This window comes from Prorops nasuta, unplaced genomic scaffold (assembly GCF_024137725.1).
Source record: "Prorops nasuta isolate Cenicafe-Biocafe unplaced genomic scaffold, Cenicafe_Pnas_1.2 PNAS00001, whole genome shotgun sequence".
In the NCBI taxonomy this organism is placed as follows: Eukaryota; Metazoa; Arthropoda; class Insecta; order Hymenoptera; family Bethylidae; genus Prorops; species Prorops nasuta.
In genome coordinates this window covers 4009334-4081422 of record NW_027116798.1, presented here as the reverse complement: position 1 = coordinate 4081422, position 72089 = coordinate 4009334, and the positions used below count along the sequence as shown (strand labels likewise).

Genomic DNA, 72089 nt, shown 5'->3' with positions numbered 1-72089 from the left:
GATCACTGCCTATCCTAGAGGATTCAACATCACCGACCAGCTTACTCAAGGAATCTACAAGAGGACCTACAACATCAGGACTCAACTGAAGAAGAATGGATCTTTGGTGAGTACGGTTCCAACTTGTAAAAAATCAGTAGCAAACATTTACTTTGCGAATCATTGTAAACGCGAGCCCCGCGGGCGAAATTAAAATTTAGAGGAAAAATTTTCTCATGAGTCAAGACGACCGAAACCTTGACCGGACTCAATCGGTTCCAAATCTCACAGCAACTTCTAGGCGTTTATTTAATCAAGTTTCTATCAGTGACGAAGTAACTTCCTTCTTGCACGAAGTGCAGGAAAATACCGAACGTGCATTATTCGATTCAGAAAGCCCAGAAGTGACCAATACTGTTGCACTTCCTAGCACATCAAACACAAACCGAAATCCATTAGTTGGGAGCGTAGACCGCAGTGTTTTTAGACGTAACGTAACTACTCGTAGGCGCGGAAGCTCCATCATGGCAAATCGCGATCGTGTTGTTTTTCATGACCCAAGTTTGGTCCCTGAACAAAATCCAGAGAGAACTCTGGATACCAGATTACCTGTTACACCTGCCCCAAGGGTGTCTCAGTCGCCAATAACGACCGAAATAAACAGATTATCTGAAACCTTACGACGGGAGGCCAACCCTCTCGAAGAAGAGAATGCTAGGCTAAGAGAAGAACTTAGACAACTACGTTTCCGGCAGGATGCGATTTATTATGCAACAGAAAACGAACCGCGACCTTGCGGAAGTTCCACAATAAGGAGACCTTCACGGAGGACCTTCTCTAAACCATTAAACCATGGTTCAAATCACGAACGGGAAGAATTAACTCATAACGAAGACGAACCGAAACCCCGATTCTCGTTCGAAACAGCTATGAAAATGTTACCCACCTTCTCAGGAAGTCCAGATGGATTAGATCCATTTATAAGTACAGCATACCTTATTCACGACGGTATTGCACCTAGAGATCGGAGCGACTTATTACAATTCATTAGATTCTCCAGTCTAAAGGGCAGAGCGTTCCATGAACTTAAACATAGGGCCATAGATACAATCGACGATTTAGTCGTAGAATTAGAAGCCATATTCAGGCCTAAACGATCAGTAGCAGTCGTACAAAACGACCTATATACTAGCCGTCAAAGAAAGGACGAGCCAGTTAAAGCATACGCTAACCGAATAGAAGGATTGCTAACTGAGCTATTACAGTTAAGCCTAGACCCAGGAAACTCAGCAGATAGTAATGCCGCAATAGAAGGATTGCTGAGAAAACAAGCATTGATTCAATTTAATCACGGTTTAAATCCGCGTATTGCAACGATAGTGAAGGCTTCTAAATGCCTCACTCTACAAGAAGCTATATCCATGGCTATCGAAGAAGATAGTACCTACCCATCTTATCATGAACCTAATCACAATAAGAGAGGAATTCAACAAGGTTCCCATACAGGTAACAATAAGAAAAACGATAATCTACATTGCGAAAGGTGCGACAGAAAGGGACACCTCGCAAAAAATTGCTACGCACGATTAACTACTGCAAAAAGACCTCAAGAAAAGAGAGTATCCATAATCAAAGCGTCAGATGTATGCAATTATTGCAAAAAACCTGGACATACAGTCCAAGAGTGCCGAACCTTAAAAAGGAAAAAACAAAGGGAATCCACTCAACAAACAAGTGCCGCAGAGTCACAAATAGAGGAACGAGTACGACTCGACACAACGAGACTAAACGTATTACAGAACTCTTCACATAAAAATTTAATAGAAGTTCAAGCTGAAGAATTTAAAAAACGAACAGCTATGTTACTTTTTGACACGGGAGCTGATATTTCTATCATCAAGGCAGGAGTTCTCCAAGGAAAAACGATGATCAACCAAAAGGAAAACACCGTTACTGGATTAGGAAACTACCCATTCACCACTGCAGGAACAGTGGAACTACATGTGAAAATAGGGAAACACGTAATTTTGCATCCATTCCAGGTAATACCTAGTTCATTCCCATTAATCGCAGACGGAATCTTAGGTGTAGATTTCTGGGAGAAAAATGTTTACACGGTAAACCGAGATCATTCAATTACAATGCTAGGACACAGCTGGCAAATGCACTACTCAGTTCCCCGGAAAGTGACCCTGAAACCGAGAACCGAAACTTTAGTGGCGGCGATAACACATAGCACGAGTGAGGGGCTAGCGACAGCTCAAGAGATTAGACCAGGCGTATACATGGGAAACTGTGTCACCAGGCCGTCTGAGTCTACCTGCTGCGTCAGCATAATCAATGTTACAGAAGACGAGCAGGAAATAGATACCCCAATAGTGGAACTAGAAAAAATTCCCGACCCACCCGAAGAAAACACTGAGCACTCTCAACCTCCAGCAATCTATCACATAAACAATTACAACGAGGATAGAATTGACAAACTGACAAATCTCATAGATGTAGCCCATCTCAATGAAGAGGAAAAACGGAAATTATACATGATTTGTAAAAGCTTCAGCGATATATTCCAAATAGAAGGGGATCGTCTTTTGACTACAAAAGCAGTAAAACACACACTCACCCTAAAAGAAGGGACCACCCCAATCTTCAAGAAACCTTACCGTCTGCCAGAAAAACATAAAAACGAAATAGATAAACAAATAAATCAGATGGAAAAAGAAGGCATCGTACGTACGAGTAAAAGTCAATGGAATGCACCACTCCTGGTAGTTCCTAAGAAACCCGATGCCCAGGGAAATGCGAAGATGCGCATAGTCGTAGACTTTCGTAAACTAAATGAAGTAACAGTAGGAGATGCATTTCCTTTACCAAATATAACGGAAATACTAGATCAATTAGGATATTCTAAATATTTCACAACATTATATTTGGCATCAGGCTTCCATCAAATAGAAATGGCAGAGAAGGACAAGGAGAAAACAGCATTCTCTACGCCAATGGGACACTACGAATATAATCGTATGCCATTCGGATTGAAAAATGCACCCGCAACATTCCAGCGTATGATGAACTCAGTGTTGTCAGGACTGCATGGAATCAAATTTTACGTGTATCTGGATGATATAGTAATCCATGCACCAACTTTAACAGAACATTAAACAAAGCAGAAATAAACTATAGTACAACCGAAAAGGAACTAGCAGCCATAGTTTGGGCAGTTCAAAACTTCAGACCATACTTATATGGAACAAAATTCACTATAGTTACAGATCATCAACCTCTGACATGGTTATTCAATATTCAAGATCCAGGATCAAGACTCATGAGGTGGAGACTAAAACTTGAAGAATACGATTACGAAATAAAATATAAACCAGGAAAACAAAACACCAATGCAGATGCTCTTAGTAGAATACATGTTGTTACAAGAGCTACAGCGAAAATGATACCCTCAGAGCCGCTAACAAATAATAAGATAAAATCTCCAATAGCAGATCCTAAGTTGATACAGCAGAAACAAAAAATCAGCAAAGAGGAGACGACAGCTGAAACTGTTACATCACTAGCGACACCGAACGTGGACCCAGAACAGGAGACGCCGAACGTTGACGCCGACACAGCTGACTCGTCAAGGCCAGAAGAAAGCGAATCAGAGGAAGAAAGCGAGTCAGAAATATTGGAAAAAGAAGAGACATATTCCGCTGAAAAAATAGCTCGCATACTGTACGAATACCATGACACACCCTTTGGAGGTCATGAAGGTATACACAGAACATTAAAAAGAATTAAACTCCGACATACCTGGCCCAACATGAAAAAAGATATACAGGAATACATCGCAAAATGCGACAAATGCCAAAGGAACAAGACAGGGGGAGTAAAAAGGGCTCCAATGCTTATTACGGATACACCGTTAGAACCCTTTGAAAAGGTAGCACTCGACATCATTGGACCCTACCCGCCAACACCACGTGGAAACAAATATGCGCTGACGTTTCAAGACTTATTTACGAGGTATAGTATTGCCTTACCAATACCAGACCAGTCAGCTTCTACAGTGGCTAAATACTTTGTGGAAAAAATACTTTTTATATTTGGAATCCCACAAAAAGTATTAACTGATCAAGGTACTAACTTTGTCAGTCAACTCTTCAAAAATGTATGCAAATTGTTAAAAATTGAGAAAATCCAAACAACTGCATACCACCCACAATCAAATGGAGCTCTAGAACGTTCGCATCGAACACTAACGTCATACTTAAAAAGCTACGTTAATGACGATTTAAACAATTGGGATGAGTGGTTACCATACGCTATGTTTGCATACAATACAACCCCTCATACAGCAACAAATGAAACTCCATTTTCATTATTATTTGGGAGAGAAATAGAACTCCCAACATCGCTAGAAACACCGCCGAAACCATCATATACATACGGAGATTACCGTGAAGAATTACGCGAAAGAATGCGTTCGGCAGGTATCATGATGAAAGATCATCTTATAAAAGAAAAAGAAAAATCTAAATTACAATACGATAAAAACACGCGAGAAATTGACTTTAATATAGGAGATAAAGTATTATTAAAAAGGGAAATGATTCGGCACGGCAGACCGAAGAAACTTGAACCTATCTACGATGGTCCCTATACGGTTACAAGGAAACGAAACGATCTAAACTATGAAATACTAACCGGAAAGAAATTCGTGAATGTACACGTAAACAGATTAAAACCCTATATCATGTAAAGAAGTCAAATAAGTATAGTAAATAATCGCGTAGTTTTAATAATTAGTATTAAATTTTTTTTTTTTTTTAACTAACCAATGTACTCTACTGCAAATAAACAATCAATCGCAATTAAAATTAAACCTGAGCTATCTTATACTAACTATATACTAACAGGTAAGGAAAGTTAAATAAATACAAAAAGAAATTAGGTAAAATTGATAGTTTATTCAAAAGATCAATAGGAAAGGGAAATACAAACATATAAAAATTTTTAAAATAAAAATTATAATTTTATTATAAAAGAATGAAGGAATGCGTGATAGTACATGAGATTTTTCTTATTTAATCGATTAATCCATGGAACCACAGGACGAAGTCCTCCGTAGGAGCATGAGGATACCAATCATTTGGGTACTCCACTTGACGATTGGTGTACCCCCAGCCACGTTGGGGTACAACGCCGGTGTACTGTAGCCACCGGATCCCGAAATAGTCAAAGACTTCGGGGAAGTCATTGTCCTGCTCCGCGAACTCTGCACGGCACTCCGCGAAATGCCTCTCCTGTTGACGATACCGTTGTCGGGCCGTAATCGCCCGTAGGTTCTTCCACAGAACTAAATTAAAAACAAACAACAATATAAGATTAGAAGAAGTAGTCACAATCAAATACATAACAAAAGTAAAAAGTAATTTTATTTGAATACTTACAATCACCAAAAAATCCAAAAAGAGGAACACCATGATCATTGCAGAGCCCTCGATCCTCTGGCCGGTACCTTGCCAACTCCTGTTTTCTTGCACTGACCATTTTGACAAACGTAATGACACAACTGAACGGTTTGAAAGAAAAGACAAAAATGACTCTTCGTCCGAAAAACGCACATTATATAGGAAAATCCCCACTTAAGAACACATATAGAAAAAAAAGCTGACCTGGCGACCGAACGTTCAAGCCACGGGTCGTACAATATAGAAAAAAAAAAGAGAAAGGAAAGAAATCTTTCACTTACTAATAAGTAAAATTCATTTTTAGGTTCCTATTGTTATTAACAATCATCCATATTGGACGGACGAAACAACAAGTCAAAATAGACCCTATAGTTGGACAACCAGGACTCTTTTACGAACGTATTGGAACTATAAACTATTATAAAGAAAAATGGAAACTAGTAATTACAACGGACGTCACTGAATACTATACGAGACACAGGACACTAGAAAAAATAATGACGCAACAACGATTTTGTACTAACGACAACACAAGCAAACTTGCATGAACACGATAAACGACATAGACTACAAACTAAACACGACAAAACGAAACTTACAAGAACTTACCGAAATAACAGAACACACAGATAGGTCAAAGCGAGGTTTAATTAATGCGATTGGTTCATTAGGAAAATCGTTATTCGGAACAATGGATAGCGAAGATGAAGAAAAAATAAATAAACATTTGGAAGATCTAGATAATGAAGTAGATACTAACAAAAAAGCGTTAAAAAGCCAAATACAAATTATTGATAGAAATTTAGAAATATTTAATAGTAGCGTAAGAAATTTGTACGCGAACGAAGAAATTCTATCACGCACGGTGAATAGTGTGCTTACGCAGCAAGCGGAAAAAGAAACCTTATACAATGTAGATTTTGCCGCGGAACAGTTAATGATAGATACCGATCATCTCCTAAATTTTGCAATACAGGCAACAGATGGAATAATCAATCCAAAGGTTATCCCACATTCAAAAATTTTACAATATTTAAAAGATGCGGTACAACACATTCCATCGGGTACGCAATTCCCAATAACATTAGACAATTTAAACATACACTTAATAGCAAAATTAATGAAACCGACAATTTGGTCTAAAACCAATAAACTAATAGTAATATTAAGTATACCATTAGTTACACCAAAAGAGTATGAGCTTATACACTTATATCCTATTCCGATTCCAACAAACTTTTCAAAAACACTCTTTACAATAATAAACCTGAAAAGAGAATACCTAGCAATAGATAGTACAACAGAAAGATACACGGAATATGACCTAAAAGAATTAGAAAAGTGTAATATAATTAACGACCAATATTTTTGCCCGTTAGAAAAACCGATGATAAAGATAAAAAGCGTAAACCCGTGTGAAATTGCTTTATATTTAAAAGCGATAGAAACAGATACATGCGAACATAAAGCAATACACCTGGTTCAGCCAATGCTGATACCAATGAACAATCCATCATCATGGATATTTACGACTCCGCATAAGGAAATAATAGAGATAATTTGTAAAAATAAACCGAAATTTAGCGTAGATTTAATGGGCTCCGGGACAATTCACCTACACAATAATTGTTTGCTAACAGCTACTGATTTTGTATTGGAAACCGTACAAACCTATAGAATAAGCAAGCGAAGGAATTACATTCCAAACTATAACTTTTCTTTAAATACAATTGATCCCAAAAACAGCATAAATACAGCGGACACCAACAAGATACCTCGACTTCACAATGTGTTAAGCAAAGTGAACGAACTTAACACCCTCAGCGTTCAACTAAAGGACCTTGAGAAGGATCTAGAAAAAAAGGGTCAAGGGACGGGTCACTACCTGTTTCACCATACAGTATCTTCTTACTCAGCCTTGGTTTTACTTCTACTTGGAATAGGACTCTACGCATTATGGCGCCATTGTCAACGTAGGCCCACACCCAAGCCAAGGACCAGAGTAATAAAAAAAGAAGCTATGGAGATGCAAGAGGATGCTAACTCTCAAAACTCCGATCATATGTCCGTGCTGTAAACAATTAAGAGTCCCTTGTGGTACTCTTCCCCCAGGGGGGGGAGGGGTGTTATATTCACATAACTACTTCTATTACTTTCTCTATTAACCTAGAACCTAGCCAATAACTAGCCTATAACTAGTATTAAAATATTTAATTAATTAAAATTAGTTAAATTCAAAAAGGCTCCGGTTGCATTCTTCCAAGCGCCGTGTGGCGTCATTCGTATGCAACCTGAACCTCTTTCTTAGGCAACAGCACTTCTTTGATGCCAGGGCCTCAGAGCGCGCGTGGCCAAAAGTCTTAGTCAGCTATTAGAACAATCGACTTATTGACGTACGACTTAGTAACCGTTGACGCACGATCGATTCCCTATAACCATACCATATATGGTCATGAGAATCGATGCATTTTTTGAGGCAACGACTTGACTGCTCGGTTCCTGACCGATCAGTCCAGTCCCAGCAGTAACTAGAACAAGTCATCCGACTTTATCCGAGCATTAGCTCTCTAGTTACCCTAAATTCATTCTAACTTCAATTAGATAACCATTTAATCAAAAACCTCTAAAAACTTGTATAACTATTAATTTATTTTATAAACGAACATTGTAAAATAATTCTACAAGGACTGAATAAATTTAGTTGTACCAAAAGTACTTGAATTAGTTTGTCGCGGTGTGAACCCATAACAATACATACCACAAGTTATAAAGTAATATAAAGAAATAAAGTGACAGTTTTAATCTTACTGACAGCTGATATACTGATGGTATAAGTGAATAAATAAAGTGACGAAATTTGTAAAATGTACATAAAAATAATTTTTAAAAGTATATAAAGGACTGAACATTTTAGATAAGTATAACAATAAATTTTATAATATAAAATGTAAGATATAAATATTTTGTGGTACTTTGTGGGATTTTATTTCAGATTAAATTATAGTAATGTGTTTACTATGTCACTGTGCTGAGAATGGAGCTATGCAGATTTTCAAAATTAAAATAAAGGAATAGACTAAACATAATGTGGTTATTGTGTCATCGTTGAGATTCAAACTATGTTAATTGAGACGGATAATAAAATAAACGAGTGAAAAAACTGGGTAAATACAATAATAAATAAAGAAGCTGACAACTTAGATATATAATATAAAATGTAAGATATTTTATAGTACTTTCTGCGATTTTATTTCAGATTAAATTATAGTAATGTGTTTACTATCCCTAACAGCACAGAGTCAGCTTATAGTCGACTTAAAGGTGGCGGCCCTTGAGTCAGCGTCGACTCAAAGTTAACTTTTTCTTGACTTTTTGTTAACCTTAGGATGACTTTAAGTAGGCAAATGTCCCAAAATAACTGTCAACTATATGCCGACTTTTGAGAGTCAGCTTAAAGCCAACTTGGGAATGTCAGCTTAAAGTCGACATTGTGGAGTCAGCTTAAGGCTGACTCTGAAAAGTTAGGTTAGGGCTATGGCACACAAAAAAACTTAAGCAATATGTTTAAGGAATGTACACTTGAATCATAATTGAACATTCTATGAATGTTCAAATTAGGATATTTCTCATATATTTATATAAAATATTACCAGTGTATGCTACATATATAAAATATTACCATTATACGCTACTTATATAAAATATTATCATCATATGCTATTTATTGGCATTCGTATCTAAATTCAATTTTATAAAATTTAATTGCATAGTACATCGCGCGCCTATCAACCTATTTTGCTTTTTGATCCATTGGTATGCCTTATTACAATTGAAAATTCCTGCCGATGTTCGCGGTGTTCCCAATGGGTCACCCTCCAAATTGCACTACGCGCCCATGGCTGCTTAACTTCGAGATCTAAACGCCTATGTCCTGTCCTTGAAACCAACTGCATTAACACATAATAGATTCTTATGGTTTCTGTCTACATATGTTGCAAAATTAGATTTCTACTATTCTAGTCCAAAATTAACGCGTATTTGATTATCAGATATTTTTGTAATGTTCCACAAAAAATACTCAAAGTAACTTTTATTAAACGAGTGAATAAAATAAATGCTGCACAAAACTATCGAGTTAAATAGAAAATATTGTTTTAAGCATATTTGTAAATAAAGCCGTGGTTTTTTTGATTGGATAGTTCTTCCAGTATATATAAATATCTCTAAGATATTTTTTCTGTAAATTTATATATATATAGTTTCATATGCACATATTAAATACATATATTTTTTAACATGTTCGGTGAACATTCAAATTTGGATTATTGCAGGATATTCAGAAATATATATTTGGTATATATGCAAATGAAAATATGAGTATCATATACTCTAGAGAATATCAGTAGTATATTTATATATATAGTAATATAACATTGAAGAATATTATAAGTATATGCATTAGACATCAGATTTTGTACATCCTTTTTACAATTGATTCTTGACTGGGGTATGTACCAATCACTGTTGAAAATTTCGGCAATGGCTAAACTGTGATTGGTTCGTTTTCATCTTATTGCTTAAGTTTTCCTTAAGTTTTTTTGTGTGCCATAGCCCTTACAGTCGGCAATTTGGAGTTAAAGCTGACTGTAAAAAGTAGGCTTAAAGTGGACAATTTGGAGTTAACTTAAAGCTGACTGTAAAAAGTAGGCTTAAAGTCGACAATTGGAGTTAACTTAAAGCTGACTGTAAAAAGTAGGCTTAAAGTCGACAATTGGAGTTAACTTAAAGCTGACTGTAAGAAGTAGGCTTAAAGTCGACTATTTGGAGTTAACTTAAAGCTGACTGTAAGAAGTAGGCTTAAAGTCGACAATTTAAAGTCGTCTCTAAAAAGTCGGCATTATGTCGGCACTTTCGAGTCAATTGAGTCTTGTCTCAAAAAAGTCAACCTAAAGTCGACTTTCTACCAAGTGTGCTGTTAGGGATGTCACTACTGAGAATGGAGCTATGTGGATTGAACATTAAAATGAAAGGAATAGATTCACCATATTATGGTTACTGTGTCATCGCTGAGGATCAAACTGTGTTAATTGAGATGAATATTAAAATAAACAAGTCAACACAATGGGTAAGTACGATACAAATAAAGAAGCTGACAGATTACATTTGTAATTTCAAATGTAAGATTTTATATAGTACTTTTTGGGATTTTGTTTCAGATTAAATTATTGTAAAGTGTTTACTATGTCAATGCTGAGAATGGAGCTATGTGGATTGAACATTAAAACAAAAGGAATAGATTCACCATAATGTTGTTTCTGTTTCATCGCTGATGAGGATCAAACTGTGTTAATTGAGACATACATTAAAATAAATGAGTCAGCAATTTGGGTAAATACAATAATAAATAAAGAAAATGACAGAATAGATATATAATATAAAATGTAAGATGTTTTATAGTACTTTGTGGGATTTTGTTTCAGATTAAATTATAGTAATGTACGTGTGTTTACTGTATCACTGCTGAGGATGAAGCTATGTGGATCGAACATTAAAAAAAAAGAATAGATTCACCATAATGTGGTTACTGTGTCATCGCTGAGGATCAAATTGTGATAATTGAGATGAATATTAAAATAAAGAAGCTGACAGATTAGATATATAATATAACATGTAAGATATTTTACAGTACTTTGTGGGATTTTATTTAAAGTTAATATATGTAAAATAAAATTTTTGTTTTCTTTTTACAATTGTATCTATATTAATTACTATATGTTGCAATCTCTTAAAATTAAGCCTCTGCTTTTATTAGCAAACTAATAGTTCCACACGGCAGTGATGCCAGAATCAAGCTTTTAGCAACAAAAATGAAGATAAGCGCTAGCAAGCAGCAGTATAGAAAATTTAAAGGGAAGCGGTACAAACACAACTATGCCTGGAGAGCATAGGTGTGATTTGGACTTCAGGCAACATTGGCTTTAGAAGAAGAGCGACTACCGCTAACCGTGACATTTTTACGTGTCATCCGTGTGAGGTGGTGCTGCGTTTACCTAAAAACTCAAAGCAAATAAAAATGCTTTTCCTAAATTGATTTTTAATTTTGATAAAATGGTCAAATGTAGCCATTAATTAATTAGATTTGGTAATAAATACAGAAAATGCGTTTTATTATAACAAATGGGTTGAGGTAAAATAAACTCAATGTTTTTATATTAATCTGTTAACAAATGCATTTTTTATTTATTATTGAGTCCAACAAGTTAATGGTTATTAAAAAAAAATTCTTTGTAATGAAAAAAAAAAATGAAAAAATTTTAAACTTCACCAAGACTCGAACCTGAGCCCACCGCATGACAAACGGCAACCTTACCGCCTGCGCTACAGCGCTCGCTTGCTATACCAAGAGCAAAACAGCCTTTTAAAGACTGAATACAATTCTTTCATTAACTCGTCATAAACGATCAAGAACTGGCTGTAATAATAAATACATTTATATACACAGCATTATTGCACTAAATTTATTATATTTTTAATTTGAAGCATACATTTTGCATGCAGATACAATAGTTTAAGAGTAACCATTCAGTACTCTAAATACATTAAGCTGTTCATATGCTCCATTGTCATAAATTAATTAAATAATATTATAATATATGTTACACGTGTAATGGTATAATTTATGATAGATGAGCATATGAATAGTTTAATGTATTTAGAGTACTGAATGGTTACCCTTAAATTACCATATCTTCATGCAAAATGTATGCTTCAAATTAAAAACAATAAATTTGGTACAATAATGCTGTGTAGATAAATGTATTTATTATTACAGCCAATTCTTGATCGTTTATGACGAGTTACTGAAAGAATTGTATTCAGTCTTTAAAAGGCTGTTTTGCTCTTGGTGCATCAAGTGAGCGCTGTAGCGCAGGCTGTAAGGTTCCCGTTTATCATGCGGTGGGATCGTGTTCGAGTCTTGGTGAAGTTTAAGATTTTTTCATTTTTTTTTTCATTACAAGGAATTTTTTTTTAATAACCATTAATTTATTGGACTCAATAATAAATAAAAAAATGCATTTGTTAACAAATTAATATAAAAACATTGAGTTTATTTTACCTCAACTCATTTGTTATAATAAAACGCATTTTTTGTATTTATTACCAAATCTAATTTATTAATGGCTACATTTGACCATTTTATCAAAATTAAAAATCAATTTAGGAAAAGCATTTTTATTTTATTTATTCACTTATACCATAAGTACATCAGCTATCAGATAGATCAAATATTTCTTTATTACACTTTATTTTTCCGTATACTAACATTTGTCTTCGTTCACGCCGTTCACGGTGACAGGCTGTGAATATAATATATATAATTTTTGATATATTACGTTCTGCATTTAAGATGGCTACTGACGTATTTCCGCTGGCAGTACACTTTGTGCAGTCTGCATTCCTTATATCAAAATTCACTTACTATAGAGCGTAGTACTATTCAAGATGGCGGACTTGGCAACCTTGGATGGACGGGACCTGAGACACGCGTTTGCCAACACCAGCGTCGGCTACCGGTAGGGATTGCCTCGGGACCTCGCAATCCTCGCATGAGCAATCTCCCGTTTCATCTCTGCTTATAGCCGTATTTAATTTAACAGGCCGTGTTCCGCTATTACAGGATGCTTACGTTCAGTGATCTGATGCGGGTTAGGGTTTACTACAGTCGCAGTAATACAACTTTCGAAAAAAAAACACTAGATTAACCCGGGTTTGGTGAGGAGGCTTCCGCGAGTGAATCTGTGCTGGGATTCTGTAACTTCCCAGCGATGATTGTCGGAATCGCTAACTACCGATAGTTGTCGCTTGCAGTAACGAAAAGAGCGATTCTGTAACTTCCGTCTATATGGATTCAGTAACTAGTTATCGACAACTTTCGGTAATTGAATCGAGTTACCGAGAGATATCGCTAAGAGCGATTCTGTAACACAAAGTTTTCGATAATTGGTGTTAAAAATGGCGGTCGCTACCGAATTCTATCGTTAACTTAACGACGACCGTGATAGGCGTCGGTAGATGTTTACCGAGAAAGTAAATATAATAAATGTCACAAATATTTCTTAAATTAATATTTAGAAATCACAAAAAAGTACTTACAATAAATTTTCTTTATAAATTAAGGCTTACAGTAAAAATCGTAGGAAATAAAATTTAATATTTTTCCAATTTTTATATTTAAAAATAAATATATATATATATATGCAGAGGTTTTCTCTAAAATATAGAATTAATTGTATTATTTAACTATAGCACACAGGCACTAACTGTACATTGTCTAACTCAAAAAAATGTTAAAACATTAATTTTTAATACTTATTTTAATTAAAATATACTTACGTTTTAATACTTCTTTTAAATAAAATATGATAATTTTGCTATAGTAAGAATTGCTATAGTCAAAAATGATATAGTCAAGTAACACAAAAATTCCTATTTCGGTTGGTATTAATACACCAATATTACTAGCTTCCCTAGAACCTTAACGAATTTTATCGTTATCGTACAAATATGAGTTGCACCGACTATTGTCGTAAAGCTAAAGTTACAGAATCGCTCATTCGTTAGCGCAAGCGATAACTGTCGGTAGTTAGCGATACCGACAGCTGTCGTTAAGGGGTTTGACCCACTTGAGGCCAAAAACACTCACAATATAATAGTTGATGTGGTATATATTATTTATTACGAGCATTGTGAGTTTTTGGTGGAATGCGTGCAAGGAAAAGCAAAGGTTTATTAAAGTTATTCGTCGGATAAATTTTATATTAGTACCGCTGAACCTCTAGCGACATCTATCTCGGTCGTTGTTAAGTTACAACGATATTATTAGTTTTCCTTTCAATAAAAAACTCAGTGAAATATCAATTCTCAGCTAAATGATTCGGTTTAGTACAATTTATATTAACTTCAATTGTTCGTAACTCCGTCGCTTAACTAAGATTGAACTGAGAGTTTTCTTAAAAAGGAAAGGTACGTTTATTCGGTAGGATTCGGTAGGTTACCGACAGTACCGACATTACAAGCGACAATCATCGCTGACTCTGAGTTACAGAATCGCACTTAGCGATTTCTGTCGGTAACTGGACTTAACGATACCGAAAGTTGTCGCTAAGAGTTACAGAATCCCACTACGGGTCTGGGTTAAAGGGGTTAAGGTAGGAAGTACTTAGACGTGATCGAAATTCAAAACAGCATTAATAAAATTTCAATAAGCAAATAAAGGTAAACTTAGTTATAAACTTTTATTATTAACATTTTATCACGTAGTTTTCTAATTTCATCAGGTAAAAATAAAAAATTAAGAAGAATTAAATTATATTTAAAATGATAACCTTAATCTTATTTTTATTGTATTTAAATGGCAATAAATTTTCTGTATATTTTCAACTAATTACTTAATGTTTTGAGAAATAAAGATGGATCAATACTGCGCTCACAATAAATATGTAGGTATGTAAAGTTTAAATGTAGTACAGAATACTAAAATAGTAAAGTACACAGTTTCATTAATTATACTTTTATTTCCTGCACAACCCAAAACATTGGAGTGAAAAAAGTGTATTTGTCATAATTATTAAATCTTAATTTCATTAGACTTTATTAAAAGGAAATATTTTAATTAATTCTTTCTTTTTTTTGACAGATTTGAATAAATATTCCTGGACAATTGGAAGCACAAAATTGTTGTTGGAACATATAAGGAAAAATAAAAATATTAGTCAAAAAAAATTATGGGAGGAAATTGCTGCAGAATTAGGTAAAAGAGGATATTTAGTTAATCGCGAGCAGTATTTAAATAAATGGAAAAATTTAAAAAAAAAATACAAACATATCAAAGATAATAGCAATAGAACTGGAGCAGGTGGTATAGAAAATTGGGAATATTTTGAGATTATTGATGAAATTATGTTTTCGATGCCAGAAATCCATCCTGTGTCATTAGCATATAGCATGTCCGATTCCACAGTGAGACCACAAATGACAGAAGAAAATATTAACGAAAACAATCATATGACAAATGCTGCTTGCTGTTCCAACATAGGTAATAGGACTGAGCAAAGAATTATGAGAAGACAAACCTCCATAGGTGCTGCTAAGAAAACTATTGATGACATATACTGATGGATTTTTTAGAGTTAGAAATAAAGCGTGATTGTTTAATATTATATTATTTTTTTATTTCTTAATTGTAGGTATTAAACACTCTCCTTTCTTCTTCTTGTTCACACACCTTTTAATGCCGAGATTCCTTATGGTTCCCTTCCTTTCTACTTTCACATTAATAGTAGAACTTAACTTCTTCTAAACCTCGACTATGCTATTCCATTGCGCATGCGCCTAAGTCCATTGCAATAGAACGCAGCAGTGCTACCACCAGAACTGAGATTATTACCAACACTCCCCTTTAATCTCGGTTTTGGTTTACATGTTTTAAATTAGTTACACACGCAAGTATATTTATTGTACCAATTCAGCTTTGAATTTTTCGAATTTTACAGGTCCCAGAGGTTTAGTCAGTATGTCGGCTATTTGATTTTCAGTGTTACAATAAAAGATTTTAATTTTGTTAGCCTTGATTTGATCGCTTAAAAAATGATATCGTACATCGATATGTTTAGATCTTCTATTAAAAGTGCCTGTCTTTATAATATTTATCGCACTTTGATTATCTACATTAATCTCTATATTTACAGGTTTTGCTAATAGCTCTTCTAAAAAATTCTTTAAGAACAACGCTTCCTTACAGCAATCGGCGGCTGCAATGAATTCGGCTTCAGTTGTTGATAGTGCGACGATTGGCTGTTTCCTTGATGCCCAGCTGATGGGTCCTCCGCACAGGTTTATTATATATCCAGTTGTGCTTCTTCTGGTCGTTCTGTCACCCGCAAAGTCTGCGTCGCAATAGCATATTAGCGTCTCTCCATTTTCCGTGCTGTTATAGTTGATTCCTAAATTCGATGTACCTTGGATATATCTAAAAATTCTTTTAACATGTGTAATGTTTGATTCTGTCGGATGTTCCATAGATCTACTACAGACATTAGTTGCATAACATATATCAGGTCTTGTCTTTGATGAGAGGTACATTAAACACCCTATTGCTTCTCTGTACGGAAAATTGTTTACTATTCTTTTGTCTTCTTCGTCATCGTTTATGGATCCTATCATAGGTGTATTCACCGATTTTGACTTTTTCATATTAAAGGCTTCTAAAATTTTCTTTGTATATCTTTCTTGACAAAGCTTAATTGATTCCATTCTATCTACAATCTCTAGACCAAGAAAAGAAGCAGGATTCGTGCAAGAGGAGATACTGAAGAGCTTTTCTAGTTTTTTTATAAGATTCCTTAAGTCTTCTTCATGTTTTCCGAATATAATTCCGTCGTCTACGTGAATGGCTAGTATGGCTATATTTTTGTCTCTTCGAAAGATACATTTTTCTGTTGTTAGCTGCCGAAACCCGCATCCTTTTAAAGCTTCTGTGAATTTTCTGTTCCAGCAATTTGGAGCTTGTTTTAGACCATAAAGAGCCTTATTTAATTTTGCAAATTTTTCTGTTTTTTTATATTCTTGAGGCAACTTGATATAAATCGTTTCATCCAATTCTCCTTAGAGAAATGCTGTACTGACATCAAATTTTATACTTTTCCATTTATATTTGCATGCCAGAGCAAATAATATTCTTAATGTAGCACCATTGACGACTGGACAATAGAGCCTTTCATAATCTATTTCTTCTTTTTGCTCAAAGCCTCGTACGACTAATCTTGCCTTATATGTTCCATTCTCCTTTTTTTTGAAAACCCATTTGGTGGACAAACATCTTTGTTTTAAAGCTTCTTCTTCGCTAACCGTTGTCCAGGTATTATTATGTTTTAGTGATTGTTTTTCGCTATTTATAGCATTTATCCATTCATCTTTTTCAGGACTTTCCATTACTTCCTCATAGGTTAGGAAAATATAATCAGCATACCTGTCAGGATACTTCCTTTCTCTTCCTGATCTTCTTGGGGTGCTTGATACTATTGTGATATTTTGCTCATTCATTTCACTGTCATTTGTTAAGTCTTCATGGTTGTCACCATTACAGCTCTCGAAGCTGATATTTTCTGTTACTTCGGCTGCACTCTCCTCTTCTTCTGGTTCAGCATCTTCTTCAATTATAGCTTCTTGAGGAGTATCGAGTTTAAGTTCTTTTTGAGTCTCCAGAAAGAATACATCTCTTGAGGTTACGATTTTTCTTGTCTCCGTGTTCCACAATCTGTATCCGTTTTCTGTATAGCCTACGAATATTGCATGAGTACTTCTAGCATCTAATTTCCTCTTTTGTCCAAGTTGTTTAACATAGACATTACATCCGAATACTTTTAAGTTGCTTAAATTCGGTGGTTTTCCGTTCCACATCTCATATGCAGTTTTATTGTTCGCTTTATTGGGACTTCTGTTATATAGGTAGGCGGCCACTCTAACAGCTTCTCCCCACAGAAATTTTTTGTTTTCACTGTCAAATAGTAGTGCTCTTACTTTCTCAACAAGTGTTCTATTTAACCGTTCGGCCTTGCCGTTTAGTTGTGGAGTATAGGGAGGAGTAAAATCAATTTGAATACCTTTAATTTTACACCATTTATTCAACTCTTTATTCGAGTATTCTGTTCCATTGTCACATCTTAACTTGAGTATCCTTGCGCCCCATTTATTTTCTGCCAGCTGCGTGTATTCTTTTAGTTTTTCAAAAACTTCATTTTTATGCTCTAATAAATACACTACAGTGTAATTTGTATAGTCGTCAAGAAAAGTTAGGAAATACCTTTTCTTATCCCATGTCGATGGTTCAATTGGCCCACAAACATCACTATGTACCAATTGCAGTGGTTTTCCAGCTCTTTCTCTGTTATTTCCAAAAGGCAGTCTTGGATGTTTTGCTTGAAGACATATGTTACATTTAATTTGATTCTTCAATTCTTTTGAGGTTATCTTCATGCCCTGTGACATATTAAGTAGCTTGTTCATATTGTCGACTCCAAGATGGGCTAACCTTTTGTGCCATAATTCTGTCGATTCACTACACTCAGCTTTTAGAGCTTTTTCACAAAATTGTAGGTTACACTTATATAAACCACTTTCTGTTTTCTCCCCTTTAATGATGACCCTTTTGTCTTTCATAATTATAACTTTGCTCTCTTTAAATAAGACTTCACCTCCATTTTTGGTAATTTCATTGACAGATAGGAGATTTGCCTGAAGGTTAGGTATGTACAGAACTCTTTTTAATTTGCATGCTTTTAGATTTACTTCACCAACGCATTCAGCAGTTAGTTCTCCATCTTCACTGGCGATGCAAATTTTTGTATTTGTTGGTTCTCTCTTCTCTAAATGGCTTAAGTCGTTCACCATATGTGATGTAGCTCCAGAATCAATCACCCAATTATCTAGATTATTGTCAGCTGCTACGAAGGCGACCTGACTGGACTCCTGGCTTGTTTTTCTGAAGAAACAGTTATTTTCTGTATGGTTCGTTTTTTTGCATATCTTGCATTGTGTTGCAGGATGTTTTTTACGGCAGTTCTTTTGGCTGTGACCAGTTTTTTTACACAGTCTGCAGTATTGCCTATTAGATGAGATGTTTCCTTCAGATCTGCAATTTTTAGCAATGTGTCCCTTTTTGTGGCATATATAGCACTCTCTTTCTTCTGTCTTCAGTGCTATCTCTTCTTCTTGGTCGTTTTTGTATCTTGTTTCTTCATTAATTAATCTAGCTGTTAGTTCTGATAGTGTTTGATTTTCCAGTGATGTGGACTCCCATGCACTGATAAAGTATTTGTGTTTTTCTGGAAGAGTTGTTAGAATTTTAGAGATCACCATATTATCGTTTATCTGCTCTCCAAGAGAATTTATGTTATGAGCAATATTTTTAATTTCCGAAATGTGTGTGGCTATATCATAACCCTTTTTGAATTTGTATTCAAAAAATTCTTGCATCACTGCACATTTCTGTTGATTAGAATCTCTTTCAAATATTGCTTTTAGTTTCATCCACATTTCTGATGCTGTGTTGCATGTGATAATGTGTATTAGAATATTTTTATCTAGAGTACTTACTATAAGTCGTTTTGCTTTCGCATCCTTTTTTTTCCAGGCATCACTTCTGTCTGTACTATTTGTCGGTTCTAGAGCTTGGACTAGGTCGGCTGCTTCCATGTGGATTTTTATCTGGAATTTCCACAGATGAAATCCGTTGACATCTTTTAATTTTTCGATCGAGTCTCCTTGGCCATGCATTGTAGCATCAGTATTCATTTTTCTTCTTTGTTTTCTTATTTCAGCTTTATATATTTTTAGTATTTTAAAGAGTTTTTATTATTTTATATTCACGCACGTTTCTAACCTCACTTTGGCACGTTACCACGAACGTCCTGGGCCCATAACCTGATGGATTTTTTAGGGTTAGAAATAAAGCGTGACTGTTTAATATTATATTATTTTTTTATTTCTTAATTGTAGGTATTAAACACTCTCCTTTCTTCTTCTTGTTCACACACCTTTTAATGCCGAGATTCCTTATGGTTCCCTTCCTTTCTACTTTCACATTAATAGTAGAACTTAACTTCTTCTAAACCTCGACTATGCTATTCCATTGCGCATGCGCCTAAGTCCATTGCAATAGAACGCAGCAGTGCTACCACCAGAACTGAGATTATTACCAACATATACGAACAAAGGGAAAGACACCATAAAGAAAATGCTGAATTAAAAAGGGAATTTCTGGACTTAATGAGACAACATTTAAAAAATAGAACACTGCTTCAAATTGCTATTGGAAATTGTTAGACGTCAATGGATCTTATTTTATTGAAATGGTTTTGACGACACTTTTGTGGATTATTCAACTTATTTATTTATTTATTGCAATGGCTTATTGACGACATTTTTGATCTTTTAATTGTACACATATATTGACTTAACTTATTTAACGAAACATTTGTGGATCTTCCAATTTTTAACATTAATTTCATATGGATTTGATGACATACATTTAAAGTATCTGATTATGCAGTTATTTCAGATAAGAGACAAATTATCACTTCATAATTAAATTATACAACTACAGCCTTTTTTCTTTCGAGAGGAATATTTTTGATATATAAATTGATGGTCAGCATGTTTTAGAAGTAGCCGTACAATGCTTTCCTGTTATATGATGCTGCTCTTTACGAAGACATTGTATAAACTGCAGATAAGAAAGTATATTGATCAAAATATCTGTACTAAACACACATTATCACATATAATTAAATTAATAATTATTTTTCATCTTCGCAGAAAAAATGAAATCCAAATATTGTTGAATTAGCTTGCGAAGAGTGTTTGGTGATTACAATGAAACAGATCTGGTCCTGCGATAATTCCCTGCAACTGGATAATGGTTACGAATAAAGATACTTCAAGTTTGATGGTAACAACACAAGTAGATCAGACTTCGCTGTAAAATAAAAGTTTATCAACACAATAGGTCAAGGTAATATAAAATGTTAAAGCAAAATTATTCAATCACTTAACAAATTTTATACGTGTAACTTCTTTTAGGATTGGAGCTGAACAAAACTGTTGTAAACCAATGTAATACTATAAACGCAGTCTTTTTTGAAAGAATTTCTTACAAATAATAGGCTAACATTAATTTAAATGCTAGTAGATTTTTATGCAAACTATTTCTTCTATGATGTTTTTTCTTATTTCAGTTTCATCGATAGAGTATTTGTATATAAGGAGAAATTAATACACGAATGTATCAAATATATATTTAATAATAAATATAAGTATATATACAGATAAATATACCAACATATACATTTGTCGTGGAGTTCAATTTGAGTTAAGAAGTATTTTCAATCCGTAAACAATAAAATTAAATTACTCAGTATTAAGCGTATTAAGCAAATGAGCTATTATGTCCCTTTTTTCTTCTCCATCCGAAAAAGCAGTGGCTTCGTTATCGACTTCAACATTAAAGTGATCTTCTTCATTTGCGGTTAAATGAAACTGCTCCTCTTCATTATCAATGCAAATGTTATGTAATATGCAACAAGTTAGGATGATAAGAGGTATCATGTCTGTATCATACATATAGACATATTTTAATTTCCTGAATCTAGCTTTTAGTAGGCCAAATGATCGTTTAATTACCATTCTATTTGCAGATAATTTCCTATTATAATTAGTTTGAATATCAGATAGATGGCCATTATCTCTATATGGTACAAGAAGCGTTTTGGATATTGGGTATGCAGAGTCTCCTAATAAATGCGTATTTTCAGGAAAATATCTTTGTGGATTAGAGTCTATTGCGTGTTTAATTTTGCTCAGCTGCCAAATTCGAGCATCATGTACACTACCACAATAGCCTATGAAAACATCAATGAATTTTCTATGAGGATCACAAATTCCTTGAAGGACTATTGAGTGGAAACCTTTACGATTAATATAGCTATTAGGGTTTTCAGTAGGAGCACTGATTTGTATGTGACACCCATCAACGGCACCCACTACACCAGGGAAATTGCTTATTTCTGCAAATTTGTTTACATTTTGCATCAATTGGTGTTCTTCTGGCCACTTTATATACTCAGCTCTGTGATTTTGTAAAACATGTGCTACATTGAACACACATTTCCAGATTGTACTCTTAGCCATATTGAATCTATCAGAAACAGATCTGTAACGGAGGATATTAGTAATATACAACACAAGGAATAGTTAAGGTAGAAATAGATTTTATTGATTATTAAATACTTGTAAATACTACAAATTACAAAAATAAACAAAGTATATTATATCTTATAATCACTAGAATGTGTATATAAAGCAGAGTTAAAAATTATTATAAATAAAAGCAATATTATTTTATATAAGTAAATTAAATAATGTACCTGTAAACTTCTTGGTTTCCCAGCACCCATAAAGTAATAGCAAGTTGTTTGAATGGCATTATTTTTGGTCCATCGGGTGTTTGTAATAAGCATGAACCTATTTTCTCCAGCAAAGCTTCAAATGTTGCTTTGGACAAGCGAAAGTGGGACTTAAAATCTGCATAAAATATTATACAATGTAAAAAAATGTCTAGGATTTAATCGTATAATTACAAAAATTATGGTTATCATAACAATGTTCTTATCAAGACAATAAAGCTCTGCGTACAGTAAAATGATAATAAATAAAATTACAATTACCTGACAGAGAATAATTAAGTAAAACTTGGGGAATATAATTTTCAATTCTTTTATGAGTTTCTCTGTTACTAGAGTATAATATTAAGAGATCATCCTCCTCATCATCATCTTCAAATAATATATTCCATATATTCATATAATCCATTGCTTAACCTGTAAATAAACGTAAATTAATAATAATAACATATAATAATTAAGATTATACGAAAAATCTAAATTACCAATTATATTTAAACTTTTTCCTTTAACTTGTTGGTAAAACCTATTGGTATTGGTCACTTGTCCGTTTTTGACACTTCAATCACGTCGGAATACGTCCTACCTTAACCCCTTTAACCTAGACCCGATCAGATCCACTCGCGGAAGTTCTTCTACTCGCACGCATGCGCACAAAATACATTATAATATAGTCTACTCATCGAAAGCTCCATCCCTAGAAAGTAACTATAAAATTTTATGGCACTTTACCCTCTACCAGCCTCCTCACCAAACCGGGGTTAATCTAGTTTTTTTTTTTCGAAAGTTGTATTACTGCAACTGTAGTAAACCCTAACCCGCATCAGATCACTGAACGTAAGCATCCACAGTTTTTTCGTTACACTAAAGGCGCGTTCACGGAGCACGCTTTTAGCACTGCCAACGCTACTGCGCATAGAAAAATGATTGAAATGTGTGCGCAGAGTAGCGTTGAGCATCTCCGTGAACGCGCCCTAAGGACAGGGGTGACAATCTTCATTGTGTTTGGATTACCTAGCGTTAGTGGCGCCACCGCTGTAATTCATGATGTTTTTTGGAACTAAACTGTGTACGTGTGCCTTCATATGTATTGCGAAAGTGAAATCGCTTCTCGTGACGTCATTCTTAGATTTTACGCACACACGCTCACACGCACATATTAAGGGCTATATATGGTTCATGTATTATATTCTTAATTTTCTTTATACTAATATATTGATATTAAAATAACTGAAATGCAAATACGACTGTAATATTACACAATTTATTACATTTTCAAATAAAATTTATAGAACAAAAAGAGTATATAAATAATATATTCCTCATAATTTGTATAAGATTATGGAATGAATATAATTTCATATTATCAAACTAGATATACATAAGGACACAATATCTACTTTATAACAGCATTTTAAGTAATATTGTAGATAATGCATTATAATTAAAAATGATTTTCTTCTTTCTAAGTTGATTTGAAGGCACCACAATTTTCTCCACAAATGAATAGCGTTCAGACGATCCAGATCACATCCAAATTAGAATTGTGTCACCAAAGTATTCTGGCCCCGTATTCTGTAACTTTAACGAAAATTATTGGTGTCGGTACAAATCGAAAATGGTATATAAAGATATACATTTATCATTACATGTACAGATATTTATCGTTAACTTCTGCCTGACGATGTCGACATTTGGCAGAAAGAGTAACAGAATTGTCCTGTGATCCAACTCTGCTGGCAGTGAGAATCAGTGATCTAGATGATAATAAAATATAAATTTTGTTAATACTTTGAAATATGTATTAAATGGTAAGTTAAAGAAATTGCAAGAAATGCATATTTCCTTATCTTGCTTATGCTTTTAAGTAAATATTTTTCCTACTGCCAAATCCTTTACAGTGCAGTTAGCCTTTGACCCCAATTGTACAGTACAGATAATCAGCTGAAAAACAAATAACAAATTATAAGGATCCATAATCATATCATTCTCTAATGCCAGTACAATTATACGAAATAGTTATTATTACAAGTAATCCTCTTCCCAACAATTTTCGTGAACTAATGACTGTCCCTTGACAATGATCAAATAGGATTTGCTGTAGAATACATTGAAATTTACTCTACTTCTTCCACATTTTCAAATAACAGTGTTAAAACCGATGTCCATCTTTTCTCTAAAAGTTGTACCCTCCATCAATACAACTTTCAGTTGCTGCTATTTCAAGTTTTCAACGATTATCTCTTCAAGCATCCAATGAACAGTAGACAATTTTCACCAAGTAGTGGTTCAATCCGAGTTGCTACTGTCATTATCAGTGGATCAGTCTTTATCCTCTTAAAGAAACCTTGACAGACTGCTCCATGTTTCATAGCAATCTGACCTGCTGCTGAAAGATTTTTAAGTTCGGGTGAATTAGTTATGCTACATCATTTCAAATTGTACCAAGACATAATACAATTTACAAACGACACTTCTTTATGTTACAAGAATTATCTCTTCAAGCATCCAATGAACAGTAAACAAATTTCACCAAGTAGTGGTTCAATCCAAACTACTACTGTCATTATCAATGGATCAGTATTTATCCTCTTGAAGAAACCTTGACAAACTGCTCCATGTTTTAATTGCAGTCTGTCCTGCTGCCGCCACATTTTTAGATAACAATTGATACACCCGATGCCCATCTTTTCTTTAAAAGTTGTACCCGCCATCAATACAACTTTCAGTTGCTGCTATTTCAAGTTTTCAACGATTATCTCTTCAAGCATCCAATGAACAGTAGACAAATTTCACCAAGTAGTGGTTCAATCCAAACTACTACTGTCATTATCAGTGGACCGATATTTGTCCTCTTGAAGAAACCTTGACAAATTGCTCCATGTTTCATAGCAATCTGACCTGCTGCTGTACCATTTTTAAGTTCGGGTGAATTAGTTATCCTACATCATTTCAAATTGTACCAAGACATAATACAATTTACAAACGCCACTTCTTTATGTTACAAGAATTATCTCTTCAAGCATCCAATGAACAGTAGACAAATTTCACCAAGTAGTGGTTCAATCCAAGTTGCTACTGTCATTATCAATGGATCAGTATTTATCCTCTTGAAGAATCCTTGACAAACTGCTCCATGTTTTAATTGCAGTCTGTCCTGCTGCTGCCACATTTGTAGATAACAATTGATACACCCGATGCCCATCTTTTCTTTAAAAGTTGTACCCGCCATTAATACAACTTTCAGTTGCTGCTATTTCAAGTTTTCAACGATTATCCCTTCAAGCATCCAATGAACAGTAGACAAATTTCACCAAGTAGTGGTTCAATCCAAACTACTACTGTCATTATCAGTGGACCGATATTTGTCCTCTTGAAGAAACCTTGACAAATTGCTCCATGTTTCATAGCAATCTGACCTGCTGCTGTAACATTTTTAAGTTCGGGTGAATTAGTTATCCTACATCATTTCAAATTGTACCAAGACATAATACAATTTACAAACGCCACTTCTTTATGTTACAAGAATTATCTCTTCAAGCATCCAATGAACAGTGGACAAATTTCACCAAGTAGTGGTTCAATCCAAGTTGCTACTGTCATTATCAATGGATCAGTATTTATCCTCTTGAAGAAACCTTGACAGACTGCTCCATGTTTCATAGCAATCTGACCTGCTGCTGTAACATTTTCAACTTCGGGTAAATCAGTTATGCTACATCATTTCAAATTGTACCAAGACATAATACAATTTACAAACGCCACTTCTTTATGTTACAAGAATTATCTCTTCAAGCATCCAATGAACAGTACACAAATTTCACCAAGTAGTGGTTCAATCCAAATTGCTACTGTCATTATCAGTGGACCGATATTTGTCCTCTTGAAGAAACCTTGACAAACTGCTCCATGTTTTAATTGCAGTCTGTGCTGCTGCTGCCACATTTTTAGATAACAATTGATACACCCGATGCCCATCTTTTCTTTAAAAGTTGTACCCGCCATCAATACAACTTTCAGTTGCTGCTATTTCAAGTTTTCAACGATTATCTCTTCAAGCATCCATTGAACAGTAGACAAATTTCACCAAGTAGTGGTTCAATCCAAACTACTACTGTCATTATCAATGGATCAGTATTTATCCTCTTGAAGAAACCTTGACAAACTGCTCCATGTTTCATAGCAATCTGACCTGCTGCTGTAAAATTTTCAACTTCGGGTAAATCAGTTATCCTACATCGTTTCAAATTGTACCAAGACATAATACAATTTACAAAGGCCACTTCTTTATGTTACAAGAATTATCTCTTCAAGCATCCAATGAACAGTAGAAAAATTTCACCAAGTAGTGGTTCAATCCAATTTGCTACTGTCATTATCAGTGGACCGATATTTGTCCTCTTGAAGAAACCTTGACAAATTGCTCCATGTTTCATAGCAATCTGACCTGCTGCTGTAACATTTTCAACTTCGGGTAAATCAGTTATCCTACATCATTTCAAATTGTACCAAGACATAATACAATTTACAAACGCCACTTCTTTATGTTACAAGAATTATCTCTTCAAGCATCCAATGAACAGTAGACAAATTTCACCAAGTAGTGGTTCAATCCAAACTACTACTGTCATTATCAATGGATCAGTATTTATCCTCTTGAAGAAACCTTGACAAACTGCTCCATGTTTTAATTGCAGTCTGTCCTGCTGCTGCTACATTTGTAGATAACAATTGATACACCCGATGCCCATCTTTTCTTTAAAAGTTGTACCCGCCATCAATACAACTTTCAGTTGCTGCTATTTCAAGTTTTCAACGATTATCTCTTCAAGCATCCAATGAACAGTAGACAAATTTCACCAAGTAGTGGTTCAATCCAAACTACTACTGTCATTATCAGTGGACCGATATTTGTCCTCTTGAAGAAACCTTGACAAATTGCTCCATGTTTCATAGCAATCTGACCTGCTGTTGTAACATTTTCAACTTCGGGTAAATCAGTTATCCTACATCATCTCAAATTGTACCAAGACATAATACAATTTACAAACGACACTTCTTTATGTTACAAGAATTATCTCTTCAAGCATCCAATGAACAGTACACAAATTTCACCAAGTAGTGGTTCAATCCAAATTGCTACTGTCATTATCAGTGGACCGATATTTGTCCTCTTGAAGAAACCTTGACAAACTGCTCCATGTTTTAATTGCAGTCTGTCCTGCTGCTGCCACATTTTTAGATAACAATTGATACACCCGATGCCCATCTTTTCTTTAAAAGTTGTACCCGCCATCAATACAACTTTCAGTTGCTGCTATTACAAGTTTTCAACGATTATCTCTTCAAGCATCCAATGAACAGAAGACAAATTTCACCAAGTAGTGGTTCAATCCAAACTACTACTGTCATTATCAGTGGACCGATATTTGTCCTCTTGAATAAACCTTGACAAATTGCTCCATGTTTCATAGCAATCTGACCTGCTGCTGTAACATTTTCAACTTCGGGTAAATCAGTTATCCTACATCATTTCAAATTGTACCAAGACATAATACAATTTACAAACGACAATTCTTTATGTTACAAGAATTATCTCTTCAAGCATCCAATGAACAGTACACAAATTTCACCAAGTAGTGGTTCAATCCAAATTGCTACTGTCATTATCAGTGGACCGATATTTGTCATCTTGAAGAAACCTTGACAAATTGCTCCATGTTTCATAGCAATCTGACCTGCTGCTGTAACATTTTCAACTTCGGGTAAATCAGTTATCCTACATCATTTCAAATTATACCAAGACATAATACAATTTACAAACGCCACTTCTTTATGTTACAAGAATTATCTCTTCAAGCATCCAATGAACAGTACATAAATTTCACCAAGTAGTGGTTCAATCCAAACTACTACTGTCATTATCAGTGGACCGATATTTGTCCTCTTGAAGAAACCTTGACAAACTGCTCCATGTTTTAATTGCAGTCTGTCCTGCTGCTGCCACATTTTTAGATAACAATTGATACACCCGATGCTCATCTTTTCTTTAAAAGTTGTACCCGCCATCAATACAACTTTCAGTTGCTGCTATTTCAAGTTTTCAACGATTATCTCTTCAAGCATCCAATGAACAGTAGACAAATTTCACCAAGTAGTGGTTCAATCCAAGTTGCTACTGTCATTATCAGTGGATCAGTATTAATCCTCTTAAAGAAACCTTGACGGACTGCTCCATGTTTCATAGCAATCTGACCTGCTGCTGAAACATTTTTAAGTTCGGGTAAATCAGTTATCTTACATCATTTCAAATTGTACCAAGACATAATACAATTTACAAACGCCACTTCTTTATGTTACAAGAATTATCTCTTCAAGCATCCAATGAACAGTACACAAATTTCACCAAGTAGTGGTTCAATCCAAATTACTACTGTCATTATCAGTGGACCGATATTAGTCCTCTTGAAGAAACCTTGAAAAACTGCTCCATGTTTTAATTGCAGTCTGTCCTGCTGCCGCCACATTTTTAGATAACAATTGATACACCCGATGCCCATCTTTTCTTTAAAAGTTGTACCCGCCATCAATACAACTTTCAGTTGCTGCTATTTCAAGTTTTCAACGATTATCTCTTCAAGCATCCAATGAACAGTAGACAAATTTCACCAAGTAGTGGTTCAATCCAAGTTACTACTGTCATTATCAGTGGACCGATATTTGTCTTATTGAAGTATAAAGAACGTTGCATCTCTCTCTTGTCTCGCTGTAAGTAGTTTTGCTGCAGCTGCAATAATTTGTTTTTGAAGGAAACCATTGGCTGCCGTTCTGTTAATTTTTGTGTCCAATATACATACAATCCTTGCAGCATTTCCTCATTCTTTATTCCAATATCTGTAAGTAGGATTATATATCAGAATATATTTATGCAGGATTTAAGTGATTAGAGGATATTTTTTTATACTTAATACCATGGGCAAGAAAAACAGTTTGCATGATTATTGGCGAATAATGCAAGTCGATCCGGGAAAGAAATAGGATATCATAAATCCTTAAGTAAATGTAGTTGGTGAAGTCTTTTTATATAATGTCTGATGTTTCCATCACTAATAGGAAAAACCAATCTAGCCCTGGTTTATTAGCATTGCATATAATATCTGTTAAATATAAATAATCTGAAATTGTAGTAAATCTATTATGCATTTTATGACATGAGAAAGTAAATATGCTGGATTTATACAAATGATCTTACTTTTCCAATCTTCAAGCCAGCTTTTTAATTACATTAGATGGAGTAATGTCTACCTGAGATTGGGGAATGGTCCATTGCTGAATACTGAAATTCAGTTCATCAAAAGTAAACGCAGAAAACGGTTTCTCAATACATTGAAATTAATCGTGTTGAATGAAACGTCGAAATATGAAATTCATAAACAATAAATGATATCCTTGTAGAACTCAGCGGTAATTACGGAGATCAAATGAAAATGTAAATTCAATCTCTCTCTCAAACTCTCTTTCAATAGTAATAATGCGAACTATGAAAAATTAAATAATTATTATGCCCACTCTGTATAACAGTCCAACCAAAATCAAACAATCTGTAAATGTAAAATATAATTAATATCTACATTAATCGTTTTTCATTAAACTTTTAATTAAGTTATTTAACGTTATAAATTATAACTTTAAACTGCAATGCTTGCTTACGTGTAATCTAATTTTTGCACCAATAAAATTTGTCATGACAATGATTACAAATTAGTCATTTGCCCTGAGGAGAAACATTAAAACTTACATGAAATCATTTAGAAAATATGAAGAATGTTTTAATGAATACGCTACCTTTCAGTTTGTTTTTTACTTTTAGGATTACGACCATATTTTATTTCATTTTTTCTTTTATATCTCAATGCCATTCTTGTTGCCTCCATATAAATATAATTTTTATTTTCATTGTCCAGTGCTCCATTTAAAATTTTATTAATGTATATACACCATTCACAAATTAGATTTTTGCAGCAATATCAATTATAAAGTCTTCTTCAGTGGTGCAATGTATGTTTATATTCGAAAATGCTTTTAAGTATAGGATGCTTTTAATCTTTTTTCCGATTTCCTTTTCGTGAGAGAAATTTTGAAATTGCAATTCCGCGTAATCCAATGCTTTTTTAATTATATTTTGATTTTGGTTTAAACATTGCGCGCATTCTTCGCAATGGTTTTTTGTTTTATTTATTAAAATATTTATAATTTTGTCAATGTCTAAAAATGATTGAGCCGATGAAAGTGTTTTCAATGCCGATTCTGTGCAGTCAACCTCTTCTGTCATATTAGTGTCTATTTTATTAGCAGCATTTAGCATCTTCACTAAGGATAAGGATTTTCCTTGATTGTCTTCTTTGCAATTTGATGATACTGAATGTTTCGATGTTAAATTAGTTGCAATGAGCGTTTTAAATGATGCACCAAACTGATAGGGAGTCGGATTATTATTTCTATGACCATGATCTCTAATTTGACCGAAGCAATTTTCTAATGGATCTTGATTTAAAAATTTTAAATTTAAGGAAGTGAATCCTAATGTTTGCAATTTTATCCACAGCTCTTGAGCACCTTTGATTGTTTTTACCCAATTTTGAAAACATTTACTATGTTGCTTAATGGTCTTATGTGTATTTTTTTCTACAAATTCCATACTATAAATTTTCTTGACTGCACTATTCCAAAATGTTATATGAGCACTGGAAGGTGTTATTATACTTGTGTATTTTTTATGTTTTTCACCATTAAAAGAGTCAAATAAGTCATCGTAGAAAAATAAAAATTCAGAAGTTGTTGCAGCACTAAGAGGCAGCTGGATTTCTCCTTTGCTGGTTTTAACCACGCCTAGGAAAATTTTTTTCAGTTACACAAACTATACCTATCACAACAAGGTTTGGAACCAAATTATCTACACAGATATGTGCAAAGTGTAGTTTTTTATGCACAATAATAATTTGTATGATAGAGGGTTTCTAGCTAATAGTTATAAGCAATGTATATTTTGCGAATAAAAAGTACCATTGATATGCTAGCTTTGCTCACTAACAAATGGAATTTGTTGCATGCAACTCGAGTAAAATTTTGTTCACACGAAATAGAAGTAAAGCTCGTTTGCAGTTCCTCTGATTATATTTTTTACACGTGAAAAAAGAAAAGAATACTTTGCACACTTGTGGTAAAATATTCTATTGTTATCTTTTACCTTGTTTCCAATTTATGACCAAATCAATGAAATTAGCGACAGTGTGGCTTATTGTCTGAGTGGCATATTTGACTTTCATTTTTGGAATAAGTTCTGGAATAATGTGACGTTCTGTCAATTTAGGCATTTGTCTTTGTCTTAATAGTGAATTTTTATCCATGCTATAAGCAGTTCCTATATCGTTCCATGAAGCATATTTTTTTTCGGAATTTGGAGAAAATTTATTAACAAGAACATCTTTTGTCAATAAATTATTCCTTATACCTTTTTGCAAATGAACGTAATCATATAAAGGTATAATTTCTTGGCGTCCAATAATAAATGTATTTTCTAAGAAAATGTAATATTGTTAAAATGATGAAGAATTTGAAAACTAATACTGACAATACATTAAACGTCATTACGTATAATGTTTTATGTGGGTCAAAATGCTAACAGTTATGTAACTAGGCTGTCAAATATTTCTACATGAATTCCTTATTTATTGAAATTTACTTTTAATTGAAATATCATTTTCAGAAAATGCGGGCTAAGTATTATAATCAAATAGAGTAATAAGTATATGTCAGAGTTAAATTTAGGAAGGTCATGTGTATATTTTTATATTGTTTAAGTAAAGCTTTTTATTATTTTTAAACCGTTCATTAAGACAAAGTGGAGATCATTTGAACGAGAGAATAGTGAAAACAGTTAGTTGCGATTTTGACCAGATTAGTAAAAGTTGAATAAATTACAACATTCATTATAAAATATTGTATTTAATTTTCTTTCACTTTCAAAAAAGTAAATGGATACTTTTAAAAGTAAATTTGTTTTTCATGACATTTAATGTATTAAAAATTTAATAAATAGCAGATAAATTTTTACTTGTGGGCTTATGCTGTTTAATTCTTGCAGCATTACTTTCTTGAATTAAAGCGTTTATTGCAGCAATGTTGGGACCTCCCTGATCACATATGGTCACTACCGGTTTAAATCCACAATTTATTAATAACATAATCCACTGTTTAATGCATCGAACCAAATTATGACTGTGAGTGGCAGCATTACAAAATCCATATCCAAGTGGCAATTGGTTTCCAGATGATAAACATCTCATAAGAAATGTAATAGCATGATCAGCTATCTTTCTGGTTCGTCGCATGCCTCAGTCTTCAAATCCGGTAATTTCGTCTCTTTTTGCATTATAACTCAGTGACGGTTGTATTGACATTTCATCCCAAATTATAGCAACATACAAGTCTTTTTCATCAATTTCATTTGCAACTAATTTTAAATAACTGGAAATGGTACTATTACATCCAGTATTAAACGGTATATGCTCCAATTGCTTATTGAGTGTATTTATCGATGGGCATAAATGATACTTCGATAAAAATTTATATGATGAGCGTGATCTACGGTAAATACCCATGCAAAACATCTTCTCCTCAATAGTAAAACGCCGTGCCTGTACAAAAAATTATTTGGATAATTTTCTTAAATTTTTTGAATAAGATAATTACTTCTTTATGCAAATTAATATTTACTATGTAAAATTACTAACCAAAACAATAATAAGCATTTAATTTGCATATTAATCGTATTTTAAGAAAAAATATTTATAGAAAAATAATAAATATAAATATTTTTACAATTTTTCATTACAATATAAATGCATACATTTCCCAAGAAAGCACAAAGTTTTATTTGTACTGGCGTTTAATTGTAATCTTTGTTGTCATAATAACATCCTGGGCTAATTCATAAAAACTTAATATGTTATTGCATTATATTCAGATACACAATGCTGTTGCATGTCAATAAAGGTTTAGCGCTTGCACGTTAATTATATATCTTTTCGTCAGAGAATTTGGCGAACATAGAATTAAGAGAGCTCATCATTTTACCTGTGGCGCGAGATCATTATTTCTCACGATCATATTCACAAATTGTTGGCGTATGTGTTTGGACTCGTTAAACTTTCCCAGATCACTATTTTCCAATTGTGGTATTTCACATTTATTTTTAGATCGACGCTTCAGCAATCTTTTCAAACGCAATCGGTCCTTTTTTACTTTCTTTAATTTATCATATAATTTCTGGGCTTTTGGGCTTAATGAATTAACTCTAGTAATCTCTTCTAAATCTGGTCGGCATTGAGCTATTGGCTGTGGTTGCTGTGAATTCACTTCTAAATTTGGTTGGCATTGATTAGGTTGTGGCGGTGAATTAAGTTCTAAATTTTCAATTTGAATATCAGGGGGCTCTAAAATATCATCACTATTATTTATTTGATTAATTTGCTCTTGGGCTATTTCAGGCAAATTAACAATCGGCTCATCATTTTCTATATTTAGTGTAGGAACTGCCGCATGGATTAAAACTCTTCTACAACCGCTGTTACTATAATCATCATCCTTAAAATGTTTATAGCATACTCTCATTTTTTTGATCTCGCTTTCATCGGTAACGGGAGGCAACTTCAAACTTGAAAACCACTGTTCTCTTCGAAGACTATTTTTTGGGAATGCGTGACTCGGAGTGGTCTGCTTCGATGAGCATCCAACTATGCAACACGCCCTCACCATATTCGAAAAACTATACAAATACATATAACAGTATTAATATAAACGTAAATAACTTTAATGATATAAGTATTAAAGTAGTTAATAATTTTATTATGTAAATGAAACAAATATAATATATTTATAAATGTATATCAATCTAAAAATATTTTCTTCTATTATTAATACGTTAAATGCTGCATAGAATTTCTTTAAACGTAATTCATATGATTTCGTAGGTCACCGTGGTCACTCTCATGTCATGCTACGTTTTAAAAGAAAGAGAAACCTGTTCATTCTTCACAAACGACAATTCTTTTTAGCCATATGTTACAGGCTATGGTTATTTTCTTTAATAAAAAAGAGAACCGACCTTGCAATACGGCGATGCTCACGGCAGACAATATGTTAATAGTAGAAAAAAAATTATACAAAACAAGCTTAAATAGAATGAAAGGGTGCTCATAGCTACATAAAAAAGAAGGCTCAATGATATTAATTTTTAGAATTAAAATCATTGATATTTCTTTAAATATATCAAATTAATTTTTGTCACAAATTCCTTCTTTTTCGCGCTACGCAGTACATACATATCACTCACTTATTTATAATTTCAATAGAAATATTTTGTAAAGGACAACATGAAATGGTAAATTAATACAGAGTTTTGAAAAGCTCTTAAAATGGATTACACAAATATGTACAAATATATGGGGTGTTCCATTTATTATAGTTGTGCGAATTCAACCTCTGAATATTGCTGAAGTATTTGGATAGATTCGAATTGTTGAGCAAGAATACTAGATGTACAGTATAATGGTTTTATTTCAACAAAATTAACAAAAATATACAATCGAGTACCAAATTTCCACAAACAAAATAACATCTCTTTGGAAAGGTTGCGAAAAATTAAAAGATAGGACAAATCCTGTATGATCATTTTTTAGCCGAAGCTAAAAGGATTTAATATCTAATTAGTGTAAGCTGAGTTAGAAGACCTCTAGAATTTAAGAAATCCAAATAGCATATGTTTAAAAAATAATTCTGCAAAAAAAGTTACTCAAGGAGTACTTTCTTGAAAAGCTAGAGGGGTTGACCCATAGAACGGCAAAATGAAAGAAAGAGGTTTGGTAGGATAGTCACACCAACAATATGATTGAACAAGTTTGGTCAATAGCGTATGGTCCCGGTCTAAGAAAAAATGTAAATTCAAACTCTGGTACTCAGAGGCTATGTTCGTTTATTAACTGCGAATACTAAAATTCTACAATGCATGTTACGTAAGATATTAGTTTTCAGTACTGGCAGTACATAAACGAACGCAGCCAGAGACGTGATCAAATCGACACAGGCAAAAATACACAGTATATGTAATGTAAACTGCAGTATAAAAACTTAAGCCGAGTTCGAGTCACGACTATAAGTTCGGCCTAAATCCAAAATGGGAAAGAGGAAAAAAGGATAGGAAGAAGACTACGCATCCTAAGTGGAGTGACGTAGATGGATTACTTGAAAATTTAAGGGACAGGGCCCTGGCTCCTTATGATGTCGAGAGCCACGACCTGGCGCGGCTCGCGAGCTTAAGTACATCTCGAGCAACATTTAACTAGTGAGAAACACGCTCCGCGAGACGGCCACCTGGCGGTGGTGTGCTAAAGTGGGGAGTGTCGAATAGAGACGGAGAGTGCGCTGGAGCGAGACGGCCACCTGGCAGTGTTGTGCTAAAGTGGGGAGTGTGGAATAGAGACGGAGAGTGCGCTGGAGCGAGACGGCCATCTGGCAGTGTTGTGCTAAAGTGGGGAGTGTGGAATAGAGACGGATAGTGCGCTGGAACGAGCCGGCCCAAGAATCCCAGACCGCTACACCAACACATCTCCGAATACCAACAGACAGCATGAAGGTGGAAATACACGGCGTGTGGCGTGCCACTCCATATCCTCCACACGCCATATACACTGACCGGCACATAGTATAGCGTTCCTTGATGCATTTAGGAACCACATTATAGGGCCGCTCATGTCATCAATATCTCAAGACGTAAAAGTACAAGTTAGCATACATTTTGAATTAAAAAACTTTGAATAATAAAATGTAAAGTTTTTTTAATCAAAAGTGTAAGCAGAAACACTCTATTCCGTCTTGAGTTGCTGATGGTGAGGGACTCTGGCTGTGTTCGTTTATTACTGTAAATAAGCTGCAAGTACTGAAATTCTATTATTTGTGTCACATAAAATATAAATTCTCGGTACTTGAAGTTTACTTGCAGTAATTACCGATTACGGCTTCTATAACGCAGTTCCTAAATGCATCTAGGGATGCCATACATGCCGGTCAGTATATTTCCACCTTAAGGGTGAGTCCCACCAAAACCTGTAAGGTAAAATTTTATCATGTAGGATTGCGAATTTGCTGTGAATTAGCCAATCAGCATACGTATTTTCGAAAAATTGGCAATCCTACATGGTGAAATTTTACCTCACAAGTTTTGGTCGGACTCACCCTAAGATTCTCATGTTGCCTACTAACTCAGCACAGTCAGCTAGCACGCTTTATCTCCACAATAGTCAAGCTATCCTCCATATAGCTGCCAAATGATCTCCCAAGGTCAAGCATATCACCATATATATTATGTTGCACTCGAATTGTAATGACTCCTGTAAGACACTTTGCTTTAGAGTACAATAATTATTATGGAACACCCTATATTATACATACATATATTTTAGAAAATATTTCCGAGGAAAAATAGATCAGTATTTTTATTTATTAGCTAACACAGCAATACATAAAAATCATTAAAAATGTGTAACCTACAATTTTATTAACAAATTTCAACTTAAAGCAATTTGAATTTTTAACAATTTCATTCATATATCAGCTAGACAAATAAAAAACCTCTAAAGGTATTTTAATTATAAAAAAATAATGCATTAAATTTCAGATAATATCTGAAGGAAGTAGGTTAACTATAACCCTGTATAAAATAGAACGTTATTGTTAACCCTTCAAATGTGCATTCTAAAATATGGGCGCACAAAATGCATAAACTTAATTAAGTCATTTATGCGCACATATACATCAATTATAGAATGCATTTCAAATAAAGATAATACCTAATCCAATTTAAAATTTAAAAATTGGCATTTAAAAAATTCATTCTACAAAAATACCTTCACAAAAATTCAAAAACTGGAAATCTGCGGATATTTCAGGAATATACGGGCAATGGCGGGAAATGGCGGGTAATGGCGAATATTTTGCTTTGAAATCAAGTCGAGCAAAAAGTGACAGCTCATAAAAAATGGCGAAGTAACTCAAAGTGACATTTAATCGATTGAATACGTCACATTGCAATCAATAAAAATTGGAAATAGCAAGTAAACTGAAGTCATCAGATAGCACTTAATTTCATACTCACACATGTGCACACGTATACAGTTTAGTACCAAAAAACATCATGAATTACAGCGAGGGCGATACTAACGCTGGAAAAGCGAATAACAATGAAGTTTGTAGCCCCTGCCTAAGGACGATTATTTTCAGGCCGTCGTGGTGAAAATATGAAAAGTAAGAAAGAAGAGATGAGGAACTCATCTGGTGAAAATTCGGATTTACTGGTATGAATTTGGCGACAGTCGATACAAAACCAAAGAAGTATAATCTGAAGAGCGCCACTTTCAAAATGATAAGGTATATAATCTGATATTAACTTACCGTAAACATTTGTGCATATTATACAATGGAGCTTATTTTAGCTTTAATTAAATTAGAAAAAAATAATTGCCAATATAAAAAACGGAGTAACAGGCAATTCAATTTCAAATGAAGAACTTTTAAGAGATGTTTCCAACCCATTCGAAATTCCGGAAAGAGAATTTTTTAATTTATATAGGTTCCCTAAATTTATTTGTTTATAACAACTTTAGAATAATCATTAAATATGTATATTCATAAACTTTATTTGTAGTTTTTTAAAGTCTAGTTTCTGATGTATACCAGGCACGTAAACAGGATATATTCAAAGTACCTGTAAAAAATAATATTTTTCACAAAGCATCACATTTTAATTCATCTCAAACATAATTAAAAGTCAATTTATACTTATCTAATAAAGATACAATCATAACCATCGTCTTGACCTGTCAAATGTATATTTATGCCATTTTATACTACTTAGCTGCACAAGCCAGCCGCCCATCCGCTCATGGACGTTGTGACCATGTACTATTTTAAGATAGTACATGTTCACTAAAAAGATATATATATATCTATCTATAGAACATTGAGACATATTATGGTCATATTATCAAGGCCATAATAGCATGTCCTATACGCTTGGCCTACCTATCATCGGAAATACCGTATAACGTTCGGTGATTGATAGGTCATAAAGTAAAGTAACGATCGTGGCCCATAAGTCGTATGTTAAATGGGTCTAACGAACTACGGCCTTCCGCGGCTCCCGAATATTCACGTTGAATTTTCGGAAGAAGTCGGACCTTGGATCTGATTGGTGGTACCAATAGCTTAATCGGCTCCGCCAATTAGATTTAGCGTTACGAAAGGTTGGGGATAGGGGACCAACAGCTCGTTGCTGGTGTCTCCCGATTTTTGCGACACTCGTATCTTAGTCCTGAAGAGGATCAGACGTATTTTCGGCGACTCGTATTTTAGTCCTGAAGAAGATCGGACGTGATTTTCGGCAACTCGTATTCCGGAAAAGACGTAGTGAATAACTGTGGAAGCTGCTCTGCTCTGCTCCTCGCTGCTCTGCTCTGCTCTGCTTCGACCTGCTCTGCTCATCTCGGCTCTACGCTGCTCGACGCTGCTCTGTCCTGCTCTGCTCTGCTCTGCTCCGATCTGCTCTGCACTGCTCTGCTCTGCTCTGCTCCGATCTGCTCTGCTCCGATCTGCTCTGCTCTGCTCCGATCTGCTCTGCTCAGCTCTGCTCGACGCCGCTCCGCTCTGCTCTGCTCTGCTTTATCCTGCTCAGCCGTCGTTCTCCAGCTCCAACGGAAAAGGTTAGCGGGAGTCCCAGCTCCTAGAAATCCTTATATCACGAGTAAACTTCGGAAAACGCGCTTAATAGCCGTGAAATCGTCAAAAACCACGAATTACGAGTTAAGCATACTCCCAAAGTGCGTGGATTGGGAATTAGGGACACAAATGAGAAATTGGAACAATGGTCTAATATCGAGAAACTTTGAGATTCGCTAGTAATTCAAGGACACCGTCGTCTTTTGGGTTTTCGGATATGAAATGTACATAGTTTTTATCTATAACTTACGTTAAGTCCTTTTATCGTTTACCGTGTATATAATGTCGTATTAAAGTATTGTATTTTCCGAGAAATTGGTTATGCGCTTACAGTATAGTTGATGGGTCGAATTCGGGTATAAAGAGTGACCGGGATATTCGTTCAGTTTCGAATTTCAGTTACGTTTTGTACAGTTCGTCGCGTTTAACCAGGGGTGCATCCCGAGGTCGAATTCTCCCCGAAAGGAGCTACCTCGTTCGATCACCTCGTGGTCATACAGTTCGTTTTCTCGTCAGAAGGAACCCCGGAGGTGAATTCTCCCAGAAAGAACTACTCCGTTCGGTTCTCTTCGCGAGAGTATAGTTTCGTTTAGTTAAAAGATCGCAGGAGAAACACCTGCCTTGGGTAGGCCTTTATTTGATTAGTTAGTTGTTTAGTGAAGAAATTCGTTGGATTGATCCCGAGCACTCCGGACAACCGTTTTCTACGCCATTTCGAGTGATAGTTTTGTAGAATACGAATAACGATCTATGCGCTATGAAGTCTGACAAATACAGCAATGTCTTTTTGGAAATATAGACACTTTATTATCGAATATAGTATGTAGTGATTTGACCCGAACTGCCAAATCCTTTTGCATTTTACGTTTCAGGAACTCACCCACTCTCCGCTTCCGCAATCCTACTCTTATATTCACTGAGCTAGTTGGCATTTTAGTTTGACGAATACAGTATTTTGCAGTCACTACAGTACAGTGGTTCTTTCGGGAACCTGGCGCCCAACTTACGTTACAGATTTTGATTTAGTTACAGCTTACGAATAGCTTAGGGTACGCCAAAATTTTTGTAGTGTAGCAAATTTTGGCGCCCAACGTGGGGCCCACAGAAGCAGAATTTGTTGAAATAGCCTTTCACAAATTCCACTTCGAATTATCGGGAATAAAGTCTTATTTGCCGCGAATAATAGCACCCGCATAGGGCAAATATAAGCTAGAATTTGGTGAAATAGCCTTTCGCAAATTCGGCTTAAAATTATTTTAATTCGAGTCATATTATTTTTCATATCCGTTTCCTTTCGAACTCCTATTGCCTCCAATCCAAATCCTTTGTTTGGCAATTCGGAGTTATACAGTAGTTAGGCTTTCGAATCTCACGATTAATATTCAAATAATCGAAGTTAATCGAAATTAACGTCTTCTCATATAGGATTATCGTAGCGAGCATTAATGATTTATGCTCATATTATTTCATGTGTCTATAGCCTTTCCGTATCTGTTATAAGATACGGATAATTCTAGTCGAATATTCCGGTCTTATTTCGAGCCGAAATAATCATCTTTAATTTCTAATACGGAAGATTTCGACATAGGAAATCTACGTGTAGAAAAACTATTGAGGGGGAAACTAGGGGGACACCGCGAGTGCCCAGTCGCGCGGAACTAAGCCGATTAGCTCACGCTTCACTGACTTCCCATTGTCTCGACATAGGACTTACAATATTCGACTATTATATATATATATATATATTCGCAAAGCGACTTTAAATTTATTTCGATATCTTTACGAAATTACTTTAGCATTTTTCCCTTTGTTTTTCGCGACTTTCAGGGGAGCTTGGATAACGGACACTTACGGAATATTGCGCCTGCTAATTAATAAATTAATTATTAATTATTGATTATTAAATTATTTAATCGCGAATTACACTTAGTAATTCCATATTTAACTTTATTTTGTTTTGTTTTGGGAAGGTTTGACTTCCGTACATTAGTCAGAGCTGCATTTCCGTAATCCTCCGAATATAAATAAAACCGAGAACATTATCGTTTCGATTCCCAATTAGGATTTTCTTTATTTTTTGTATACTTTGCCTTTTCTTTTCAGGAATTACTAATGGTTTAAATTGTGTTTTACCCATTTGTGTGTGTATTCCTTTTCGGTAACGCGTACGCGGAAATCTTTTTGTTGCTTTTCCTTCGATTTTCTTCGGGAAATAGACATTTTCTAGTAATTATTTTTCGGTTTTCGCGTTCATGTTAGTGATGGCTACCGCGACTTTCGGTAATTTAGGATGGATAGAGGAATTAACAGAGGAGGAGGCTCGGAAGATCCTCAGTCAATATCGTTTAGACGATAAGGGCATATTACCCACCCTTCGTCAGAGGCTTCGAAAGCACTTTGCGCGTGAAAAGAGTTCGGCATTACCGCGTACTCCTCCGGGTACCCAGTCTCAACAAACTACGCGTGCAGCTATGGATATTTCCCAGCTTTTGGAGAAAGCTGCTATTACCGTACAACCTTTAGAATTAGTTGAAGATATACCGAATCCAGTTCGGGTTACGCGACCAGACACTCCTACGCCAATTTCGCAGGAAGTTTATACCTCCATTCGTGCCGGGACGCGTAGGAAAGAATACCATGCACCCGTTGAGTCTAGGGATGTTCGAGATCGGTCGCTTTCACCTCCGCGAGGTTCGTCCACTCCCACTCGTGCAGATTTCGACGAGTTTAAACGGGACGTGCACGACATGATCGGTCAGCTGCGAGATGTGGTTTTGCAGATGCGTACTACATCCGCAGTCCCGACTGCTCCTGCTCCAAGGGAAGAATACTTCCCCGAAGAGGAAGAGCCGAGGGAAATATATCGCCGCCCTAATAGAGGTCACTTTCAGACACCGCGTTTTCCTCGACCTCTCGCGAATAGGGACTATGCCGCGCAATTCAACCAATTACATTCTACATTGAAAAGAATGAACGTTTCGTTTAGCGGCAAGTCCGGTGAAGATGTAGAAGCTTTTTTAGCGCGTATCGCGGAAACTCGCATTATTTTCGACCTTCCGGATGCGGAATTATTGAAGTACCTCCCTTTGCTTTTGTCGGATATGGCTCTCCACTGGTTTCGGAGTCACCAACGAGATTGGGAGAATTGGGCACATTTTGAACGCGCCTTTCGTTCGCGTTTCGGGGCTCGTTCGCTTCAGGTATCTTTGCGGGTGGAAATAGCCCAACGTACACAAGCGGAAGATGAACCCGTAGACCATTACCTCACGTGTATTCGGGTATTATTAGAACGAGTTTCACCTCCCATGTCGGAAGAAGAGTGGATCATTTGGGCACATACGAACATGCTCCCACGCATCCAAGCGCTTATAGATATCAATAATATCATCTCTTTCGATGCATTAGAATCCCGCGCTATCCAGATCGAGAGTAGTTTAGCTCGTCAAAGCCGGTATCGAGCACCACCCTTACCGGAACATTCTCTTTTTCCCGATTTAGCTTTCGGACGACCCGCTCGACGTACGCGTACCGCCATGGCTGCTGAGGAGCAACCTGTACTGATAGCACAGGAGAAACCTAAGAAATTAAAAGCCGTGAAGGATATACCGTCACCTGCACCTTCCATATCGTCGAGTTCGGGAACGATTACTAATCCGTTCGTGTCAGAACCTATCGAACCACAGTCTTCCTTCGCTATCGACTTCGCGTGTTGGAATTGTAAAGAACGTGGACATCGATATTCGGAGTGTCCAAAACCTCGTTCGCGATTCTTTTGCCACCGATGCGGTCTTGAGGGAGTTACGGTGCGCAATTGTCCTAAGTGTACGGGAAACGTACCCGGGACACGATAAATACCGGCTCGTGTCCAACCACTAGATTATCGCATACACAATTTCCTGCGGTCAACTTAAACTCTTGCCGCCTTTCGCGAGATTTCTCGTCCGGTATCGAGAAAATATACTCGCTAACTACCGCCCTTTTGTATATACAGATTAGAGTTCAGGGCCACTCTTTCTTAGCTTTAGTTGATAGCGGCGCATCGCGCACTTTTATTGGTAAATCCGGTCTTTTAAAAATTTCGTCGGCCGATGTTAATGCTTCTACGGTTCCTCCGGTTACGATAGTGACTGCCGATGGACATCGCGAAAATCTATCGCAATGTTACCCACTACAGTATCAAATAGAAGGTCGTAGCCAAGTCGTTCCTACGCTTTTCTTTCCGTCTCTGGCCGTTCCCTTATTTTTGGTATTGATGCTTTACAACAATTCGGGATTGTTATTAATTATCAGGATCGAACGTGGAGTTACCGAGACGATCCTAGTCACTACTACCGCTTCGTGGATGCTCAGGATAATTTTTATAGCTGCAATGCTCTCCGTGTTCTCACCGATACTGAGTCCGAGCAGTTAAGGACCTTCCTAGACGAACGAATTCCGATTTTGAAACGGGCTCCGGGATTAACCAATTTAACGGAACATCGCATTATAGTGGAGACCCCGACAGCCATCAAACAGCGATACTACCCTGTGTCACCGGTGATACAACAAGCGATTAATCAAGAAGTAGATCGGTTGTTACACGAAGATATTATCGAGCCTTCTGACAGTGATTGGTCATCTCCTATTGTCATGGTGCGCAAATCCAACGGTTCCTACCGATTTTGTTTAGATTTTCGCAAAGTCAACGAAGTCTCACGTAAAGACGCCTACCCTTTACCTTTCATGAATTCGATTCTGGATAAATTACGTTCAGCTAATTATATTTCCGCTCTTGATCTAAGTCAGGCCTATTTTCAAGTCCCGATGGAAGAATCTAGTAAATCCGTCACTGCGTTTACTGTGCCAGGACGTGGACTCTTCCAATTCAAACGAATGCCATTCGGACTTACAGGTGCTCCAGCGACTTTCCAACGGCTATTAGATAAAATTATTACGCCGGATATGGAACCCCATGCGTTCGCGTATCTAGATGATATTATAATCGTTACGCAAACCTTCTCCGAACATCTCGAGTGGATAGATAAAATCTTTAAACGAATTATTGCTGCTGGACTTTTAATTAACCCGGATAAGAGTGAATTCTGTAAAACTAGCGTTACATATCTCGGTTTCATCGTTGACCATCGTGGCCTAAGTACGATCCAGAGAAAATTAGACCCATTATCGACTATCCCGCACCTCGGAATATCAAAGAACTTCGTCGTTTTATCGGTATGGCTTCGTGGTATCGCCGTTTCGTTCCCGATTTCGCAACCATTGTCGCCCCGTTAAATCAATTGCTCAAGAAAAATCAGGCTTGGGTTTGGGCTACGCCACAGTCCAACGCGTTCGATACCTTAAAGCGCAAATTAACTTCGACACCCACGTTAGCGTGTCCAGACTTCAATCGAACCTTCTGTCTTCAAACTGACGCGAGTAACGTCGGACTCGGAGCCGTGCTCACGCAAACTCATGAGCAAGGAGAATGCGTTATCGCGTACGCAAGTCGTACTCTCACCCCAGCCGAAATGAAGTATACCACTACCGAATTAGAGTGCCTTGCTGTTCTATGGTCGATTAAAAAGTTTCGTGGCTACCTAGAGGGGTATAAGTTTACGGTGATGACGGATCACAATAGCCTACGATGGCTTAACAACTTAAAAGATCCCTCCGGTCGTTTAGGTAGGTGGGCTTTAGAACTAATGCAATACGACTTCGAGATCGTATATCGGAAAGGTTCCCAAAATTTCGTACCGGATGCACTTTCACGCATACCCAGCTCCGGTGAGCTCGAACTCTGTTCTCTCGCAGTTTCTATGAACTACCCCACAACGGGATGGGCCGATACCACCGACTCGTGGTATACAACTCGTCGGGACACTCTTAAAGCCACACCTTTCAAATTCCCGGACTGGAAGATTGAGAAGGCTCTCTTATATTATCGACGTAGTTCCAGTCGATACCATGAGGAGCTGGAAGACCTCGAACCGTGGAAGCTAGTCGTACCGAGTGAGTTTTGCGAAGATCTTTTGCATGAATTTCATGACACCCCCATGTCAGGTCATCTAGGTGTCGATAAAACCTACCACCGAATTAGTCGATGTTTTTATTGGGTTGGGATGTATCGAACCGTCCTGGATTTCGTCCGTAAATGCGATATCTGCCAGCGTACCAAAGTGTCCCAACAACCACCAGTGGGATTAATGGGTCGTAGATTCGTGGAGCAGTCTTGGGAAATAGTCGCGGTCGATGTAATGGGCCCTCTACCGAAAAGCTTACACCAAAACGCCTATATCGTTGCTTTCCAAGACCTTTTTACGAAATGGATTGAATGTCGGGCCGTACGTACAGTAAATGGTGCGAAAATTAAAGAACTCCTTCTTGATCTGGTGGTCACCCGTTGGGGAACCCCTCGAGTGCTCATTTCAGACAATGGAACAGAATTCGTAAACAAACTACTCGAGCAAGCTTGTCGGGAATATAAAATTCACCATTCGACCACTCCCGTGTATCATCCCCAGGCCAACCCTGTCGAACGTATTAACCGGGTCGTCAAAACCATGATCACAGCGTTCGTCGGTAAAAACCAACGTGAATGGGACGCACACTTATCAGAGTTCAACTTCGCCTACAATACCGCCCACCACTCCGTTATCGAGTGTAGTCCGGCTTTTCTAAATTTCGGTCGGGATCTCAAGCCTCTTCCTCGAGAACTCGAGAGGGTCAACGATACGCCTCTCGCCGCTGACTCCTCTACTGTCAATCCGTGGAGAGAACGAATGAAACGGATGAGAGATCTTCACGAATGGGTCACTTCCAAATTAGAGTCCGCATATCAACAACAGGCCGAAAAATACAATTTACGACGACGAGAACGGCCTCTGAAAATTAACGACTTAGTCCTCTTTCGGCACCGACCTCTTTCGTCCTCCGCTAATTTCTTCTCAGCCAAACTCGCTCACCGTTATCAAGGACCGTATCGCGTAATTCACTTCCGTTCTCCTACAGTTATCGAAATCGAACATGTAGAAGCTAAAACGCGTATCAAAACGCACGTCAACGATGTAAAATTATACGTCCAGTAATGTCGTCCGCAGTTCCCGTTGTGCTCGTCTCTTCCCATCCTCTGTAGATCGGGACTCACCGCTATTATTTTTTTTAGCCACTGTAGGATGTCTCGTCCCGACTTTCGGCTCCCCCACCGCGACGTGGTGGCCGAAGCCAAAGGAGAAGCTCTCTCCTATATTAAGGAGATGTTGGACGTCTGGCCGGAACTGGAGGCGGAGGTCCTTTCCTTCATTTATCGTGACCCCTCGCCCCCCGTGCAACGGGGATGCTTTAATTGTGGCTCTTCCCGCCACAATTATTCCCGCTGCCCTCGGCCCAGGACAGGGGCCTTCTGCTTTCGTTGTGGACGGCGGGGATATTCCACGCGGACCTGCCCGCGATGTAGTCCGCAGTACCAGCGCCCAGCCCCGTTGGACATTGACTTATCAGGCGAGCCAGGCCCGTTCCAGCGCCGATAAGGCCTTCCATGTCTCGGCCCCCCCCTTGTATATATATATATTATGCCCATGAGGGCCTTCGATAAATATATCTGTGTTTTATATATCTTTGGCATTCCATTTTATTTTTGACGCTGACAGACACACCGACCTCTCGGAACATCACCAACCTCGGACTCATGCATCGGGAACTAATATCATTTTCTTCCCTACCGTAGCTACCGTTTACAGGTTTACCAGGGTCACGGGAATCCTAACTTGGGAATACGGTGATTTCGAGACCTTAATTCTTCTTTTGGAGCTTCTCTTTTTTTTTCTTTTCCCTCTTTTTCGCGAGTATTCGAGATTCGATAGCGTAATTGCGTGAAATAGTATTTGCGACCAGTATATTATGTTGGTTACGTGTGGATTCTCGTATAGTTCTTTGTATATACTTTCTCTTCTTTAGGTTACGTTTTCTTACGATTCTGAGTTTCGGTGAACTCCGTATCGTATTACTTTAGTTTGCTTTTGTACAGATTTCGATTCGTATCGTGTATATCGCTACAGTTAGTATAGATTAAGATTACGTTTTGTATGAAGTATATTCTTCATCGTGTATACCTTTTCGATTCCGTACAGTACCGTGTAGATAATTTCGTCTAGTATAGAACCTTACAGTGCGTATCACGCTTATTTTGTACAGATACTTTGCAGTACCGTGTATACCGTTTAGTATTAAGCTACCGTTATATTATCGTGTAAATAGCCCATCTCGAATATAGCGTTTCTTTTCGTTTTTGAAGATGCCGACTTACGACTACTACAGATTCACGTAGCACTTGGGACGAGGAGCTACCGATTCCGTATGACGTTTACGTCGAATCCAGTTACGTCCTCGCGTATCGTCGTTTAGTGAGGTGAGGGGTGTTCGACCTCGATTCGGTCTCTTTTTCGTGGGAGGATAGAGTTGTGACCATGTACTATTTTAAGATAGTACATGTTCACTAAAAAGATATATATATATCTATCTATAGAACATTGAGACATATTATGGTCATATTATCAAGGCCATAATAGCATGTCCTATACGCTTGGCCTACCTATCATCGGAAATACCGTATAACGTTCGGTGATTGATAGCTCATAAAGTAAAGTAACGATCGTGGCCCATAAGTCGTATGTTAAATGGGTCTAACGAACTACGGCCTTCCGCGGCTCCCGAATATTCAAGTTGAATTTTCGGAAGAAGTCGGACCTTGGATCTGATTGGTGGTACCAATAGCTTAATCGGCTCCGCCAATTAGATTTAGCGTTACGAAAGGTTGGGGATAGGGGACCAACAGCTCGTTGCTGGTGTCTCCCGATTTTTGCGACACTCGTATCTTAGTCCTGAAGAGGATCAGACGTATTTTCGGCGACTCGTATTTTAGTCCTGAAGAAGATCGGACGTGATTTTCGGCAACTCGTATTCCGGAAAAGACGTAGTGAATAACTGTGGAAGCTGCTCTGCTCTGCTCTTCGCTGCTCTGCTCTGCTCTGCTTCGACCTGCTCTGCTCATCTCGGCTCTACGCTGCTCGACGCTGCTCTGTCCTGCTCTGCTCTGCTCTGCTCCGATCTGCTCTGCCCTGCTCTGCTCTGCTCTGCTCCGATCTGCTCTGCCCTGCTCTGCTCTGCTCTGCTCCGATCTGCTCTGCTCAGCTCTGCTCGACGCCGCTCCGCTCTGCTCTGCTCTGCTTTATCCTGCTCAGCCGTCGTTCTCCAGCTCCAACGGAAAAGGTTAGCGGGAGTCCCAGCTCCTAGAAATCCTTATATCACGAGTAAACTTCGGAAAACGCGCTTAATAGCCGTGAAATCGTCAAAAACCACGAATTACGAGTTAAGCATACTCCCAAAGTGCGTGGATTGGGAATTAGGGACACAAATGAGAAATTGGAACAATGGTCTAATATCGAGAAACTTTGAGATTCGCTAGTAATTCAAGGACACCGTCGTCTTTTGGGTTTTCGGATATGAAATGTACATAGTTTTTATCTATAACTTACGTTAAGTCCTTTTATCGTTTACCGTGTATATAATGTCGTATTAAAGTATTGTATTTTCCGAGAAATTGGTTATGCGCTTACAGTATAGTTGATGGGTCGAATTCGGGTATAAAGAGTGACCGGGATATTCGTTCAGTTTCGAATTTCAGTTACGTTTTGTACAGTTCGTCGCGTTTAACCAGGGGTGCATCCCGAGGTCGAATTCTCCCCGAAAGGAGCTATCTCGTTCGATCACCTCGTGGTCATACAGTTCGTTTTCTCGTCAGAAGGAACCCCGGAGGTGAATTCTCCCAGAAAGAGCTACTCCGTTCGGTTCTCTTCGCGAGAGTATAGTTTCGTTTAGTTAAAAGGTCGCAGGAGAAACACCTGCCTTGGGTAGGCCTTTATTTGATTAGTTAGTTGTTTAGTGAAGAAATTCGTTGGATTGATCCCGAGCACTCCGGACAACCGTTTTCTACGCCATTTCGAGTGATAGTTTTGTAGAATACGAATAACGATCTATGCGCTATGAAGTCTGACAAATACAGCAATGTCTTTTTGGAAATATAGACACTTTATTATCGAATATAGTATGTAGTGATTTGACCCGAACTGCCAAATCCTTTTGCATTTTACGTTTCAGGAACTCACCCACTCTCCGCTTCCGCAATCCTACTCTTATATTCACTGAGCTAGTTGGCATTTTAGTTTGACGAATACAGTATTTTGCAGTCACTACAGTACAGTGGTTCTTTCGGGAACCTGGCGCCCAACTTACGTTACAGATTTTGATTTAGTTACAGCTTACGAATAGCTTAGGGTACGCCAAAATTTTTGTAGTGTAGCAACGTTTACGATAATAAATCCGATTGGTAATCGGATTCATTTGGCCGCAGTAATGCAATCCGTATAAATTGAAACACAAAAATAACTAGATTAATCCGATTTAGTAAAATATGTCTATCATGTTCAAATCCAAATCGTTCAAATTTTTAATATTAACATGTACGGTGTACAGATTTGCTCCATTTGTTTGTGTTCCTCAAGTCTTTGCTAATTAAGAATTTAAGAACTAGTTTTAATTATGGACAATTTGCTGGAATTAATTATTATCTGGAATGAAATAGCAAACCAACAAAATAATAATATTATATTGCCAATAAATAGAGAACGGCACATCAGAATTAATAACTATTTTGAAAATATTGTCTTGTATTATTCTTTAACAGGTATGACATATGTAACAATTATTTTTTAAGTTAATCTTATAAGAATTAATAAATAGCCTTATGTGTATGTTCTTTTTTTACAGATTTTAAGACTCATTTTCGAGTCACAAGAGAAACTTTTGAGGAGTTGCTGCAAAACATTGGACCACTTTTGTTACAGCGAAGACATCAGATACAAGTTGAGAAGCAAATTGCAATAACGTTATGGTTACTTGGTAATCAAGAGGTTTACAGGTAAACTAATATACTAGGTGTACCAATTAAAATTACATAGACCGACAATGAATGTAATATTTTTATTATCTTTGTAACTTCAAGAGGTACCAATTTTTTGTATAAGATTTTCTGAGTGCAATTTGAAAGAGATTTTTAAAAGTTCTGTACAGAAAAATCACATCTCTCATATATAGTAGTAAACAAATTTTTATATCGACAGTCTGATTTATTTAAATATTTATACTCTGCATATATATAACACAGTTTGGTAATATTAAAAATTAATTAATCTAAATTGGTGAAAAAGAATGTCATACAAATATCTGAATTTGAAACACCAACAATGTGGCCGCTGGTTTAAGCAGGAAGCATTAGATTTTTCACACTTTCTGTACTTTTTACAGCGTAAACTTATACAATGGTAAAGATAGAAATACTAAAAATTTAGAAAGCATAAGAAGTATAGATAACATAAACAAACCTAATAGTTTTTTATTTTATAAATTATCTACGATCACAGTGATTTAATGTTAAACCATATTACACATTGCATTATTTCTTTTACAATAATTTTTATAGCATGCTGTATGAAATTAATTATCATGAAGGACTGATGTGCAGCATTATAATTATTCTTTATTTCAGATCTGTAGCAGATCGTTTTGGAATGAGCAAAGATACTGTGTGGAATATTGTTTTCAATGTGTGTTTTGCTTTGGAAAGTCTGATGGGAAATTATATCAAATGGCCTACAAGACACAAAGCTCTACAAATAGTAGAAGGATTTGCTGCTATGAATAATTTTCCAGGGGTAGTGGGTATCATAGATGGTACTCACATACCAATCAGTGCTCCTGCTGAATACAGCAATAGCTATATTAACAGAAAAGGGTTTCACTCTATCCAGCTTCAAGGTATTTGTGACCATGAAATGAGGTTCATAGATGTTTTTACTGGGATGTGTGGAAGTGTCCATGACGCTAGAGTATGGCGTTTAAGCGATATCAAAGAACAAATTAATCAAGATGTTCAAAAATACTTTCCTTTTAATACTCATTTACTAGGAGACTCAGCATATCCTTGTGAGCGTTATTTATTGAAGCCATTTTCTGACAATGGGCATTTAACAGATATCCAAAAAAATTTTAACAAAAAATTATCTAGTACCCGTATGACTATTGAAAAGGCCTTTGGATTGTTAAAAGCAAGGTTCCGTAAATTAAAATATGTATACATGTATCGAACAGATATGATTCCCCTTGTTATACTTTCTTGTTGTATTCTGCATAATATATGCATCGACAAGGATGATGAACCTTTTATTCCTCAAGAAACAGAAGATAATGATGATTATTGTAGCTTTGATTTTGATGATGGTACAGAGAAAATGGATGTTATCTCTCACTTGATAATAAGCTAGTATATATTTGTTCTATATAATACATATTTATATTTGTGAAAACAGTTTTATATTTATTGACAAAAGAAAAATTATTTTACACAAATTAGTTCTATACGATATAATTAATGGAGAATTCTTAACAAAAATATTTAGAACTGCATTCTTCAAATTGTAATCTGGGTTTCGTTTTAATTAATACAACACTCTTTATGTATAACATACATATTTTTTAATGTAAAAGAAAATAAAACAATACATTTACCTCATTATATGAACAGTGTAATTATTTTATTTGTAACTCAAAACTATAAGTATTACAATATAGAATTATAATTTAATATTACTTGTTTTATGAACAATGAAATTATAATATATATTAAACGATAGTGATACAAAAGCTATTAAACATAATTAAAACAAATTAAATAATTCTTATTTATATACTTATTATCACATAAGTATTAAATTAAACTTTGTATTAATATAACAGTCGTATCTTATAATAATTAAAATATTTGAAACTTAATTTATCAGTCTCTTTTTAGGTTAATTAAACAAAAACTACCTTTTACCATAATTAAGTGTTTTTTTTATCCAAATAATTTTCCATTAAACTTAAGAACTTTTCTTGCATTTTCATTCTTTCTTTATGCTGAGCTTCATTTTGTTCTAACAATTTTCCATATGGTGATATTCTCTGTTTTCGAACTTTAGCTTTATCATGTTTTATTTTGTTTGGTATAGGTGCTTCATTATCATCATTAATTCTATCAGACTCCTCTTCTGAAATTGTATGTGATTTATTCAATCTAAAACCTTTGAGGTTAGATGCAACAGAAATTGGAGATATTTCTGGTAGAGGATCAAGTAAATCTTTGATTAAATCAAAATGTTCCCAATAAACAGGAGGTCCTCCACTTTGATTCCTAGCATCATGAACGGATCTGTATTTTTGTTTTAAATTCTTCCACTTCATACTGCATTGATCGGTAGTGTGCAATTTGACCCAAAAAATTTGGGGCAGTGAGGGCTGCTCTATGTAATCTATGAATATGGTGGTAATTAACCGGAAGTCGTCGAGGGTAGTGCGCAGAAATTGTGCGCAGAGATCTTGTGTTCAGGTAATGTCAGATGTGTCAAACCGGCAGTCAGAAATAGGTTATCAAATATTGTAGAAATAGCAGGATGAATACAATGATTGATCTAAATACGAGTGGAAATATCTATCATCTAAATATCAGATAAGTGTTGATTTATTAGAATATGCGCGCGTGTGTGCGTGTATATATATAAAATTATGTTACTTTGTGAAAACTTTTCTGTTTTCAGATAAAATAACTTACTATAATATAGGAAGGAGTGGAATATGCCTAATTGAAAGATTAATTGATTGAGAATGGTATCACAAATACTCCTTTCTCTGTAAAAATGAAGGTATGCTGCGATATCTTAGTGTTATTATTATTCACTGTACCAACTACACTGCATTACAATGAGTGAACTAAATGTTTCATAAAATAATGCCTTCACTTTACGTTTTATATTATCTAACGTAATCGTATACTGAATTGATCGTTATCTCTAAGCAATTATAATATTTAAAATGTTGTGAAGCGTTACGGTTGGGGTTATACTTATGTCAATCATTATATAAATTAGTGTACACTGAGGCCACTTCCAAGCAAAGTTTAATTACCTGTAGTGTCCTTTATTGTAATCTGTTTTATAACAACTGTAACAGCAATGAAGAAATTCTATCAATTATATTCATTTAAATTTATATACTGAAGGGTAAATAGTATATTTGAGGATAAACTATTAAAATTGTCTGCTTGATATAGCTTCGCTTTTTCATTAATATGACCTCTTCATTTCAGTATAATCTTCGTGAATACATGAATCATTATTTTGAACACTTAACTATTGCAAAATTTATTAATTTGAATAATCCACTGCACATTGACATCAGTTTATAAGCTAATAGCATACTCTATTATTTTACTTAATTGATTATAATAATACCTATATGATAATGTGCATGGATTACTTTCGAATAAAATATGTATATAAGAGAGAGATATATTCTAAATTTTCATTTATTTATTTAATTTTAATATTTACAGCTTAGTAAAAGATGAGATAAGAGGTAACTGAAGAGAGATTTATTACTTACGTTGACTTTCTTGAAATACCAATTTCATTGGTCGTATTAAAAAAGTCTTGATAACACAATCATCCGAAATCAATATTCTTGAACAGGAGTTTGGCCTCTACGTTATACTTTACATAAAACTTGGATAATGGTAAGTATTACAATATACCAATGGCAAGTATATATAAAATAACTAAGGAGACTTTATACATTAAACCCTCACTTATTAATTTACTTTTCATGTGTTTACAGCTCAAGATAAATTCCAGAAACACGGTAGTGTCTCGAAGACAAGTACTAATTGTACTTTCCGTTCAAAATAATTCACTTAAAATTGCTTTTAAATTATCAATACTGGGTAACAGATGATAATATATTAAATATGAGCAGTTTTCCTTCTTTGTTATTAAAAGTAACATTATATATACGAGATATTAAGGACGAGTGAAGCGGAAAAGTTTAACAGTCAGCCATGTTATCAACAATTACATATCAGTTTAATATTAATTTCAGTCTTAACAGGTACACAATTATTTAAAATTTTACAATTTGTTGTAATTTAATAGTAAGAAGCCTTTTTCGATTCCCTCGGTTATTTTCTGTATTTTCAAAGGAATTATATTCTCAAATTGAAAATCTAAAAATTAGTAACACTTTAGATCTTTATCATTTAAACATAAAAAATTTGTTTACCTTCATCATTTTTGATTAGTTTCTTAATATCGTTTCTTAATTTTTCATTTTTTAAAACGGAAGTATTTATAAAATTATTAATAATTTGTAATGTATTATTTTCTGAATCACTTGTGAAAATACATTTATCTAGCATAGACCATCCACCTTGATCGTCCAAGAGCCATTTTTATTGATATTTGATCATTTTCGCTTGTTCACGATATTCTTTCCATGTCCTCTATTTATTTGTGAAACTTCAATGCTATATATTTTTATGATTTCAATCAATTTTTCTGAAAATGAATTTCTTATTAGACATATAAAAAACGTTAATGATTGCAGTTTTTATCAAATTTCATGTTTATGCACATTTTTTTAGTATAAATTTTAAGTAGTATATACGAGTTTTCTGAAAGGCTGTTGGAAATAAATTATTTATTCTTACCCGAAATTAAATACTTTAATTTCGTGAATATCAATAATAATGTATGAAATTCTAATTAACTGCGAAAGTCTTACTTTCACCCTATTTTTCGCTTGTACATTATGAGCCCTAGAAAAATGTGTACTTTACCGTTTTCTTACAACAGATATGTCACAAGCTCATATTGGTAATCATAGCATTAAATTTAGGAATAGAGGATGAGTATATATACATCATTAGTATATTTACTGCTTATACTTACCAACAAAATTGCTTAAAGCCGGGTGAGAGTTCATTTTCTCATTTAATGTTTCATGATACCTTTCCTGACAGTTATTTGTGGAATCCTTCAAACGATAAATTGAAAAAATTTGTACGCCTATTCGCTTCAGCCAATAATTTTTGAAATATTTGAAAAAATGTTCAAAATATTGAAAGAGTATTGGCTCTTCTGCTGTTCTATTTACAATGATATCGAATTCTTGTTGAATAAAATGTGCTGGCAAAAGAGCCAAATTACAAATTTTTCTAAATAGGACAATAGTTTTTATATGTAACTGATTTCTATTTTTCGTTTTTTCGAATATTTGATATCTTCGGGCTTTCTTTGTCAAACTCTATTATAATTAGAAAAAGATAACAATATATATTACTGTGTCTTTTTATAATAAAAATGGATACAAAAGAAAACAAACTTGGACAAAATGAAAATAACATCCCGTAATGTGGCAGCTATGGAACACTGCTCTAATTGCGTTATGCAAACCAATTTCAAAGTCGCAAATGCAATGAAGAGGCTCTAAACGTTTTATAATTTTGGCTTTAATAAATTCAAAAATTTCAACATAAGTCCTTTCCAATTTATTTGACAATAGGACCCATATAATTGGCACGAACTGCGACATTATTATAAAAGCAATATAAATATAAAGTTAACTTTCAATCATACACAGGGTAGGTTACTTAAGACGTTCCAAAACATATATATCATGCAAATTTTTACCTCTGTAGCATTGAAAGTTATTTATTGTTTCTAAAGGACAATGCATTTCTTTGATATTGTGTAAAAGAAATGTCTATTTGCATTCAGGTTTAGTTTTAACAAAAAATTGCAGGGATATATTAGTTTTTATGTCCAAGCTCTGTAACGTTTTAAATACCTCACTCTGTATAAATTATTAATTAAATGGAGAAAATACTTGTATAAAGGGTGTATATATTTTAATTTGTTCCCAACAAATATCTGAAGAGAGGATATACAGAATAAATAAAAATATTTCAACTAAAAGTTGTTTGACATCGGGGGAGGACATAAGCTAGGTCATATCAATATGATCAATCTTTCTGTCGGAATAGCTTCATCCTGAAACGTCATTTTAATGCTACATGAAATTTCTCTTGAGTTTTTCAACCGGTAGCCCTAATTATTGTATTGCATATTCCTGTCGATCTCAAGAGCTTTGTAATACACTATGCAAATGTAGCATTTCGCCCAGTTGTTTACTGTTTCAAATTATAATGAGAGGAACAACTACATATATTTAAAGCGGTTGTGCATACAACTTTAACCAAAAACACATATTGATATATGCAAACCGAGCCAACACTATCCAGAGCGGTTCTTAAGAAAATTATATCATATTGTTAACATTTTAATAAAATAAAAACTTAATGTTATCATATTGAAAGTCTTTGTGATAACATACTCTTTAAGACTACACAACATCGAAAGTTATCAAAATGGTCACACTAAGTTACCATTTGTTGAAAATGTTAACAATATGATTTCATTATTCGACACATTGCTTTCAGCAGTGTTGGCTAAAAAATCAGATTGAAATAACCATAAGTGAACGACTGGATAAGATGCTACATTCATATAGTGTTTTAAAAATTTGTAGAGAAAACCTACAAGAATATGCAATACGAAATTGAGTATATCAATTGCAAAACTCGAGGAGATCTCCCTGTAGCATTTCATAGACTTGTCAAAGGCAAGCTAGTGCAACCATCTTATATACCCCCCGTGGTAACACAACTATTTTGTAAACAAATTGCCATGATTTCTATATAATTTGAGATATTTCTCTGGAACGAATTAAATATATACGGACTGCATGCACCTTTTCCTTATATTTAGCCATAATAGTTAGCAATTGGTTGGCGTGTTTGACTTTAGGTGTCGACTTAAATGTCCCATCAATAGAAAATATTGTGCAACTTTCGAATTTCTTAACAAATTTTGTATCTGCTAACATTACTGAAACACTTTTGGCATTATGCTCATACTGAAAGAATGTGATCTTATGTTTTTCTCCTTTGAAATAAAATTTCATTAATGTTTTCCATTCTTTTCGGCTCATTACAGTTTCGCACAGTCTTAATATCTTAGGATTTTTTACTATTTTTGTTCTATTCCAATTATATAGAGTACGTCTAATTTTTTTGAACGGTAAATTTTCAGCTTTGGAAGGGTTTCTACAAAAAAGCAAACTGCAATAGCAAAATTGGGCCAAATGACGCCAATATGACTAGATTTATGGTCAAAAAGACGTCAAAATGACTAATTGTGCTGGGAAAATGTAAAACAAAATTATTCTTTACTTTATGGCAACAGAGTCATATATATTTTTAGGCGTACCTACGCCTGTACTCAAAGCTTTTAATAATTCTTGCCGAAATTGTGCGGTTTCAGCGAAACAAACAGGTTTATCATGATTATGCTCCTTGACAGCATTAAATTGATTATTTTTCAGTTGTGCGGTAGCTGAGCAATTTTTATTCTCACACCTTAAATATCTATATACAAATTTTTGACAGTGTTTAATTATTTTTCAAGAGATATAAAAAAATTGACAAACTGATAATTAAATGCGCAAACATTTGGTTTTAAAGTTAAATTAATGTAATAATCTAACAACTGTAGATGAAACGAAATGTACTTACGTTATATTATCTCCTTTTTTATTCAAGTATAAATGCTTTTTATAATATATATATCCATCAGGATATAATACTGTAGGCATCATTTTCTTAGGATTATCCATTTTGCCAAACCAAATAAATGTACGAAGAGATTTTTATAAAAACAATAGATAACCAGACATTAGACTTTTTTGTTTCAGAAATACCTTGGGATAACGCCTAATACGAAACCTACAGAGTTATATATAAACACTAAACCTAAAGTATGGATAAACCCGTTTGAATATCTTGAAACAAGCTTTTAAGGAACAATAAAAAATAATACATACTTTTGATTATTTGTAAAAATCTATTTGGTAGCTCAAATGATTTAACTTTGGAAGAAATAATGAAAGATATAAAGTAGACCTATAGTTTTTTAAATGGAGATTTACATTTTTTATTGATTCTTGTAATCTGTCTCATGGGCTCTAAAATACTATATAAATTTATCTCTTTATCAAACATCAATCAATAGATGAATTTTGAATTGATATATAGATTTAATATGGTGAATATTATTAGTTATCACGTACATTATGATTTAAAATCGAAATTATATGTATATGAATCAATTTGATAAAATGAAAACAAACTTTTGTTAAACAGTACAAAATAGGAAGTACCATTTAAAAAATTCAAGATAACATTTATATGATTTTTAAAGGACCTTTCAAAATCCAAACAGTATAGCATCATCTTATACCTTTTTGGAGTCAACTTTTATCTCGAAGATTTTCATATGAAGTATATGTCAAAGTATTGCGACGTTCCAAATTTAAACAACTCAGCCTGCTTACTGGTGTAAGAATTAAATTTTGCAGCTATTTCGAAACTGTAAGAATGTGTAATAAATAGAACTTATCGCCAATCATAATAATGGAAAACCTGTTGATTAAAAAATAATCACAATTTCGATATCGGATATATTAATTTCAATAAATATATAAAGGTGTACTGACATTCCAAAAGTCTTATGCGGCACAGTTGACTAAGATCCAGTTTTATAAATCACTTGATTCCTGGCTTTAAGTATGTGAGTGATTCCTTTTAGATGAGACGAGAATAAAATTATTCCTTGCTTAAGTATGTTAAATAATATTAATACACACATATTCCAAACCCTTATATAAAGAATATATATTTCATCTATAAATAGTTTCGATGAAACCTTCAAAACCGGCGAGGAATATAATTTTTAAAAATTAACGTTAGGAACTAAAGTGCATTAATATTTCTGCAGAAACGAATGCAATAGATTATCGTGAAGTCCAATTAAGTATAATGAATAGCTTTCTCTTTCAATTTTAATATATCATTATTCCGGTTCCGTTGTACTATTACAGTCTTAACCATCACAGAAAATGTGTACGACTTCAATTAATGAAAAAATTGAAAACAATCTTAAACTAAAGAGCCAGTAAAATGTTGACAATTATGAATAAAATTAAATGAAAAATTAAATAAAAGGATTCACAAAGCTTTATAATCAACATGAAAGGCTAAGTACCATTTGTTAACACTAGATTTTCCAGACCAGTCAAAATGACTGATTTTACAATTTCAGCTCAAAACTTCTACTTTATGTTAATATTTTTTTCCAAAAATGTTAACTAGAATTTTCTAGCTAAAATTAGAGAATCAGTTTTGTGAAGTTATATTACCTCATATGTAGTTGAAAAAAAAATATTTTTCATTATTGGTCACTTATACCGGTATTAATTAAAATGACTGATTTCGATAGAAATAGGTATATTTAAATTGCTGGTAAATCCAGTATTAATCAAATGTCGAAAAAGAGAGAGCTACTGCAATTTGCACAATTAAAATCAGTGCAACATTTATATAGATTATTCACTTTAAATTAAATATTTCTTTAACATCTAGATTCCAATATTTTGCTTAATCTTACGTTAATTCGAAAACAGTGCTTAAGTAAAAGTGCGAAGAAAAGGATATTAATTAAAAGTATAAAAGATCGCATTGACTTATATTAATATATAAGTATATTCTGCCTATTCCTTATTAAAATTAACAATTAGCCTTATACTTCATGCGCAAAATGATAATTTCATTTCACATAATTAAGTGCTTATATTACATCAAAATAAAAGGCCTGTTACTATTAAATTACAACAAATTGTAAAATTTTAAATAATTGTGTACCTGTTAAGACTGAAATTAATATTAAACTGATATGTAATTGTTGATAACATGGCTGACTGTTAAACTTTTCCGCTTCACTCGTCCTTAATATCTCGTATATATAATGTTACTTTTAATAACAAAGAAGGAAAACTGCTCATATTTAATATATTATCATCTGTTACCCAGTATTGATAATTTAAAAGCAATTTTAAGTGAATTATTTTGAACGGAAAGTACAATTAGTACTTGTCTTCGAGACACTACCGTGTTTCTGGAATTTATCTTGAGCTGTAAACACATGAAAAGTAAATTAATAAGTGAGGGTTTAATGTATAAAGTCTCCTTAGTTATTTTATATATACTTGCCATTGGTATATTGTAATACTTACCATTATCCAAGTTTTATGTAAAGTATAACGTAGAGGCCAAACTCCTGTTCAAGAATATTGATTTCGGATGATTGTGTTATCAAGACTTTTTTAATACGACCAATGAAATTGGTATTTCAAGAAAGTCAACGTAAGTAATAAATCTCTCTTCAGTTACCTCTTATCTCATCTTTTACTAAGCTGTAAATATTAAAATTAAATAAATAAATGAAAATTTAGAATATATCTCTCTCTTATATACATATTTTATTCGAAAGTAATCCATGCACATTATCATATAGGTATTATTATAATCAATTAAGTAAAATAATAGAGTATGCTATTAGCTTATAAACTGATGTCAATGTGCAGTGGATTATTCAAATTAATAAATTTTGCAATAGTTAAGTGTTCAAAATAATGATTCATGTATTCACGAAGATTATACTGAAATGAAGAGGTCATATTAATGAAAAAGCGAAGCTATATCAAGCAGACAATTTTAATAGTTTATCCTCAAATATACTATTTACCCTTCAGTATATAAATTTAAATGAATATAATTGATAGAATTTCTTCATTGCTGTTACAGTTGTTATAAAACAGATTACAATAAAGGACACTACAGGTAATTAAAATTTGCTTGGAAGTGGCCTCAGTGTACACTAATTTATATAATGTGTATCTTTCTTTAGGAATTAATGTGAACTGTATTCATTTTCCAATGGTAATATTAGTTATGCCTTCAAATTCTAAGAAATTGATTCACTTTCATAAACAGGTTAACGCAAAATAAAACGATTTCTATTTGATCCTTTAACAAACATTGAAACTTTATTGGATCATTCAATCACAATTTGGTCAGAAAAAACCTCGTTATAATTGAGGAAAAAGACCGTAATAATAATCATTCAAGTTACGTAACTTTAACAATATGATAATGAATATTGACTACTTACAATATTACTATCACCGTGCATGTCAACGGTTACAATCCAAACAGATAAATACCATGATCGGGATGCTGTGCATATCAACAGCTACAATCCAGTACAGACATGTACATTTGATAAAGAATGCCGTGCAGGTCAACGGCTACAATTCGGTACAGACATGTACATTTGACAGAGAATGCCGTGCAAGTCAACGGCTATGCACTAACAATAGATTTCACACTATCCATCACAATTTTACTTCGCAGAATAATAATTATTACAATGTTCGTCACAATTACTATAATTTACAATTCTCACATACTACATACCACATCATTTATACCGTATTACTACTCATACAATACATCTTAATTCGGAATAACTTAATTACAAGCCAAAATCATAGAGATAACCGATATATGTATGTCATGCTCAAAATCTCAATTCCAAGTCCCGATCGTCAATTACAAAATCAACTTACTGCGTTGGCATCGCAACACCCAACTCTTTAAGAAAAGTAGTTCTTAAAGAATTATACGCGTAATGATACAATGACACTATATTCAGACTGTTCGGTACATCAAAAATTCAATATTGCACTAACATTTCCCGCCTGCCTTCGTCATTATGACGAAATTATTACAATATGTGATCTTAAGTTGGATTTGATGACAATGCTGTTTCTTTGACATTAATATACAATGGACATAATCGAGATATATGACGTCTAAATCTGGAATTAGCTGTTTTGACTGTAACAACTCTTACAATATTATCAGATGCAGGATGAACTTCAATAATTCGACCCAATAACCACTTAGATGGCGGATAACGATCATCACGCATAGTTACCAACTGACCAATTGCAAAATTTTCTTCGCGAGAACGCCATTTACTTCTGGTTTGTAGATGATGAAGATATTCCGTCGACCATCTTTTCCAGAAAGAATTTCTAATTCTTTGGATGAGCTGAAACCGATCAAGTTGATTTGATGCCATTTGTGAAGAATCTTCTTCCAGTAAAACTCCCGCTTGCGTTCCAATCAAAAAATGAGATGGAGTCAATGCGCTAAGATCATCCACCTCTTTAGACATAGGGCACAATGGTCTTGAATTAAGGCAAGCTTCAATTTCAACAAGAAGAGTAGAGAATTCTTCATAAGTTAAAAGTTGCTCTCCTATAACTCTTTTCATATGGTGTTTTGTTGATTTAATACCGGCTTCCCAAAGTCCTCCACAATGGGGAGTGTTCGGAGGAATGAAATTCCAGGATGTCTGATCATTAGCTAATATTGCAGCTGAATCTTTGTAAAAATCAGATGCTGTATGAAACATTTTTCTTAATTCCCTTGCAGCTCCTTGAAATGTAGATCCATTATCACTGTAAATCTGTTGACAGTGTCCTCGCCTCCCTATGAATCTGCGAAATGCTGCTAGAAAAGAGGCAGTGGTTAAATCTCCTACCAATTCCAGATGGATTGCCTTCGTGGTAAAACAAACAAATAAAGCCACATAGCCTTTAGATGTTCGAACTCCTCTCCCTTTGTTAAATTTTATCTGAAAAGGTCCAGCATAATCCAATCCTGATATAGAAAATGGTCTCGCCGGTGTCACTCGGCAACTAGGTAAATTTCCCATTAATTGAGTAGGAAACCTTGGCCTGATTCTTTGACACTTCATACACAATCGGATCTCTCTCTTGACTAAATTCACAGCTCCTAATACCAAACATTCTTACATACAAAACTTAATGTTAAAGTAGTACCTCCATGTAATGATGTTTGATGAGCGCATCTAATAAACAAAATACTTAGATTCGATTTTTTGCTCAAAATAGGTGGATGCTTCGCCTCATGATTCAGACTCGAATGAATTAATCGACCCCCCACACGTATAATTCTATCTTGTTCATCGAAGAACGGATTTAATTTTAATAATGGTGATTTCTTTGGTAATGGTCGCTTATTGCTTAATAATTCAATCTCACTCTCAAAATAAGTAGCTTGGGACAATCGAATAATGCATAACCGTGCTGTCTTAAGTTCTTCAGTAGACAAAAATGGCGATAATAATGCAATGCCTAACTTTTTAGAACGCAATTTTAATAATGGTCGTAAACAGTATGCTATTACTCTAGTCAATCTAGTTAAACTTGAAAAACGATTGAGTAATTCATTTTCCTCCATACAATTATTTTGTGCAATTAAGACCAGTCTTTTCTGTGGCTGCAAAGGCCAATCTAATTCCTTTAAAGACAACCAATATGGTCCGTGCCACCACAAATCAGACACCCTCAATTCGCCTGGCGAATTTCCTCTAGTAGCTAAATCAGCCGGATTATCCGATGTACAAACATATCTCCATACTGCTGCAGGTAATTCAGTCTGAATTTGAGACACCCTGTTTGCAACAAACGTCTTCCATGTACTTGGATGTTTACATAGCCATGATAGTACAATCTGACTGTCTGACCATAGAAAAACCGGTAAGTTCCTCAAAAACTCAAGATGTTGCAAGTAACAAACTATTTTGACAAGGAGCGCCGCTCCAGACAATTCGAGCTTCGGAACACTCACCGTCTTGACCGGACTGACTTTGCTTTTGGCCATTAACAAAAACACCCTGTAATTACCATCTTCCAAGCAAATTCTCAAATAAACTGCAGCAGCGTATGCTCTGACAGAAGCATCGGAAAATCCGTGTATTTCGCATTTAAATTTCGGAGAAAATCCTAACCACCTATCTATTTTAATAAATGCTATATCAGATAAACTGTCACGATATGTGATCCAACGTTTATATAATTCTGACGGTAAAGGTGAATCCCACTCACATTTGTTTAACCAAATATCCTGCATAATTATTTTTGCTACAACAATAATAGGTGATAACAAACCCAACGGATCGAACAATTTCGCAATATCTGATAACACTATTCTCTTAGTAATAGTCTGTAAATTGTATTCAAACAGCTTAACTTTAAATCCGAATGTATCTTCAACAGGCATCCATTGTACTCCCAAAGTTTTAATAGATGAACATTTATCTATACCTTTCGCCCTTTTAATTGACTCTTTACTCAAAGTTGGCATTAAAGACATATGATTAGCCGACCATTTATCCAATTCCATACCAGCTGATTGTAATAATTTTATTAATTCATTTCTTTTAACCAATGCTCGCTCTAATATATCAGAACCTGAAAAAATGTCATCTACATACGTGTTATGAGTTAAACACTTTGATCCCAACGGTAAATTGCTTGATGATCGTGCTAATTCTAACAACACTCTGATAGCAAGATAAGGTGCACATCCTGTACCATAAGTAACAGTATTCAAACGATATTCAATTACAGCATCGTTTGGACCCGGTGCCCACAAAATCCTTTGGCAATCTCGATCAGCAGGATGGACAAGGACCTGTCTAAACATTTTCACAACATCAGCTGTAAATGCATATCTATATTTTCGCCAATTTATTAGAATCAATGAAAGTTCGTTTTGCAAAGAAGGACCATTATACAAATAATCATTTAAACAACTTTGATTACAAGTTTTCCGAGACGCATCGAAAACAACTCGTAATTTCCATGGATTAATTTGTACTACTGCATGATGTGGCAAATACCAAGCATTATCATTTTCTACAGTATCATCCTTAATTTTTTCCATATGACCCAAACTTTCATAACTCTCCATAAATTCTCTATAAGTCTTAGCTAAACGATTATCCCGTAAAAATCTACGATGAACTTGTGATAATGTTCTCAATGCCATGTTACGCGTTTCTGATGCCAATCTAGGCAGAACCGATTTTAAAGGTAACCTAACCATAAATCTACCGTCCTCCAAACGTTTATATGTTTGTTTGAACATATTCTCACAGTACTCATCTGCAGGTGACAACAATTTCTTTTGATCTAGCACCTCCTCCAATTCCCAAAACCTTTGTAAAGCTTTAGATATATTCTCATCAATTAAACAATTATGCATATGAACTGATTGCATATCCCCTGTATTTCTTATTGTCCGCACTAAGCGTTTATTTACAACAGGACCAGAAATAATCCATCCAAGTCTGGTATTTTGTGCAACCAGTCCTGACAATGACAATTTATGAATTCCATCCAGTAATAATTGACCATATATATCCGCGCCTAATATCAAATCAATCGGGCCAGAACGATAAAACTGATGATCAGCTAATATTTTACCTATTAACAGCTGATCTTTATGTAAAATTATTTCTCGAGACGGCAACTGAGCAGTAAGTCGTGGTAAAACTAAAGCTTCGAATTCTAATTCAAATCCAAAATGACAAGTTGACTTTAAAGTTAAGTTAACCCTCGCCTTAGCAACAACAGCTCGCGAAACTCCTACCCCACTTAAAGAAATATTAACCTTCCATTTTTTCAAATTCAAAGTTTGAACCACATTTTCCGAAACAAAAGAACACTCAGCCCCTTGATCTAACAAAGCTCTAAAAATACATTTCGTATCGTTTGGTCCCATCAATATTACCTGAGCTGTGGCTAATATCACTGTATTCTCATAATTATCCTTATTTAACATTAAAGTTTTAACAGTATTAATTGACCTTGCGGGTTCAAAAGAAGTACCTGTGTTTAAATCTTTAGTACTTATATTTTTAGTATTTTTCTCCAAATGAATCAATGTATGATGCTTCTCCTTACAAATGTTGCATCGACGTTCACTTGGGCATAATGCAAATGTATGTTTTCCTAAACAATTGAAACATAATCTGTTACGCTTGACCATGATACGTCTATCCTTTACTGCCTTTTTAATAAACTTTGTACATTGAAAAACCATATGAGCACCTGAACATATATAACATTTTCTATCTGTACTAGAATTAACATTAGTAGAATGACTAACATGTACAACTTTCTTCATTCGCGTATTCATCCGATGATTATTTACAGATGTTAATTTTACTTCCAAATCTTTCATTGAATCTACACTCACGATCATGCCTAACGATTGCACACGTCTCTCTAAAAAATCAATAAATTCTTGGAAAGTAGGAAATCGTTCTAAAATCACAGGTTCCTTATTACATTCTAATGCTTGCGTGACAATTCCACGATCTTTTATGCTTATCTCAGATTCCCATAACTTTTGCGAATCTGGATCCATCAAGCTAGAAACCATGTGTACCAACCAAATGTCCCAATGAGCTATTGGTAACCCTAAACTTTCCAATCCTCTAATTATTCTTTGTGCATTGTCTAATAATTCACGTAAACCTTCAGCAGATTCTCTTTTTACCGAACCTAAAGAAGCTAATTCCATCAAATAATTCCTAACAATCAATCTTGGATTGCAATATCGAACTTTTAATGCTCGCCATGTTGATGCATAATTGGCGTCAGTGATAGAAATACCCTTAACAAAATCAGCTGCACCCTCTTTAAGACACATTTTAAGGTACTGAAGCTTAGTTGAATCGGATAAATTCGTTCTATTATGGACCAATGAAATGAATAAATCACTGAAACTCTCCCAATCTTCATATTTCCCATAAAAAGATGGCAAATCCAGCTTAGGCAATTTCTCTGTTCTGTGATCTATACTACCATCATCATTGCCGACTAATTGTGATGATGTCATAGGACCCGATAATATTTCCGAAATATTATTTTTTATTGACAAAAGTTCATCTCGTGAATCCTCAAATAATTGCTGTAATCTTTCTAAAACTTTATCATTCTGATATTGCACTGCATCAACATCATCAAAACCGATAATCTCTGCATTCAATTGTCGAATTTCGTCCCAAGCTGCTTTTACATCATTTATTCGTAATTGAACATTTTCTCGAGTGAGAGTACCTTGATCTTTTGCTCGAATTCTATTTAATGTATTACTAATTTCAGCTTCACGAGAACGCTGTTGATTGATCAACCTTTTCGTATTGTTCACCATTTTAATATTTTCAATGTAAATAACTAATTAAAACATTTATATACAAATATTTTGTTAGCAACGTGAATGTAACTACACACCTTTACAATTCATTAAACGTGTGTTACTAAGCAGCTATGAAGTTAACCCAATTCTAGCATCCACCTTGACAACCAAATAACAAACTAACTTGCAACGAGGTAAAAACATCAATCATCAAATAATAAATTTCATCAATTTCACAGAATCCGGCTCGAAGGACCAAAAAATGTATCTTTCTTTAGGAATTAATGTGAACTGTATTCATTTTCCAATGGTAATATTAGTTATGCCTTCAAATTCTAAGAAATTGATTCACTTTCATAAACAGGTTAACGCAAAATAAAACGATTTCTATTTGATCCTTTAACAAACATTGAAACTTTATTGGATCATTCAATCACAATTTGGTCAGAAAAAACCTCGTTATAATTGAGGAAAAAGACCGTAATAATAATCATTCAAGTTACGTAACTTTAACAATATGATAATGAATATTGACTACTTACAATATTACTATCACCGTGCATGTCAACGGTTACAATCCAAACAGATAAATACCATGATCGGGATGCTGTGCATATCAACAGCTACAATCCAGTACAGACATGTACATTTGATAAAGAATGCCGTGCAGGTCAACGGCTACAATTCGGTACAGACATGTACATTTGACAGAGAATGCCGTGCAAGTCAACGGCTATGCACTAACAATAGATTTCACACTATCCATCACAATTTTACTTCGCAGAATAATAATTATTACAATATTCGTCACAATTACTATAATTTACAATTCTCACATACTACATACCACATCATTTATACTGTATTACTACTCATACAATACATCTTAATTCGGAATAACTTAATTACAAGCCAAAATCATAGAGATAACCGATATATGTATGTCATGCTCAAAATCTCAATTCCAAGTCCCGATCGTCAATTACAAAATCAACTTACTGCGTTGGCATCGCAACACCCAACTCTTTAAGAAAAGTAGTTCTTAAAGAATTATACGCGTAATGATACAATGACACTATATTCAGACTGTTCGGTACATCAAAAATTCAATATTGCACTAACATAATGATTGACATAAGTATAACCCCAACCGTAACGCTTCACAACATTTTAAATATTATAATTGCTTAGAGATAACGATCAATTCAGTATACGATTACGTTAGATAATATAAAACGTAAAGTGAAGGCATTATTTTATGAAACATTTAGTTCACTCATTGTAATGCAGTGTAGTTGGTACAGTGAATAATAATAACACTAAGATATCGCAGCATACCTTCATTTTTACAGAGAAAGGAGTATTTGTGATACCATTCTCAATCAATTAATCTTTCAATTAGGCATATTCCACTCCTTCCTATATTATAGTAAGTTATTTTATCTGAAAACAGAAAAGTTTTCACAAAGTAACATAATTTTATATATATACACGCACACACGCGCGCATATTCTAATAAATCAACACTTATCTGATATTTAGATGATAGATATTTCCACTCGTATTTAGATCAATCATTGTATTCATCCTGCTATTTCTACAATATTTGATAACCTATTTCTGACTGCCGGTTTGACACATCTGACATTACCTGAACACAAGATCTCTGCGCACAATTTCTGCGCACTACCCTCGATGACTTCCGGTTAATTACCACCATATTCATAGATTACATAGAGCAGCCCTCACTGCCCCAAATTTTTTGGGTCAAATTGCACACTACCCATTGATCATCGCTGATGCTGTAACCTTTCTCTTTAAAATTAGCAGAAATTAATTTCCATGTTTTCTTCTCTATCATTTTATTGGTATTAATTAAAGGAATATTTTTTCTAATTTCGTGAATTAATAATTTTGTTGTTTGAGAGGTCCACTGAAATCTTTCAGCTGATGTAGATTCATCTAAAATAACAAATTTGTTTTAATACCTCTAAAATGATGTTGACATATTGTAATAGCAATTTATAAAAATACATTCTTTCTCATTACAATCCATTTTATTTCAGTAATTCACAAAATTTATTTTCCGTAATACATGTACGGAAATGGAAGGCATAAAAGACAATTGGATTATGAGTCTGGATCGTCGGTGTTCACATAAGACACATTTTACCAAATCAAATTATTCTAGTTACTCTTGTGCCTTAATTTATATGGATTGCAGTACTGTGGCCAAATGAATCCGATTATCAATCAGATTCATTATCGTAAACGTCCCATAGCTCCCAGAACAACTCTGAAGTCGATTCTCAAAGCTGCCAACACAATTTGCCTTTTTCAAATTTGTTTCTGTTTTGTTGGAAATATTGTTCAGACAGAGGTGAGGCGACTCAAACTCATTTTTCACATTTTCACCACATAAAAGATACATAATAGGCCCCCAGATCTCGGATCAGACATACCGCAGTGTCGCAACTTACGAAAAAAAAATTCTAGATCACACTAGGTGGCTTTTGCGAGAGTGAATCCGGATCCAGATTTAGGGTGAGCCCGACCAAATCCTGTAAGGTAAAATTTTACAATGTAGGATTGCCAATTAGCTGTGAATTAGCCAATCAGCATACGTATTTTCGAAAAATTGGCAATCCTACATGGTAAAATTTTACCTTACAGGTTTTGGTCGGACTCACCCTTAAGTAGAGTAATTAGGGCCTATTCAGGTGTGGAAATTTTAGCTGTCATTAGATCATTATTCTAATCAACAGAAAGTAAATATTAAATTTCCAATACATTAATACATCATCTTCCTCCTCATCATTTTCAAATAAAATATTCCATAAATTCATATAATCCATTGTTTAATCTGTAAATAATATGTTATTAAGAGAAATTATGTAAGAAAATTAATATATTATTAAAAAAGTGAAAATTATTAATGATTATTATACTTCTTTCCTTATCTTTAGCAAAACGTGTTGGAAATTTAATATTTACTTTCTGTTGATTAGAATAATGACACTAATGACAGCTAAAATTTCCACACCTGAATAGGCCCTAATTACTCTAATTAAATCTGGATCCGGATTCAATCTCGCAAAAGCCATCTAGGGTGATCTAGAATTTTTTTTTGTAAGTTGCGACACTGCGGTATTCCGAGATCTGGATTTAGGGTCACTGTAACGTGAAGAAATTCAGGGCTAGAAACTAGTGATGGGCGATGTTACGCCGATTATGGAAAAATCGATGTATTTTTTTGCAAAATTGATTATTTAAAATCGATCTTTCCAAATCCGATTAATCGACTTTACATCGATTTTTAGATACCTTCTCTTCGATGTTTTGTGAAGCGGAGCGTAATTGCTCCTAGCAGCAAAATGTATAATACACGTTACATAAATTATAGATAAGTGATTTTTAAATTCGTTAACTATACATTGACTTGGCCATTATATTTTTTTGAAAATCGACTATGTAGCAGTACAGAGCCTGGCTACGCATATATTAATTTGTAATAATGATTACATCAACAACTTGTAAGTATTTTTGTATTTAATTATTTCCACAGAATAGAAATGGAAAACAAATGTATTTCAGATATTATTACTATATAGTATTTATACATATACTATATTATATGAAAATAATATATTTGTTTTGTTCACGCGATGATAATGGTAAATAAAATTAATGAATAATTCTTTATTTATTATATTTTTTTATCAGTTTATCCTAAGTGTTTTATAATAATAATTCAATATATAATTGAGAAAAATATAAAATTTTAAACATAGATTTAAATCGATTATTTTTAAGAATAATCGATCTTTTTTATCGATTTATTCAAAAGTCGATTTATTAAACATCGATACTTTTTTCTAACATCGCCCATCCCTACTAGAAACCTCAGAATTTGAAGACAAAAAGGCAATAATCGTTCTAAATAGACTGCGATTCCATGTGATAATGATAAATTATCACATAATTTATCTAATTTTTCTTCAGAGTGTCTTCATTTCCAGCTCCCAAAAATGGAAACTGCTTTTTTTCCTTCAAATTCTGAGGTTTCAAGCCCTGAATTTCTTCACGCAGTGAACCTTCCCGTTGTAAAGTGGAAAGCAGCATTCCCAACAAAAGAAAAATAAACCTGAAAAAGGTCAATTTGAGTTGGCAGCTCTGCGAAGTAGCAACACTGCAAGTTCTGCTTGCTGATTACGGCTGACTTGTACGATTAAGTAGTAAAAGCAATGTTTATATAAACACAAATTTTGGCAGGTCAGCTGGATGGTTATGTTCAAATCTGTTTCAGATAAGTAAAAATTAATCTTCATGTATAAAATGCATTGGAACGCTATGCTTTGTGAATAATATCATTTGTTACAGATACTTTAGTTAAATTTGGATGGTGCGCAAAAACAATTTCAAGAGTACATGCAAAGAAAAATTTATTGGCAAGCAGATTAGGTACTTCTTAGCAAACACATAATGGCTGGGATGACAAATCATTAGATTTAAGGATTGCGATGGACATACCAGAGATATATTTACCCTCATCTATTAAGTTACCACCAGTTGAGTGTATCCTCCGCTCTGCTGATCTGTAAAGATGCAGAAACATCAATGTACATATCACATTATTTAGACTCAGGTAATCTTCAAAAATTTTGTGAAAAGAGACTCAGTAAGTGTTTTTATAAAATGTTTTCTGCAGCCTTGAAATTTTTTATGATTCAGGTAATATTGGATTATGCTATTATGCAGATAATTCATAACTGCAAAAAGGAATGGTAGACACGTCATTGAATACAAGTGAACTCAATGATGATATTGGTACATTAAATTCTCTCCAAGTGACTTCAAACT

General features: G+C 34.6%; 4 protein-coding genes across 4 annotated transcripts; 1 reads left to right on the top strand and 3 right to left on the bottom strand.

Annotated features, from left to right (window-relative positions):
* Window positions 1-21410: 21410 nt before the first annotated feature.
* LOC136777366 (putative nuclease HARBI1) lies at window positions 21411-22871 on the bottom strand. The gene is made up of 3 exons (XM_066733638.1): window positions 22727-22871; window positions 22427-22583; window positions 21411-22212 (listed from the first exon to the last, which is right to left on the bottom strand). Exons 1-3 carry the CDS (start codon window positions 22869-22871, stop codon window positions 21411-21413), a joined length of 1104 nt encoding a protein of 367 aa, XP_066589735.1.
* A 26865-nt stretch (window positions 22872-49736) lies between these two features.
* LOC136777178 (putative nuclease HARBI1) lies at window positions 49737-51645 on the top strand. Its single transcript, XM_066733315.1, has 5 exons — window positions 49737-49785; window positions 49857-50009; window positions 50093-50243; window positions 50533-50646; window positions 50805-51645. The coding sequence occupies exons 1-5, from the start codon at window positions 49737-49739 to the stop codon at window positions 51643-51645; spliced, it is 1308 nt and encodes a 435-aa protein (XP_066589412.1).
* Window positions 51646-54734: 3089 nt separating this feature from the next.
* LOC136777099 (uncharacterized) lies at window positions 54735-55783 on the bottom strand. The gene is made up of 4 exons (XM_066733205.1): window positions 55574-55783; window positions 55128-55495; window positions 54900-55007; window positions 54735-54747 (listed from the first exon to the last, which is right to left on the bottom strand). Exons 1-4 carry the CDS (start codon window positions 55781-55783, stop codon window positions 54735-54737), a joined length of 699 nt encoding a protein of 232 aa, XP_066589302.1.
* Window positions 55784-61947: 6164 nt separating this feature from the next.
* On the bottom strand, window positions 61948-67244 carry LOC136777031 (uncharacterized). Its single transcript, XM_066733087.1, has 2 exons — window positions 63059-67244; window positions 61948-63011 (listed from the first exon to the last, which is right to left on the bottom strand). The coding sequence occupies exons 1-2, from the start codon at window positions 67242-67244 to the stop codon at window positions 61948-61950; spliced, it is 5250 nt and encodes a 1749-aa protein (XP_066589184.1).
* Between the last annotated feature and the right edge of the window lie 4845 nt (window positions 67245-72089).

What these genes read in the sequence shown, in the direction of transcription:
- LOC136777031 (XM_066733087.1), bottom strand. Translation starts at nt 67,244, where the DNA reads ATGGTGAACAATACGAAAAGGTTGATCAATCAACAGCGTTCTCGTGAA. An exon ending in TCAAACATCATTACATGGAG is followed by an intron (nt 63,012 to 63,058) that starts GTACTACTTTAA and finishes GTTTGGTATTAG; the next exon opens with GAGCTGTGAATTTAGTCAAG.
- LOC136777178 (XM_066733315.1), top strand. Translation starts at nt 49,737, where the DNA reads ATGTCTATCATGTTCAAATCCAAATCGTTCAAATTTTTAATATTAACA. An exon ending in GGTAATCAAGAGGTTTACAG is followed by an intron (nt 50,244 to 50,532) that starts GTAAACTAATAT and finishes TTGGTGAAAAAG; the next exon opens with AATGTCATACAAATATCTGA. An exon ending in CAGCGTAAACTTATACAATG is followed by an intron (nt 50,647 to 50,804) that starts GTAAAGATAGAA and finishes TAATTTTTATAG; the next exon opens with CATGCTGTATGAAATTAATT.
- LOC136777366 (XM_066733638.1), bottom strand. Translation starts at nt 22,871, where the DNA reads ATGGATTATATGAATATATGGAATATATTATTTGAAGATGATGATGAG. An exon ending in ACTTAATTATTCTCTGTCAG is followed by an intron (nt 22,584 to 22,726) that starts GTAATTGTAATT and finishes TATTTTATGCAG; the next exon opens with ATTTTAAGTCCCACTTTCGC. An exon ending in GGAAACCAAGAAGTTTACAG is followed by an intron (nt 22,213 to 22,426) that starts GTACATTATTTA and finishes CCTCCGTTACAG; the next exon opens with ATCTGTTTCTGATAGATTCA.
- LOC136777099 (XM_066733205.1), bottom strand. Translation starts at nt 55,783, where the DNA reads ATGTCGCAGTTCGTGCCAATTATATGGGTCCTATTGTCAAATAAATTG. An exon ending in GTTATTTTCATTTTGTCCAA is followed by an intron (nt 55,496 to 55,573) that starts GTTTGTTTTCTT and finishes TAATTATAATAG; the next exon opens with AGTTTGACAAAGAAAGCCCG. An exon ending in TTTGTTGGTAAGTATAAGCA is followed by an intron (nt 55,008 to 55,127) that starts GTAAATATACTA and finishes ACATTTTTCTAG; the next exon opens with GGCTCATAATGTACAAGCGA.